We start from the raw sequence: 72,089 nt of genomic DNA on the forward strand, positions 1-72,089 counted from the left end.
GCCCCACGAGATGCATCCTCCTCCCCTAAGTAATCATCCCCATCATCATCCTCCTCCTCCTCTTCTTCCTCCACCTCGTCCAGGAGAGGTCCCTGAGCAGACAATGGCTGAATGTCATCAAGGATTCCCTCCTCCTCTTCCTCCTCATCAACATTGGCTGCAGACGCCTGCTCCTTAAGGTGCGTCAAAGTTTGCATGAGCAGACGCATAAGTGGGATGCTCATGCTTAGGATGGCGTCGTCTGCGCTTACCAGCTGTGTGCATTCCTCAAAACACTGAAGGACTTTACAAAGGTCTTTCAGCTTCGACCACTGCACACCTGTCAACTCCATGTCTGCTCTCAAAGTGCCTGGCCGTGTATCCTCCCACAAATGCATTATGGCCTGCCTCTGCTCGCACAGCCGCTCCACCATGTGCAGGGTGGAGTTCCACCTTGTTGCAATGTCGATAATGAGGCGGTGGTTGGGAATGTGGAGCAATCGCTGCAGCTTCTGCATACGAACGGAGTGTACAGGCGACCGGCGGATGTGCGCGCGCAGTCTTCGCACCTTCTGGAGCAGGGCTGTTAACTCCGGATAATTTTTGAGGAAGCACTGCACCACCAGGTTCAAGGTGTGATCCAAGCAAGGTATGTGGCTGAGTTTTGAAAGGGCTATGGCTGCCACAAAATTACAGCCGTTATCACTAACTACCTTGCCTGCCTCAAGATGTACACTGCCCAGCTATGACTCAGTTTGTCGCTTCAAGTACTCGGCCAGCACCTCGGCGGTGTGTCTGTCGCCCAAACACATCATCTGCAACACAGCCTGCTGACGCTTTCCACTAGCTGCTCGATAGGGGGACACATCGTGTGCAACAGTGGCAGCTGCAGATGGAGTGCTCGTACGACTGCGCTCTGTGGACGAGCTTTCGCTTCTGGAGGAGGAGGAGGAGGGTCGAACGCCTACAGCCAACTGTTTCCTATACCGTGGGCTAGGCAGCACTGTCCCACCACCGCTGTCCCCTGTGGACCCTGCATCCACCACATTAACCCAGTGCGCAGTGATGGACACGTAACGGCCCTGGCCATGCCGACTGGACCATGCATCAGTTGTGAGGTGCACCTTTCCGCTCACTGACTGCTTGAGTGCATGGACAATGCGGTCTTTCACATGATGGTGGAGGGCTGAGATGGCTTTGCGAGAGAAGAAGTGGCGACTGGGTAGGTCATAGCGTGGTACTGCATAGGCCATGAGTTCGCGGAAAGCTGTGCTTTCCACCAACCGAAAGGGCATCATCTCAAACGAGATTAGTTTGGCAATGTGGGCGTTCAAACCCAGTGTACGCGGATGAGAGACTGAGTACTTTCTTGACCTACTCATAGTGTCTGGGAGGGTGAGCTGGACTTGAGAGCTGCATATGGTGGAAGTAGCGGTGGACAGGGCGGACTGAGAGAGGGTTGATGATGGTGATGGAGTTGGTGTTCTTTCTGATGGCCTAGAATCAGTCTTTCATTGATATAACAGTGGGATTCCCTGACTGCTGTGGTCTTGCAACGACACCTCAACATTTGCTGCTGTGCTAACCGGTGGGCTTACAGTGGGGGAAACAATTTAGCGTTGCTGACTACCTTCTTTGTGATCAGTTGCACATGTGGTACTTGAGGTTTGGTGTTGTGTCCACGCTTGCAAGTGCATGCTGGTTAAATGTCTAAGCATGCAACTGGTATTCAAATTTTTCAGACTTTTCCCTCGGCTAAAGGTCTTTGCGCACTTCTTACAGATAACATTGGCCTGATCATGAGGATTTTGGTCAAAAAAGTGCCACACTGCACTCTTCCTACTTTGGCAGACATTTTGCGGCCTAGCACGCTGTGATCTTTTGACCCTCTGGACAAGCTGTCCAGCAACTCTTTTGATGTTTGGAACCTGTCTTTGGAGTGCTCCGGGCCTGCCAGATAACAGCTGTTGTGATGTCGATGTCTGCTGTGGATGCTCCTCATCTGAGCTATTGGAAGCAGCACCCTCTTCCCCCAATGGATGCCAATCTGGGTCAACAACTGGGTCATCCATCACCTCCTCTTCTATGTCATGTGCACCTTCCTCTGTGTCACCGTGTATGGTGGTATAGTGTGCGGGAAGGGGCACCTGAGTCTCATCAGGGTCAGAATCTGGCTCTGTACACTGCGAGGACAATGTAGTGCTCTGAGTGAATGTACCAGCAGAATCATCCATCAGTGGCTGTGCATCAGTGCACTCCATGTCAGATTCATCTTGGCCTGGGTAATTCACCATTTCACTTGATAATCCAGGCATGGTATGTGAAAACAGCTCCATGGAGTAATCAGTAGTATGGCCTGCGTCATCCTTCAATATTAGTTGGGGTGAAGGACACAAGGAAAGGTGTGGTTCATGAACATGAGCCTCCAATGACGACTCAGTGCTTTTACTTTTTACAACTGAAGAAGAGGAGGCGATAGAGCTGGAGGCTGAGTCAGCAATGTAAGACAAAACTTTTTCCTGATGCTCTGGCTTTAAAAGCGGTTTGCCAACACCTAGAAAACTAAGCGTTCGAGGCCTTATGTAGCCAGACGATGACGCAGGGTCAGCACCTCCTGCATTCGGTCCTATTTTGCTCTTGCCACTACCATCAGATCCACCACCAACACCATCATTACCAGCTGCCAACCCCCGCCCAATTCCACGGCCTCTTCCACCAGCCTTCCTCATTTTTGGTAGAAATGTAGACAAAATCCAACAAACTATATAGTAATTTAAAACAAGGTACAAGGTGTCTATAGGACAGGGGAGATTTTGAATTTCTGCAGACACTTGTGGACACTGGACACTTTTGGATTGTGTGAGGCCCAATGAATATCTGAGCGCTATGTGACAGGCTCGATGGCACAGCTGTGACAAAAGTGACTAGAGGATAAGGGAGATTTTGAATCTCTGCACACACTTTTGGACACTGGATGGACACTTTTGGATTGTGTGAGGCCCACTGATATCTGAGCGCTATGTGACAGGCTCGATGGCACAGCTGTGACCAAAGTGACTAGAGGATAAGGGAGATTTTGAATCTCTGCACACACTTTTGGACACTGGATGGACACTTTTGGATTTTGTGAGGCCCACTGATATCTGAGCGCTATGTGACAGGCTCGATGGCACAGCTGTGACCAAAGTGACTAGAGGATAAGGGAGATTTTGAATCTCTGCACACACTTTTGGCACTGGATGGACACTTTTGGATTGTGTGAGGCCCACTGATATCTGAGCGCTATGTGACAGGCTCGATTGGACAGCTGTGACCAAAGTGACTAGAGGATAAGGAAGATTTTGAATCTCTGCACACACTTGTGGACACTGGACACTTTTGGATTGTGTAAGGCCCAATGAATATCTGAGCGCTATGTGACAGGCTCGATGGCACAGCTGTGACAAAAGTGACTAGAGGATAAGGGAGATTGGATTGCTTTTAAAAAAGCAGTTTGCGGAGCAGTGGGTAAACAGCAATGCAGGAATGTCAGGAAGCCTTAGAAGGCAGCCCAACAACCAACACCACTGATACACCACTATATAGCCTCCCCTTGCACTGCACACACAGTGACTGGTGTGTTGTGCAGGCCAAATCGCTAGCAGCAGAAGCAGTTTTTTTGTCTTCTTCCCTGCCTAACGCTCTCCCTACAGAATCAGCAGCAACCTCTCCCTATACTAAGATCGGCAGAAGTAAGATGGTGGTCGGCGTGCACGCCCTTTTATACCCCCTGTGACGCCCACCAAAGCAAGCCAATCACTTGCATGCCCTTCTGAAAGATGGTGGTGACCCGTGCCTATGTCATCACGTTGCCCACAGTGTCCGTGGATCCTGATTGGCTGAAAAAGAGCGCAAAACAAACTTTTGAAACGCGACTTTGGCGCGTAAGTCGCCGACCTCGTGGCCGACCTCATCCTAGGGTCGAGTTTCGTTTCATGAAACCCGACTTTGCCAAAAGTCGGCGACTTTTGAATTTTTTCGACCCGTTTTGCTCAACTCTAGTAGTAATGGCACCTGTTTGATCTTGGTATCAGTATGAAAGACACCTATCCACAACCTCAAACAGTCACACTCCAAACTCCACTATGGTGAAGACCAAAAAGCTGTCGAAGGGCACCGTAAAAAAATTGTAGCCCTGCACCAGGGTGGGAAGGCTGAATCTGCAATAGGCAAGCAGCTTGGTGTGATGAAATCAACTGTGTGAGCAATAATAAGAAAATGGAAGACATACAAGACCACTGATAATCTCCCTCGATCTGGGGCTCCACTCCAGATCTCATCCCATGGGGTCAAAATGACCAGAAGAACAGTGAGCAAAAATCCCAGAACCACACGGGGGGACCCAGTAACTGACTTGCATAAAGCTGGGACTACCGTAACAAAAGCTACCATCAGTAACACACTGCCCCGCCAGAGACTCAAATCCTGCAGTGCCAGATGTGTCCCCCTTCTTAAGCCAGTACATTTTCAGGCCTGTCTGAAGTTTGCTAGAAAGCATTTGGATTATACAGAAGAGTATTGGGAGAATGGCAAATGGTCTGATGAAACCAAAGTAGAACTGTTTGGTAGAAACAAAACTCATCATGTTTGGAGGAAACAGAATGCTGAGTTGCATCCAAAGAACACCATACCTACTGTGAATCATGGGGGTGGCAACATAAAGCTTTGGGGCTCTTTCTCTGCAAAGGGACCAGGATGACTGATCCATGTACCTGAAAGAATGAATGGGGCCATGTATCATGAGATTTTGAGTGCAAACCTACTTCCAAGGGCATTAAAGATGAAACATGCATGGGTCTTTCAGCATGATAATGATCCCAAGCATATCACCAAGGCAACAAAGGAGTGGCTTTGTAAGAAGCATATGAAGGTCCTGGAGTGGCCTAGATAGTCTCCAGATCTCAACCACATAGAAAAACTTTGGAGGGATTTGAAAGTCTGTGTTGACCAGTGACAGGCCCAAAATATCACTACTCTAGAGGAAATCTGCATGGAGGAATGGACCACCATACCACCAACAGTGTGTGCCAAACTTGTGAAGACTTACAGAAAATGTTTGACCTCTGTCATTTCCAACAAACGATATATAACAAAAAATTGAGATGAACTTTTGTTAATGACCAAATACTTATTTTCCACCATAATTTGAAAAATAAATCTTGCCAAATCAGACAAGTTGATTTTCTGGATTTGTTTTCTCATTTTGACTCTCATAGTTGTCATCTACCTATGATGTCAATTACAAGCCTCTCTCATCTATTTAAGTGAGAGAACTTGCACAATTGGTGGCTGACTAAATACTTTTTTCTCCACTGTATATTAGGTAAATAATTCAACCTTATTCAGAAAAATCTGTTTTAAAAGCAAATAAAAATGGGGAAAGTAGGTACAGAACAACATTTTAGGCTACGTTACTACCTTTTCTCAAGAAAGTTAATTTCTATAGAGATATGACTATTACAATGCCCTTAGTCTAAAAAGGCAGTATATATTCACAAATACCAGAATGCCCATAGGCTAAAAAGACAGCATAAATAGCACATAATAAATAAAACAATCCTTCAAAATCATATTACATCTCCACTAGTAATACTTAGCCCATATGTAGTGTAGCGTAGCGCCTACTGAGTGGTTTGGGGGACACTCGCTTGGCAGCGGATTAACCTAGTCAGGCACAGGTTTTTCACACAAAACAGTCCATACTGTTTATATAAGCATCATAAACCGTGCCATAAGCCAGGTTGCACATCACTGGCTTACACATAATCCATTACTTTATCATATAAGCTTTACCAAGCATTCACTAGTCACGCCTGACATTCTCCAGTCACCAGGTGACTGCACAGTTCAATAACTGCCCTTTGCCAGCGCACACAGTTCTTTCCCCATGCCCAGGGTTACCTCTCAGGAGCTCCTGCTCCACAGGCTGACTCCTTGTCAGTCCAAGGTCCTCAACAGGATGGCGTTTTTTCTCAGTGTGGGGCCATCCCCAGGCTCTGCGCACACATGTGAACTGTCCGGGTGCTATTCAGGACATTCATCCAAGACCCAGGCCACCAGGTCCACGTTCTCACCACGTGCTCCAGGAATTCGATCCTACTCCCAAGGATCTTCCAACACAGACCTTCCAGGACCTTGCACCCTGAACCATTCAGGTACAACCACTATGACCATGTGACCAGACCTCAGTCACATTGTATGGTTGTAACCACCCCCATGGATGGGCGTTGCATGTGAGGTTAGTCAATTCCCACCCAGCTCTTTGACTAACCCTATAAGTCCCCTTATAAGTAATACACAACAAATACTTGTGGAACTATAAGTACCAGCATAACTTATATCATTTTGGGCTTACAGCGCAGAGAAGCTCTGCGACACATACAGGGCATTTACAATAATGCCAGTCCCTAATTCGCCATCATAACTATACCTCCAAGTGCATCCTGAAGCGCATACACAGTGCCCCCTAGCTGTAACAGAGGTTACTGTATCACAGTAGTCTAATGCACAAGAGTCTATAGCAAGCCAGAGCTAGCAAATTTAATTCATATCAGGCGTATATCTCAAAAAAGCATTTATTTAATCTGGCCACATACCTAGAGTGCTAAGGTGCTTGTGCAAAAGTAAGGTGCATAGTGCAAATATAAGGAGTGAAAGACAATGGGCAAAGTATGGAGATAAATACAGTTTAATGGGTGGGAAAAGGTGAAGTCATAACCTGTAGGTGTACTCTGTATATCTATAGAAATTAACTTTCTTGAGAATAGATTATAAATAGAGATGAGCGACTTTGCCTTTTTTATGGTTGAGTCGGGTTTCATGAAACCCGATTTTCTCAAAAGTCGGGTCGAACGAAATCGGCCGACTATAGGCAAAAGTCGGAGGCCGACTGAAACACGAAACCCAATGCAAGTCAATGGGGAAGGAAAGTTGGCAGGGAGTGGAGGACAGTAAACACACCTACAGTACCAATTTCAATGCCAAAAACATCAATTCTTATTACTGAAGCTTGTCAACCTTAATTTACTTCATAATAATAGATGCGCATTGAAAACTGGGGGTTATTTGGCTAAAATTGTGGGGGGGTAGGGCTGGCTCCAGGTTTTCGCGTGCCCTGGGCCAAAGAGTGTCAGTGCGCCCCTTTAACACATACCACAACTCATGATGCTCCGATACGGCACAGGAATATAGGTATAGTACAATGACAAATATGTCACTGCTTACATGACATGACTGATCTATTTTAAATTGTACAATAGCTCATAAAAAGGACAGTATATTACTCCATACAGTATTATGGCCACCACATTGTGCGCCATACAGAATAATGAACCCCATATATTTCTCCATACAGAATAATTGGCCACATATAATGTTCCATACAGTATATGATGAGCTCCACACAATGCTACAGTATATGAGGGTCCCCATGGGCAATGCTCCAGTGTGTTATGGGCCCAAATAATGCTGTACATATAATGGGCTCCATTTCTAATGCTCCAGTGTATAATGGGCCCCATAAATGCTGCTCCAGTGTCTGATGTCCCCAATCTGGAATGCTCCAGTACTGTATATGATGGGCCTAATGGATGATGCTCCAGTATCTTATGGGCCCTAAAAATGCTCCATATATAATGGGCCTCATTTCTAATGCTCCTGTGTATTTCTGTTTTCTGGCTCCACTTCATCTCCTCTTCCTCTCGCTGTTGGGGTACCTCAGGGCTCAGTCCTTGGCCCCCTTCTCTTCTCTCTCTACATGGCCCCAATTGGACAGACCATCAGCAGATTTGGCTTTCAGTACCATCTTTATGCTGATGACACACAACTGTACACATCATCCCCTGACCTTACCTCCGCTGTACTACAGAACGCCACTGACTGTCTGTCTGCAGTCTCCAACATCATGTCTGCTCTCTATCTGAAACTCAACCTCTCCAAAACTGAACTTCTTCTGCTCCCACCATCTACCAACCTCCCTAAATCTGACATTTCCCTCTCTGTGGGTGGCACCATAATAACACCCCGACAGCAGGCGCGCTGTCTGGGTGTTATGTTTGACTCCGATCTCTCCTTCACCTCCCATATACAATCTCTTGCCCGCTCGTGCCGCTTACACCTAAAGAACATCTCTAGAATCCGCCCTTTTCTCACCATGGAAACAACAAAAACTCTCACTGTCGCCCTGATCCACTCCCGCCTGGACTACTGTAATGCTCTATTAATTGGCCTCCCTCTCACTCGACTCTCCCCTCTCCAGTCTATCCTTAATGCAGCAGCCAGGGTTGTCCATCTGGCTAATCATTACACAGACGCGTCCGCTCTTCGCCAGTCGTTACACTGGCTGCCAATTCATTACAGGGTACAATTCAAAGTACTTGTTCTCACCCACAAAGCTCTCCACAGTGCGGCACCCCTTTACATCTCCTCCCTCATTTCTGTCTATCGGCCTAACCGACCGCTGCGCTCTGCAAATGACTTTCGACTAACCTCTGCCCTAATCCGTACCTCCCACTCCCGACTCCAAGACTTCTCCCGTGCTGCGCCAATTCTCTGGAATGCTCTACCCCAAGATATTAGGACCATCCACAATTTGCATAGTTTTAGGCGCTCGCTCAAAACACATTTGTTCAGAGCGGCCTATCACATTCAGTAATCAAAGTCATGTTATGTTTGTGTGTGTGTAGCCCATTCACTATCTCCATCTAACCCCCACCCCCTGAAGATGACTGGACCATCATTGTAAATACATCATTGTAAATACAAACCTGTGCTTTGTATCTCCCCCACCTCATTGTAGATTGTAAGCTCCCTCGAGCAGGGTCATCGTATTTCGCTTTAATTATTGTATTGTTAACGTTGTTACTTATGACTGTTGTGTTTGAAACTGTTCAACTGTAAAGCACTGCGGAATATGTTGGCGCTATATAAATAAAGATTATTATTATTATTATTATTATAAAGGGCCCCATAAATGATGCTCCAGTGTCTGATATCCCCCATTTGGAATGCTCCAGAATATGATGGGTCTCATGGATGATGCTCCAGTGTCTTATGGGCCCTAATAATGCTCCATATATAATGGGCCCCATTTCTAATGCTCCAGTGTATCATGTGCCCCATAGATGCTGCTTCAGTGTCTGATCTGCCCCATTTGGAATTCTCCAGTATATGATGGGCCTCATGGATGATGCTCCAGTGTCTTATGGGCCCTAATAATGCTCCATATATAATGGGCCCCATTTCTAATGCTCCAATGTATCATGTGCCCCATAGATGCTGCTCCAGTGTCTGATCTGCCCCATTTAGAATGCACCATTATATGATGGGCCTCATGGATGATGCTCCAGTGTCAGATATTCCCCATTTTGAATGCTCCAGTATATGATGGGCTCCATTTTTAATTAACCCAGGCATGGTATGTGAAAAGAGCTCCATGGAGTAATCTGAAGTGTGTGCTGCCACATCCTTCACTTTTGGTGTGGGTGAAGGACACAAGGAAAGTGGTTGCTCCTGACCAGAAGCCTGCAGTTACGACTCATTGCTTGCATTTTTTTAAACTTCAGAAGAGGAGGCGATAGAGCTGGAGGCTGTTTCAGCAATGTAAGCCAAAAACAGTTCCTGATGCTCTGGCTTTAAAAGCAGTCTACCTACTCCCAGAAAACTGAGCCTTACAGGGCTTCCAGAGCTGCACCATGACGCAGGCTCAACACCTCCTGCCTTAGCTGCTATTGTGTTTTTGGCACTACCAGCAGATGCACCACCACCACCATCAGTACCAGGTGGCCCCCCACGCCCACGTCCACATGCTCTTCCACCATACTTCCTCATGTTTTAGAAAATTGACCCAAAATACCAGCATATATACGGTAATGTATCAGAAGCGTACAGCTCTATACAGTCTAGGGATAACAGTAATTCTCCATATATATTTTATGAGTCATACACAGACGCTCACAGGCTCAGTATGGATTGCCCAATAAAATAAAAAGGTGAAAAAGGGTACAGTATCACCAGATACAAGGTATATATAGTATAGTGTAAACATTCTGAATCTCCGTATACATTTCAGGAGGCAGACACAAACGCTCTCAGACCCAGTATGGATTACACAAGAATCTGAAAAGCTGTAAATGGGTAATGTAACACAAGCGTACAGCTGTATACAGTGTTGGCCAAATTTGAAATCTCGGTATATATTTCCGGAGTCACCCTTAGACGCTCACTCAGTCTGGGTTTGATCATAATAAAAAATGTTGTAAAAAAGGTACTGGATAATAAGATAGCAAGTACATATATTATAGGGTACAATTGAAATCTCTGTATACATAGTTCCGCAGTCAGTCTCAGATGCTTACTCAGTATGGATTTGACCGTAATACTGAATGTCAAACAAAGGTACTGTATAACAAGATACAAGCTGTATCGAGTATAGGGTAAAAATTGGTATCTCCGATTCACCGAATATATAGAAGGCGTAAACCACACACGCTCACTCACTATGGATGATACCGTAATTCAAAATTTTGAACAAAGTTACTGTATCAGCACATACCAGGTGTATCCAGTCTAGGGGTAATTGTAAATTTCCGTCTATACTTCCCGAGTCAGACACAGACACTCACAGGCTCAGTATGCATTACACAAGAATTTAACAAGTAGAAAAAAGGAAAGGTAGTCGAAGCGTACAACAGTATACAGTGTTGTGGTACTTTTAAATCTTTGTATATATTTCAATCTCAGTAAGCCAGTCCAGACTCTCTGCTCCTGGAAACTACATGGATACAAGTACAGACGGAAAGTTGAGTGTTAGCAGAAATTTGGGAATTACTCATCGCGGGAAAACCTCCCGGTAGATGTTGCAGAGGCGATGCAGACCCTCAATTACTATACCTGTGGAGACAATGAAAATGGTTCTTTGTGAAGAAAGGATTGCTTTATCGCAGTAGCGTGGATCACATCATCATTACTCGTCTCCATCAAATTGTGATCACAGGGAGAGATGTAGACATGGTCCTCACTGCCTATCATCATGTGTCTGGTCATTTTGGAGTGCAAAAGACAGAAGTCACAGACCATAGGCGATTCTATTGGATTGGTATGAGAGGAGACATTGAAAAATGGTGGCAGGAATGTCACATGTCTGTGACTATCACAACTGTGAAAGGTGATCATAAAGCACCACTGCATCCGCTTGTAAGTTGACGTCCATTACAAATGGTAGCCATTGATCATCTGAAGGTAGAGGCCAGCAGGACAAGGCATAGCTACATCTTAACCATCATCGATCAAAACACCAAATTTCTAGTGGCCGTCCCTGTGAAGGATTTAACTGCCCAGACTATACAGCGGTGGAGCAGGGAGAAGTAAGTATTGCATCTTGCAAGTGATGTGGCAATGACCAAGTGGGGGGGCGTGGTCGATGGTACTGGCACAGGGCCCCTCATAGTACGCTGGTGTGTCTGACGGCGAGTGGGCCCCCCACCTTCAGAGACACTGTATTGTATTATGAGGGGCCCTGTGCCAGTGCCATCAGCCATCTGTGGGCCCATCACCTGTTCAGAGCAATGGCACTTGCCCGGGTGCGCCAGGTGTTGACCCCAGCCATTGGGGGGGTGGACAGCCCACTTAGGGAGGTTTAAAAAATGGCATATGTTGATGTGTTGGCTGGATATTCAGCTGCTGCAAACGGCAGAATTGGGCAAGTCGGAGGAAGAAGAGGACAAAAGCGAGGCAGTTTTCTGGCAACCTATGTGTCATCAGGGGAAGGTGGGACAAAATCCTTTGAAACCCATGCATGGTTCATTTTAATGAAGGTTAGATCATCAACATTTTGGGTAGACAGATGGATCCTTTTTTCTGTCAGGATTGATCCAGCAGCACTGAAGACTCTTTCAGATAACACACTAGCAGCAGGGCAAGCTAGCTCCTGTAAGGCATATTGAGCCAATTCAGGCCAGGCGTCCAGTTTAGACCCCCAATAGCCAAAGGGGAATGACCTGCGAAGGAGAACATCGATATCGGAGGAGAAGTAGTTTGTAACCATAGTTGACAACTGCTGTCTCTGGTCACTTTTAATCGATGCAGTATTAACAGTCGTGTGAGCGGTACTTGAGAAATCATTCCACAACATGGTCATTAAACCCCTGTCTTCAACGTCACTTCAGCTGTGTCCACCATGAACACCTCTTCCATTGTGCCCACTATGGCTCGTGAGTAGAGTTGAGCGATACCGTCCGATACTTCAAAGTATTGTATCGGATGGTATCGGCCGATCTTTAAAAAAAGTATCGGTATCGCCGATTCCGATACCGGAAGTCCCATTCAAGTCTATGGGACTTCCGGTATCGGAATAAGAAAAACCCTTTCCTGCCCTTGTACAGCCTCTCTGGGGTCTGTACGGGCCTTTCGGGGGGCTGTGCCGGCCTGCCAGGGGGTCTGTGCAGGCTCCGGTGGTCTGTGCCGGCCTGCCGGTGGTCTGTGCTGGCTCCGGGGGGCTGTGCAGGCATCGTCCGATGGGACTACAAGTCCCATCGGGCGATGCCTGCTACCATGACAGTGATTGACACATTAGCCAATGATGGGACAGTAGTAGTCCCATCATCCGGCTAATGTGTTAAATGTAAAAAAAAAAAAAAAAAAAAAAAAAAATTACATGCTACATACATACAACATGCATACTACATACATGCTACATTCATACTACATAAATACTACATGCAACATACATACTACATATATACTACATGCATGCTACATACATACTGCATGCTACATACATACCACATATATACTACATACATACTACATGCATGCTACATACATACTACATGCTACATACTACATATATACTACATGCATGCTACATACATACTACATGCTACATACTACATATATACTACATGCATGCTACATACATACTACATGCTACATACATACTACATATATACTACATGCATGCTACATACATACTACATGCTACATACATACTACATATATACTACATACATACTACATACATACTACATGCATGCTACATGCATGCTACATACATACCACATACATAACACATATATACTACATGCATGCTACATACATACTACATGCTACATACATACCATATACATACTACATGCATGCTACATACATACTACATGCATGCTACATACATACTACATGCTACATACATACTACATATATACTACATGCATGCTACATACATACTACATGCTACATACATACTACATATATACTACATGCATGCTACATACTACATGCTACATACATACTACATATATACTACATGCATGCTACATACATACATGCATGCTACATACATACTACATGCTACATACATACTACATATATACTACATGCATGCTACATACTACATGCTACATACATACTACATATATACTACATGCATGCTACATACATACTACATGCATGCTACATACATACTACATGCTACATACATACCACATACATACTACATACACTCACTGGCCACTTTATTAGGTACACCTGTCCAACTGTGTGTTAAGACTTAATTTCTAATCAGCCAATCACATGGCGGCAACTCAGTGCATTTAGGCATATAGACATGGTCAAGACAATCTCCTGCAGTTCAAACCGAGCATCAGTATGGGGAAGAAAGGTGATTTGAGTGCCTTTGAACGTGGCATGATTGTTGGTGCCAGAAGGGCTGGTCTGAGTATTTCAGAAACTGCTGATCTACTGGGATTTTCACGCACAACCATCTCTAGGGTTTACAGAGAATGGTCCGAAAAAGAAAAAAAATCCAGTGAGCGGCAGTTCTGTGGCCGGAAATGCCTTGTTGATGCCAGAGGTCAGAGGAGAATGGGCATACTGGTTCGAGCTGATAGAAAGGCAACAGTGACTCAAATTGCCACCCGTTACAACCAAGGTAGGCAGAAGAGCATCTCTGAACGCACAGTGCGTCGAACTTTGAGGCAGATGGGCTACAGCAGCAGAAGACCACACTGGGTACCACTCCTCTCAGCTAAGAACAGGCATCTGATGGCTACTTTCAGCAGGATAATGCGCCATGTCATAAAGCTCGAATCATCTCAGATTGGTTTCTTGAACATGACAATGAGTTCACTGTACTCAAATGGCCTCCTCAGTCACCAGATCTCAATCCAATAGAGCATCTTTGGGATGTGGTGGAACGGGAGATTCGCATCAGGGATGTGCAGCCGACAAATCTGCGCCAACTGTGTGATGCCATCATGTCAATATGGTCCAAAATCTCTGAGGAATGCTTCCAGCACCTTGTTGAATCTCTGCCACGAAGAATTGAGGCAGTTCTGAAGGCAAAAGGGGGTCCAACCCGTTACTAGCATGGTGTACCTAATAAAGTGGCCAGTGAGTGTATATACTACATGCATGCTACATACATACTGCATGCTACATGCATGCTACATACATACTACATACATACTACATGCTACATACATACCACATATATACTACATACATACAATACATTCATACAATACATACATAGACATACAGTACATATAACATAGAGTAACATACTTACCAATACTTGTCACATTGTTCCCCGAAGCCATTGTCTTTTCCGGAATAAATATTAACATAACAAACCACAAAAATACTCACCCACGATCCGAAGCAGTCCACGAGTGTGTCCCACGACGATCTTGGGTAGAGAACTGCAGCATCAGCTGTTGCTGCCGTTCTCTACGGGCTGCAGGAATCCAATGACGGAAGGTAGGTATCCTTCCGCACTGTATTCCTCCGCCACTTAAAAAAAAAAAGTCCCTAGTCTCACTTTATGCCATTGCTGTGTGGGAATTTCCCACGCAGCAATGGCATAAAGTGAGACTAGGGACTTTTTTTTTTTTAAGTGGCGGAGGAATACAGTGCGGAAGGATACCTACCTTCCGTCATTGGATTCCTGCAGCCCGTAGAGAACGGCAGCATCATCTGATGCTGCCGTTCTCTACCCAAGATCGTCGTGGGACACACTCGTGGACTGCTTCGGATCGTGGGTGAGTATTTTTGTGGTTTGTTATGTTAATATTTATTCCGGAAAAGACAATGGCTTCGGGGAACAATGTGACAAGTATTGGTAAGTATGTTACTCTATGTTATATGTACTGTATGTCTATGTATGTATTGTATGAATGTATTGTATGTATGTAGTATATATGTGGTATGTATGTAGTATGTATGTAGCATGTAGTATGTATGTAGTATGTATGTAGCATGCATGTAGCATGTAGTATGTATGTAGCATGCATGTAGTATATATGTAGTATGTATGTAGCATGCATGTAGTATATATGTAGTATGTATGTAGCATGTATGTAGTATGTATGTAGCATGTAGTATGTATGTAGCATGCATGTAGTATATATGTAGTATGTATGTAGCATGTAGTATGTATGTAGTATGTATGTGGCATGCATGTAGTATGTATGTAGCATGCATGTAGTATGTATGTAGTATGTATGTAGTATGTAGCATGTATGTAGTATGTATGTGGTATGTATGTAGCATGTAGTATGTATGTAGCATGCATGTAGTATATATGTAGTATGTATGTAGTATGTATGTAGTATGTATGTGGTATGTATGTAGCATGTAGTATGTATGTAGCATGCATGTAGCATGCATGTAGTATGTATGTAGCATGCATGTAGTATGTATGTAGTATGTATGTAGTATGTATGTAGCATGTAGCATGTATGTAGTATGTATGTAGTATATATGTAGTATGTATGTAGTATATATGTAGTATGTATGTAGCATGTAGTATGTATGTAGCATGCATGTAGTATGTATGTAGTATGTATGTAGCATGTAGTATGTATGTAGTATGTATGTAGTATGCATGTAGCATGCATGTAGTATGTATGTAGCATGTATGTAGTATGTATGTAGTATATATGTAGTATGTATGTAGCATGTAGTATGTATGTAGCATGCATGTAGTATGTATGTTTTTTTTTTTTTTTTTTTTTAACATTTAACACATTAGCCGGATGATGGGACTACTACTGTCCCATCATTGGCTAATGTGTCAATCACTGTCATGGTAGCAGGCATCGCCCGATGGGACTTGTAGTCCCATCGGACGATGCTTGCACAGACCCCCGGACATCAGCACAGCCCCCCGGCAGGCCGGTACAGACCCCCACAGGGTGCACAGACCACCGGCAGGCCGGCACAGCCCCCCAGCAGGCCGGTACAGACCCCCACAGGGTGCACAGACCACCGGCAGGCCGGCACAGCCCCCCGGCAGGCCGGTACAGACCCCCACAGGGTGCACAGACCACCGGCAGGCTGGCACAGCCCCCCGGCAGGCCGGTACAGACCCCGGGCAGTCCACACAGCCCCCCGGCAGGCCGGCACAGCCCCCCGGCAGGCCGGCAGAGACCCCCGGAAGGCCCGAAATGACGGCGCATCATGATGCGCACACACCGCGCATCATGATGACGTCAGTCTGTCAATCAACTTTGAACTTCCGATTCCGATGCCGAATTCCGATATTGAAAAAATATCGGAAGTCGGTATCGGAATTCCGATACAGCAAGTATCGGCCGATACCCGATACTTGCGGTATCGGAATGCTCAACACTACTCGTGAGAGAACTTGTGCTGTGTGCTAGGAAAGCCACAAACAAATGGTTTACCAGAGTTGCTTATTTGTTAGTCAATGTGCATTCCTCAAAACACTGAAGGACTTTACAGAGGTCTTTCAGCTTTGACCATTGCACACCCGACAATTCCATGTCTTCCCTCAAACTGCCTGCAAGTGTATCCTCCCACAAATGCATTACAGCCTGTCTCTGTTCGCACAGCCTCTCAACCATGTGCAGGGTGGAGTTCCACCTTGTTGCAACGTCTATGATTAGGCGGTGCTTGGGGAGACGGAGCAATCGCTGCAGCTTCTGCATATGAGTGGAGTGGACGTTTGAGCAACAGAGGTGCGAGCACAGTCTTCGCACCTTATGGAGCAGGGATGTTAACTCCGTATAATTATTAAGGAGGCACTGCACCACCAGGTTCAAAGTGTGAACCAGGCAAGGTATGTGTGTGAGTTTTGTATGGGCTATGGCTGGCACAAAATTACGGCCGTTATCACTGACTACCTTGCCTGCCTCAAGATGTAGACTGCCCAGCCATGACTCAGTTTGCCGCTGCAAGTAGTCGGCCAGTACCTCCACGGTGTGTCTGTTGTCGCCCAAAGACATCATCTTTAACACAGCCTGCTGACGCTTACCACTAGCTGTTCGATAGTGGGACACCACGTGTGCAACACTGACAGCTGCGGATGGAGTGCTCGTGCGACTGCGCTCTGTGGATGAGCTTTTGCTGATAGAGGAGGATCCAAAGCCTACAGCCAACTGTTTCCTATACCGTGGGCTAGGCAGCACTGTTCCACCGCCGTTGTACCCAGTGGAGCATGCATCCACCACATTAACCCAGTGCACAGTGATGGACACGTAACAGCCCTGGCCATGCCTACTGGTCCATGCATCTGTTGTGAGGTGCACCTTTCCACTTACTGACTGTTTTAGGTCATGGACAGTGCGGTCTTTCACATGCCGGTGGAGGGCAGGGATGTCTTTTCGAGAAAAGAAATGCTGACTGGGTAGGTTATAGCGTGGGACAGCGTAGGCCATGAGGTTGCAGAAAGCTTCGCTTTCAACCAAACGATAGGGCATCATCTCTTATGAGATTAGTTTGGCAATGTAGGCATTCAAATAAAGTGTACGCTGATGAGAGAATGAGTACTCTCTTGTCCTACTCAGAGTGTCTGGTAGGGTGAGCTTGACTGGAGAGCTTCATATGGGGAAGTAGCGGTGGACCAGATGGCGTGAGAGGGGGTTGGGGATGGTATTGGTGGTGATGGCCTATATTCAGTGTTGTGTTGCAAATCCATTGTGATTCCCTGAGTGCTTTGGCTTTGCGACTACACCTCCACATTTAGTGCTGGTGGTGTGCTTAATGGTGGCAGTGATCTTACAGTGGGGGAAGCGATGGAGCGTTGCTGGCTACCTTTAGTCAGAGCAGGTGCACATGTGCTACCTGAGGTTTTGCAGTCCGTCCACGCTTGCAAGTGCATGTTGATTAAATGTCTAAGCATGCAACTGGTATTCAAATTTCTGAGTTGTTTACGTCGGCTAAAGGTCCTTCCTTACAGGTAACCTTTGCCTCATCAGTAGGATTTTGGACAAAGAAGTGCCACACTGCACTATTCCTACTCTGGTATACATTTCCTCGCCTTGCACGCTGTGCTAAGTTGACCATCTGGCCAAGCTGTCCTGCAACTTTTTTAGTTTTTGTTCCACGTTTTTGGACAGCTACAGGCCTGGCAGATAACCGCTGCTGCGATGTCAATGCCTGCAGCGGATCCTTCTCCTTATCTGAACCCTCCTCCCCCAATGGATGCCAATCCGGGTCAAGAACTGGGTCATCCATCACCTCCTCTTCAAAGTCATCTGCACCTTCCTCTTTATCTTCCTCTGTGTCACCGTGTAAGGTGGTATAGTATGCGGGAAGGGGCACCTGAGTTTCATCAGGGTCAGATTCTGGCTCAATAGACTGCGAGGGCAATGAAGTGCTCTGGGTCAATGTACCAGCAGAATCATCTAGCAGTGGCTGTGCATCAGTGCACTCCATGTCAGATTCATCTTGGACTGGGGAATTCTGGATTTGACTGGATAACCCAGGCATGGTATGTGAAAAGAGCTCCATAGAGTAATCTGAAGTGTGGGCTGCCGCATCCTTAACTTTTGGTGGGGGTGAAGGACACAAGGAAAGGTGTTTTTCCTGACCAGAACCCTGCACTCCGTGCTTGCAGGTTTCGAACGTTCAGAAGAGGAGGCAACAGAGCTGGTGGCTGTTTCTGCAATATACGCCAAAACCTGTTCCTGATGCTCCAGCTTTAAAAGCGGTTTTCCTACTCCAAGAAAAGGCAACCTTACAGGCCTTCTCGGGCCAGATGATGATGCAGGCTCAACACCTCCTGCCTTAGATGCTATTGTGCTTTTGCCAGAACCAGCCGATGCACCACCACCATCAGTACCAGCTGTGCCCCCTTGCCCACATCCGCGGCTTCTTCCACCATACTTCCTCATGTTTGGGAAAATGTACCAAGAATACCAGCAGAGAGATGGTACTGTATGAGGAGCGTCCAGCTGTTTAACCCCTTTGTGACATACGACGTACTATCCCGTCCACGGTACCCGGGCCCGTATGACCGTGGACGGGATAGTACGTCTATCGCGATCAGCGGCGCCCACGTGGTGAGCGCCGCTGATCGCGGCCGGGTGTCAGCTGATTATCACAGCTGACACCCGGCACTATGTGTCAGGGGCGGTCACGGACCGCCCCCGACACGTTAACCCCTTGCACACCGCGATCAAACATGATCGCGGTGTACCGGGAGTTAAAGGGAAGCATCGGCAGGGAGGGGGCTCCCTCCGTGCTTCCCTGAGCCCCCCACGGCAGCGCAATGTGCAGCGCTGCTGCGGGGGGCTCCTATCCTCCAGGCCCCCGAATCCAAGATGGCGACGGGGGCCTTCGGGGACCTGAGGAAGCTGGCTTCCTCAGTGCCTGCAAAGCGCAGGCAAGAGGAAGTCTGCTTCTGTCAGCGATCTGTCACAGGACAGTGATGTCCCACCTGGGACTATGTAATAAAGTAAAAAAAAAATTAAAAAAAAATGTAAAAATAAATTTTAAAAAATCGCCAAATAAATTAGTAAAAAAAAAAAAAAAAATATTCCCCAATAAATTCATTTTTTGAAAATAATAAAAAAAAAAACAATAAAAGTAAACATATTAGGTATCGCCGCGTCCGTAATGACCCGCCCTATAAAACTGTCCAATTAGTTAACCCTTTTAGTGAACCCCTTAAAAAATAAAAATAAAAAACGAAGCAAAAAATAATGATTTATTATCATACCGCCAAACAAAAAGTGTAATATCGCGCGATCAAAAAGACGCATATAAATATCCATGGTACCGCTGAAAACGTCATCTTGTCCAGCAAAAAAAGAGCTGCCACACAGCATCATCAGCGAAAAAATAAAAAAGTTATAGCTCACAGAATAAAGCGATGCAAAAATAATTATTTTTTATATAAAATAGTTTTCATTGCATAAAACCGACAAAAACATAAAAAAACGACCTAAATGAGGTATCGCTGTAACCGTACTGACCCGAAGAATAAAACCGCTTTATCAATTTTACCGCACGCGGAACGGTGTAAACGCACCCCCCCAAAAGAAATTCATGAAACGCTGGTTTTTGTTCATTCTGCGTCCCAAAAATAGGAATAAAAAGCGATCAAAAAATGTCACGTGCCCGAAAATGATACCAATAAAAACGTCAACTCGTCCCGCAAAAAATAAGACCTCACATGACTCAGTGGGTCAAAATATGGAAAAATTATAGCTCTCAAAATGTGGTGATGCAAAAACTATTTTACAATAAAAAGCGTCTTTTAGCGTGCGACAGCTGCCAAACATAAAAACCGCCATAAATAGTAAATCAAACCCCCCGTTATCACCTCCTTAGTTAGGGAAAAATAATAAAACTAAAAAAAAAAGTATCTATCTCCATTTTCCCGTTAGGGTAAGGCTGTGTGCACACGCTGCGGATTAGGTGCGGATTAGGTGCGGATTCATCCGCGCGGATTTTGTAAAATCCGCAGGTGAAACCGCAGGTCAAAAGACCTGCGGTTTTACCTGCAGATTGCTCTGCGGTTTTGTCCTGCGGTTTTTCATCTCCTCATTAGAGGAAATGGCAAACCGCAGGAGAATCCGCAGAAAGAATTGACATGTCAATTCTTTCTGCGGATTGAAAACCGCAGATAATCCGCGCGGAAAATTCCGCACCGTCTGCACTGCGGTTTTTGATTCCCATAGGGAATCATGGTACTGGGGTCCGCAGCAGCCAAAACCGCTGCGGAACTGCAGCAAAATCCGCAGCGTGTGCACACAGCCTTAGGGTTAGGGCTAGATTTAGGGCTAGGGTTAGGGCTAGGGTTAGGGCTAGGGTTAGGGTTAGGGTTAGGGTTAGGGCTAGGGCTAGGGTTAGGGCTAGGGTTAGGGCTCAGATTAGGGTTAGGGGTGTGTTGGGGTTAGGGTTGGAGTTATAATTGGGGGTTTCCACTGTTTGGGCACATCAGGGGCTCTCCAAATGCAACATGGCGTCTGATCTCAATTCCAGCCAATTCTGAGTTGAAAAAGTCAAATGGTGCTCCTTCCCTTCCAAGCTCTGCCATGCGCCCAAACAGTGTTTTACCCCCACAAGTAGGGTATCAGCCTACTCAGGACAAATTGCAAAACAATTTTTGGGGTCCAATTTCTCCTGTTACCCTTAGGAAAATAAAAAATTGGGGGCAAAAATATCATGTTTGTGGAAAAAAATGATTTTTTTATTTTCACGTCCGAGTGTTATAAACTTCTGTGAAGCACTTGGGGGTTCAAAGTGCTCACCACACATCTAGATAAGTTCCGTGGGGGGTCTAGTGTCCAAAATGGGGTCACTTGTTGGGAGTTTCAATAGTTTAGGTACATCAGGGGCTCTCCAAACGCACATGACACCCGCAGACCATTCCATCAAAGTCTGCATTCCAAAACGTCACTGCTTCCCTTCCGAGCCCCGACGTGTGTCCATACAGTAGTTTTCTCCCACATATGGGGTGTCAGCGTACTCAGGCCAAATTGGACAACAACTTTTGGGGTCCAATTTCTCCTGTTACCCTTGGGAAAATGAAAAAATTGGGGACTAATTGATCATGTTTCTGGAAAAAATACCATTTTTTTATTTTCATGCCCTGGCATTATAAACTTCTGTGAAGCCCTTGGGGGTTCAAAGTGCTCACCTCACATCTAGATAAGTTCCTTAGTGGGTCTAGTTTTCAAAATGGGGTCATTTGTGGGGGGTTTCCACTGTTTAGGTACATTAGGGGCTCTCCAAAGGCAACATGACACTCGCAGATCATTCCATCAAAGTCTGCATACCAAAACGTCACTACTTCCCTTCCGAACCCCGACGTGTGCCCATACAGTAGTTTTCACCCACATATGGGGAATCAGCATACTCAGGACAAATTGGACAACAACTTTTGGGGTCCAATTTCTCCTGGTACCCTTGGGAAAATAAAAAAATGGTGACTAAAATATCATGTTTGTGGAAAAAATACAAATTTTTTATTTTCACGCCCGGGCGTTATAAACTTCTGTGAAGCACTGGGGGGTTCAAATTGCTCACCACACATCTAGATAAGTTCCTTGGGGGGTCTAGTTTACAAAATGGTGTCATTTGTGGGGGGTTTCCACTGTTTAGGTACATTAGGGGCTCTCAAAAGGCAACATGACACCGGCAGACCATTCCATCAAAGTCTGCATTCCAAAACGTCATTACTTCCCTTCCGAGCTCCGACGTGTGCCCATACAGTAGTTTTCTCCCACATATGGGGTATCAGCATACTCAGGACAAATTGGACAACAACTTTTGGGGTCCAATTTCTCCTGGTACCCTTTGGAAAATAAAAAAATGGTGACTAAAAGATCATGTTTGTGGAAAAAATACGAATTATTTATTTTCACGCCCGGGCATTATAAACTTCTGTGAAGCACTGGGGGGGTCAAAGTGCTCACCACACATCTAGATAAGTTCCCTAGGGGGTCTAGTTTCCAAAATGGTGTCATTTGTGGGGGGGTTTCCACTGTTTTGGTACATCAGGAGTTTTCCAAACGCGACATGGTGTCCGATCTCAATTCCAGCCAAAAACGTCAAATGGCGCTGCTTCCCTTCCGAGCTCTGCCATGCGCCCAAATAGTGGTTTACCCCCACATGTTGGGTATCAGCGTACTCAGAACAAATTGCACAATAACTTTTATGGTCCTGTTACCCTTGGAAAAATAAGAATTGAGGGTGAAAAGATCATTTTTGTGGAAAAAATATGATTTTTTAATTGTATGGCTTTATGTTATAAACTTCTGTGAAGCCCATGGGGGTTCAAAGTTCTCACCACACATCTAGATAAGTTCCTTAGGGGGTCTAGTTTCCAATATGGTGTCATTTGTGGGGGGTTTCCACTGTTTTGGTACATCAGGAGTTTTCCAAACGCGACATGGTGTCCGATCTCAATTCCAGCCAAAAACGTCAAATGGCATTGCTTCCCTTCCGAGCTCTGCCATGCGCCCAAATAGTGGTTTACCCCCACATGTGGGGTATCAGCGTACTCAGGACAAATTGCACAATAACTTTTAGGGTCCTGTTACCCTTGGGAAAATAAAAATTGGGGTGAAAAGATCATTTTTGTGGAAAAAATATGATTTTTTAATTGTACCGCTGTACGTTATAAACTTCTGTAAAGCCCTTGTGGGTTCAAAGTTCTCACCACATATCTAGATAAGTTCCTTGGGGGGGTCTAGTTTCCAAAATGGGGTCACTTGTAGGGGGTTTCCACTGTTTAGGTACATCAGGGACTCTCCAAACGTGACATGGCGTCCGATCTGAATTCCAGCCAATTTTGCATTGAAAAGTCAAACGGCGCTCCTTCCATTCTGAGCTCTGCCATGCGCCGAAACAGTCGTTCCCCCCCACAAATCAGGTATCAGCGTACTCAGGACAAATTGCACAATAACTTTTGCAGTCCAATTTCTCCTGTTACCCTTGGTAAAATAAAAAAAATTGAACCTGAAGTATTTTTTTTGTGAAAAAAAGTTAGATGTTCATTTCTTTTTAAATATTCAAAAAAATTCCTGTGACGCACCTAATGGGTTAATAAACTTCTTGAATGTGGTTTTGAGCACCTTAAGGGGTTCAGTTTTTAGAATGGTGTCACTTTTGGGTATTTTCTATCATATAGACCCCTCAAAGTGGCTTCAAATGTGATGTGGTCCTAAAAATAAAATGGTGTTGTAAAAATGAGAAATCGCTGGTCAACTTTTAACCCTTATAACTTCCTAACAAAAAAAAATTTTGGTTGCAAAATTGTGCTGATGTAAAGTAAACATGTGGGAAATGTTACTTATCAAGTTTTTTGTGTGCCGTATCTCTGTGATTTAAGGGCATAAAAATTCAAAGTTGGAAAATTGCGAAATTTTCAAAATTTTTGCCAAATTTCAAATTTTTTCACAAATAAACGCAAGTTATTTGAATGAAATTTTACCACTAACATGAAGTACAATATGTCACGAGAAAGCAATGTCAGAATCACTGGGATCAATGGAAGTGTTCCAGAGTTATGACCTCATAAAGGTACAGTGGTCAGAATTGTAAAAATTGGCCCGGTCATGAACGTGCAAACCACCCTTGGGGGTGAAGGGGTTAAGGTATATTAAAAAAATTAAATCAAAGCATATATTTTGTTAGTCACAGACGCTCTCACAGTATGTATTGGACCGTAATCCAACAAGCAGATATATGAAACTGTATCAGAAGTGTACAGCTGTATACGTTTTTTGTGTAACTAACAATCTCCGTATAAGTATTTACGGAGGGTCACACACACGCTGACTCTGTATAGATGTGACAGTAATGCGAACAGCAGATATACAATACTGTTTGAGAATCGGACAGCTCTATATGTTGTGTGTATGGAAAATTGTCAATCTCCGTCTATTTGTATAGGGACTGACACACTGTCTCTGTCTAGTTTTGACCATTATCAAACAGCAGATATACGAAACTGTTTGAAAAGCGTCCAGCACTCTAAGGTGTAGGTCTGAAAAAATTGAAAAACTCCTCTGCTTTTTTTCCAGAGTCACACACAGATAGCTTCTATTTGTCCGTTATATAAGGCGGTACACGGTAGTGTGTGAAGGGCGTACACCGCTATACGGTGTCTGTATGGAAAATTGTCAACCTCCCTCTATTTGTATACGGACTGACACACGCTTTCTCTGCCTAGTTTTGACCATTATCAAACAGCAGATATACAAAACTGTTTGAAAAGTGGACAGCACTCTAAGGTGTAGGTCTGGAAAAATGGAAAAACTCGTCGGCTTTTTTTTTCCAGAGTCACACACAGATAGCTTCTATATGTCCGTGATACAAGGCGGTACATGGTAGTGCATGAGGATCGTACACCGCTATACTGTGTCTGTATGGAAAATTGTCATTCTCTGTCTATTTGTATATGGACTGACACATGTTTTCTCTGTCTAGTTTTGACCGCTATCAAACAGCAGATATATGAAACTATTTGAAAAGCGGACAGCACTCTAAGGTGTTGGTCTGGAAAAATGGAAAAACTCCTCGGCTTTTTTTTCCGGGTCACACACAGATAGCTTCTATATGTCCGTGATACAAGGCGGTACACGGTAGTGTGTGAGGAGCGTACATCTCTATACGGAGTTTATATGGAAAATTGTCAATCTCCGTCTATTTGTATACGGACTGACACATGCTTTCTCTGTCTAGTTTTGACCGTGATCAAACAGCAAATATACGAAACTGTTTGAAAAGCGGACAGCACTCTAAGGTGTAGGTCTGGAAAAACTCCTCGGCTTTTTTTTCCAGAGTCGCACACAGATAGCTTCTTTTTGTCCGTGATACAAGGCGGTACACAGTAGTGTGTGAGGAGCGTACACCGCTATGCGGTGTCTGTATGGAAAATTGTCAATCTCCGTCTATTTGTATATGGACTGACACACGCTTTCTCTGTCTAGTTTTGACCGTTCTCAAACAGCAGATATACGAAACTGTTTGAAAAACGGACAACTCTCTAAGATTTAGGTCTGGAAAAATGGAAAAACTCTTTGGCTTGTTCTTGCAGAGTCACACCCAGACAGCTTCTATTTGTCCGTGATACCAGCCGGTACACGGTAGTGTGTGAGGAGCATACACCGCTATACGGTGTGTGAAAAAATGAACGCTCAGTAATTCACCAGGACAAAATAATAAAAGTTGGAGTGCTTTCAAAAAAGCAGTTTGAACAGCAGTGTGCATGCAGCAATGCAGCTAGCAGGTAGCCTTAAAAGGCTGCCTAATCACCACCAGCGCTGCTGCACACAACAAAAATCCTCCCCTTTCTCTGCACACTAACTGTACAGTGAAAGGCGCTATCCGCAGAAGCAGTTTTTTTTTCTTTTTCCCTGGCTAACGCTCTCCCTGTTCAGAATCAGCAGCAGCACCTCTCCCTATTCTAAGATCGGCAGAAGTAAGATGGTGGTCACAGCCTTTTATACCCATTGTGACGCCACACAAAGCCAGCCAATCACTTCAATGCCCTTCTGTAAGATGGTGGTGGCCGCTGCCCATGTCATCGCGTTGGACACAGTGTGCATCCTCCATCATTGGCTGAGAAAAGGCGCTGGAAGCATTATGGGAAACGCGACTTTGGTGCTCTGATCGGCGACCTCATGGCCGACCTCACACTATGGTCGGGTTTCAATCGGCGAAACCTGACTTTAGCTAAAGTCAGCTATTTTTGAATTTGACCAATCCGTTTCGCTCAACTCTAATAATGTCCAATTACACTGTATGCAGAATTATTAGGCAGTTTGTAATTTTTATTATATTGTTTTATATTTGTTTATTGGGGACTATTAGTGTGCAGAATTATTATGCAACTAAATGAAAACTTAGAATTTTCCAATCTCAATTGTTTATTTTCATCTGTTAAAGTGAGACTAATAATAAAATAAGAAAAAGTGTACAAAAACATATTTAAAAAATAGACCAAACTAGTTTTTTTTGTTCGCGTCAGTTAAGTCTCTTTTTCAGCCCATTTTGCCTGTGGAAAAAGTTGCCTAATAATTCTGCGCATCTCGATAAATGTTGGTGATATTTTTAGGCCTTATTTTCCCTCATTAGCCACATACACATCACCTGATCTGCTTCAAACCAATTAGCATTTCAGTTTATACAGCTTGGAGTTGCAAAATCTTCATTAAAAAATGATGATATTGTCAAATTACTCACTTGCCAAATTCAGCACACAGTGTAATGCACTGTATTAATAGAAATAAAACACTGTATTTACACTACATTTCTACAGCAGAACCATACAATGGCATGTAAGAATTAGCCACATGAAGTGATTCATTTGGCACTTTTTGTTATTTATAGAACTAATTTCCAAAGCTTCATGGCAATATGAATGTTTATTGACAATTTCCTCTTAAAATTTTCTGACTCACAGAAGAGTTTACAAATCCCTTCAGTGCTCACCATCTGTTCCATATTGTTTACATAAACTGGTTATTTCATGTACATCTGTACCTCTTTGTTTTTTGAAAGCCCGGAGTGCTTCTTCCTCGATGCATCCCTAATATAGCCTAGTCAGGATACATATGTTTAGATATCCTGTAAAAACACTACCCTGTTATTTCTTTTCTTTTGTTTAGGCAACATTTAAGTATCTTAAGGCTTACTGCTATATTCCATTGAATTCCCAATCTAGGAGAACAAATATGAGCTGTCAGAAGAACGTTCATGAAAAACTTTGTGCAATGAGGAATGCCATGTATTTTAAAAAAACACAATGTATTGCAGGGTCAGGAAAAATCCTTCAGTTATAGATAGTATAGACCTAAGAGCAAAATTGCCCAACCTGTAATTGTAAACCACTGACCACTGTAACCATGTGTGGTTTTCTGTTCCTTAAGGTTCCTATGTCCCCCAATAAATTGTATTTATTTTGGTGTAATAAAAACATACTGTAAGGTTGTAAGAGGTTGGAAAATGATTATTCTGCTCCCCCTCTTACAAGACAGACTAGCATTCATGTATGACTTTTCAGCTTCCACACGTAGACTAATGTTCACTGCATTTGATTGTTTTAATTGTCTGTCCAACTTAATCTGTGTATTCTGTGTTTTTGTGCTGATGACTGATGAGTCATGCTGACACTGTGGTAGCCCAATCATCCATAAATTTAGCTGTTAACTAAGTGAAACTGGTAGGGACAGAGATTATTTAAACCCTGTGCTGTTCCGTTCGGCCGGTTTCAAGGGCATGTAAGTTATGCTCTGTAATTTCTTTGACTTGTATTTTTCATGTTGTGGATGTTCTTACATTCTGCTCTGCTGCCAGCTACTGGGCTTGTGTGTATGGCAGTCTGCAATTATATTAATTCTTATGGGCATGCCTTCCACTCCTTGTTCAGGGGTCACTAGTGATGGGCAGTCCAGCTCTTTCTGGTGATCTGGCTCTCATGGCTCCGCTCACCAAAAAGAGTCAGCTCTTTTTGGATCCTAAATGTATCCCTATTGCATAGGTGCTCAGGCGTCTGAAACCCCGCCCACCTGCCGCATAAGCACTGCCCACTTTCCAGAAACCAATTAAATTGCTGAGTGGGCTGAGTTTTTTGATCGGGTGGGCGGAGTTACGTCTGCCGAACATCGTGATTTTATGCCCAGTGAGAGCCATTCAGGGATTTTAGTGGCTCTCACCGGGGTGCCGACTCCCATCGTTCACAGCAGGGAACCAACTCTTTGTGTCAGATTGTTCTCGAATGACACATCACTAGGGGGTCACGTCTTCTTCTTCCTCCTGGCAGCCATTTCAGTTTAGATTCACTTGCTGTTGTGAGAGGTCACCCTTGTACCGGGCTCAGTAATGCATCAGTTTTTTGCCCTCTTGCTGCTCACACTTGCAGCCACAATTGGTGCTACATCTTGCTGTACCTTGTTTACACCTGCATTTCTGGAGAAATTACGGTATTACTGAACATTTGCTGTATGTCCAGATTTCCAAATAAACAAGTCTGGATTGCACAATCCCTGGTATGCATCATCTCTCCAGGCACTTAACAGCATTGGTCCTGTCTGCTCTGCACAGCCTTGCCGATGGAGGGATGGCTTTTATGCTATATTTGATCAAATACAGTATTACTAAGAACTCTGAATTACTTAAGTGCACTTTTGCTTTTTATTAATTTAATTACAGCAGTGTTTTTATCATTTTGTGTTTTGTATACTTTATGGCCAATGTGATGCGTTTATATGCTGCATTTATACTAACTCAAACCAAGCTCATTTGTTGTGTTTTTATCTTTGTATTTTTTCATTCTGTGCAAGCTGGGGTGTGGCCTCCCTCTCCTCAGCTGGAAATTGTATTTAACCCCTTAACGACTAAGCCATTTTGTAGGTTAATGACCAGGCCTTAATTTTGAAATCAGACCACTGTCACTTTATGTGCTTATAACTCTGGAACGCTTCAACGGATCCTGCTGATTCTGACATTGTTTTTTTGCAACATATTGTACTTCATGTTAGTGGTAAAATTTCTTCGATATAACTTGCGTTTATTTATGAAAAAAATGGAAATATGGAGAAAATTTTTTAAACTTTGTAATTTTCAAACTTTTAATTTCTATGCCCTTAAATCAGAGAGATATGTCACAAAAAATAGTTAATAAATAATGTCGGAGCTGTTTTTGTTCTGACCAATGTCAGGTCAGCCAGATCACCAGTGAGGCCGAATTAGGAGTTTTACACCCTTAATTTACAAGCGCTTGGAGACAAAAGAGACTGCACATGGGCCATGGGCAAATCACTTTATCTGACGTAATGAAACACAAGGCAATCTTTTATACCATTTACAACAATATGTAACTCTATGGAGCTCATGTGGCCCCCACCATCACTTCAGGGTCATAGCTTGTTTATAATGTACCCAGAACACATTGTGGCTGACTATTGAGAACATATATTATAAGAAGCGTATTTCCCTTGAAGAGGAGACAGGCAAAACTGCAGTGTCATAAGAATAAATGAAAGCCAAAAGGCAAATGAAGAATTTAAAGGCAGTTAGGCATTTAAAGACAAAACATTAACCCTATATCAATTTCCCCTTTTGCAAATGGTATAACCTTTGCCCCAGGGTCAGCTGATGTCCACAAAGGAGCTTCTGTCTCATGGGTCTAGTACCCATAAGGGGGCTTCCTACCTGCTTCGCCCATCCACCATCAGTTTGGACACTCACTTTCCCCATCAGCAATGGCTATCTGGGGTCTATGATACACTACAGAAGGTTCAGCCTTAGATTCTTTTTTCATGCATACATTATTCAGTAGCTTAAGTAATACTTATATTAGCGCTTTTATGGCTTAATAAAACAATAAGCAAAACAACAAAATTTGCATAAAAGTCTGTACAATGCCAAAAATCCATCCTGCTATGCCATTAAACCAATTTGTTGGATTTAAAAAAAAAGAATGTGTTACCTCACCAGTAGAGATGAGCGACACACCTATAGTGCCCATTTTAATGGCAAAAACATCAATTCTTATTACTTAAGCTTGTCAACCTTAATTTACTTTATAATAATAGTTAGGCATTGAAACCTGGGGGTCATTTGGCTAAAGTTGTGGGGGGGTAGGGCTGGCTCCAGATTTTCATGGGCCTTGGGCCAAAGAGTGTCACTGGGCTCCTTTAACACATGTCACTAGAGTTGAGCGACTTTTGTTTTTTTAGGGTCGAGTTTCGTTTCATGAAACCCGACTTTTCCAAAAGTCGGGTCGAGCATAATCGGCCGACTATAGGGAAAAGTCGGGGTTCCGACTGAAACACAAAACCCAATGTAAGTCAATGGGGAATTAAAGTCGGCAGTGAGAGGAGGACAGGAAACACACCTACAGTGCCCATTTGAATGCCAAAAGCATCAATTCTTATTACTTAAGCTTGTCAACCTTAATTTACTTCATAATACTAGTTACGCACTGAAAAATGGGGGTTATTTGGCTACAGTTGTGGGGGGGTAGGGCTGGCTCCAGGTTTTCGTGGACCCAGGGCCAAAGAGCGCCCCTTTAACACATACCACAACTCATGATGCTCTGATACGGCAGAGAAATAGCAGTATAGTACAATGAAAAATACTTCACTTCTTACATTTCATGACTGATATCCATTTTAAATTCTCCAATAGCTCCAAAAACGGACAGTATATAACTCCATACAGTATTATGGCCAGCGCTTAGTGCGCTATACAGAGTAATGAGGCCCATATATTTCTCCATATGGAATCATTGATCCCATATAATGTTTCAAACCGTATATGATGAGCTCCACATAATGCTATAGTATATGTTGGTCCCAATGGATGAAGCTCCACTGTCTTATGGGCCCAAATAATGCTCCATATATAATGGGCCCCATTTCTACTGCTCTAGTGTATAATGGGCCCTGTAAATGCTGCTCCAGTGTCTGATGTCCACCTTTGGAATGCTCCAGTGTATGGTGGGCCCCATATATCATTCACCAGAGTATAGTGCTCCCCAAAAATTGCTGTCCCAACATTGAAAACAATTACATAAGTCTCCTTGCTAGGGAATCCCAGCACTACTCTGAACTCCTTGTCGTCCCCATCTTCCATCTCACTGCACTTGGCAGAGACACTTTTGCGTACTATGCGGTGCCCTGTGCCAGTGCCATCGCCCATGAGTATGCCCCCCCCACCTGCTCAAGGAACCTGCACTTTCATCTGCACCTTCCTCTTTGTCACCGTGTAAGGTGGTATAGTATGTGGGAAGGGGAACCTGAGTTTCCTCTGGGTCAGATTCTGGCAGTGTAGAGTGCGAGGGGAATGTAGTGGTCTGGGTCAATGTACCAGCAGCATCATTCAGCAGTGGCTGGGCCTCAGTGCACTTGTGGCGTCCCCAAGAGTATGGTCGCCACTGTGGCATTACCTTCCTCCTAGGGAGTGTGTTGTCAAGCTTGGGAGCAACGAAGGATCTCTCTAGCAGTGAAACCAACGCACAACACATTTCCCACTCCAGGCTAGCATGGAGACCTCTGAACCTGACTGCTGAGGAGCTGCTCTCTGTGGTCGGGAGGAGGTAAGTTAGGGCACTCTGTGCAGGGAAGGGGAAATGTGTGGACGTGAGAAGGGGAGCTGGAGGATGAGCAGAGTTAAGGCTCACTCCTAGCTGGAGCGCATGGTCCCGATTCCGGTCTCCGAGTTTGTAGGGACACGGACGTTCCTGCAGCAGAAACCGGGGGAAGTAGCAGCTATAAATGCTCAGGACCCATGGAGGATCTGCATGCAGTGTCGGCCTAGCATCTATGTTGCCGAACACCACAGGTGGCATCAAACTATCTATATAAACTCTTTACCATTATACCACGCCATTTACATGGGCGCCCAGGGCCACCGTCCGGGTCACCGCTGCTGTGACACATCCCACTGACACCGGCCCGGTACCGAGTACCGCACAGCCCTGGGAGGGCGACCCATATGCCGACTGCTGATCGGGCGGCGTTATTCCCACGAAACTCCAAACAGCATCCATGAAGGCAAAGTTTTTGGTTTCCGGGCGCAGTATGATTGCAAAGCTGAACCTTAAAGGAATGTCCAAAAGGGCACCAACAGGAGTGGAGCCTGTGTCTTAATTGGACTCCACCCGGGAAACCACAACCATGCCACCTAAAGAAAAGATGCACACTTTGAAAGCTGTGTCGATTCTGTGTGTGGTGTGGTATGTGTGTTTGTAGTTGTGCTAGCGATTTCTCAGCTTTATTCCGTTAACAACCGAGACTCTGGCATGCCCCCGCAGTACACATCAAGCTTACTAGAGGGATAAGCGAGGCTCTGGCACGTGAGATCGAGCAATAACAGGTCTAGCATTCCCGTACATGTCCAGGGCTGCATGCACGCTACACTGAAAGGACCAGCTTTTGTCGCTTACAGGTGCAGATAACCTGCTGAACTCCGTTAGTGATGGGGATCTGGGATTCAGATTATTCCCCGCAAACGAACGATGATTTCCCAGTAAGTTCAGGTCAACCGCAATTCCGGAGTTAGGCCTAACCGTCATTCCTGAAAAAATTACGTGTCCAAACCACAGGTGCTGTAGCTTGCTTAACAGCTCAGCAGCCATTCTCAGGCCCAGTATGGATTCAACAACATTGTAGAAAGTTGATAAAGGGTACAGTTTCACCGGATAACACGTACAGTGGGGCAAAAAAGTATTTAGTCAGTCAGCAATAGTGCAAGTTCCACCACTTAAAAAGATGAGAGGCGTCTGTAATTTACATCATAGGTAGACCTTAACTATGGGAGACAAACTGAGAATAAAAAATCCAGAAAATCACATTGTCTGTTTTTTTTTCATTTTATTTGCATATTATGGTGGAAAATAAGTATTTGGTCAGAAACAAAATTTCATCTCAATACTTTGTGATATATCCTTTGTTGGCAATGACAGAGGTCAAACGTTTTCTGTAAGTCTTCACAAGGTTGCCACACACTGTTGTTGGTATGTTGGCCCATTCCTCCATGCAGATCTCCTCTAGAGCAGTTATGTTTTTGGCTTTTCGCTTGGCAACATGGACTTTCAACTCCCTCCAATGGTTTTCTATAGGGTTGAGATCTGGAGACTGGCTAGGCCACTCCAGGACCTTGAAATGCTTCTTACGAAGCCACTCCTTCGTTGCCCTGGCGGTGTGCTTTGGATCATTGTCATGTTGAAAGACCCAGCCACGTTTCATCATCAATGCCCTTGCTGATGGAAGGAGGTTTGCACTCAAGATCTCACGATACATGGCCCCATTCATTCTTTCATGTACCCGGATCAGTCGTCCTGGCCCCTTTGCAGAGAAACAGCCCCAAAGCATGATGTTTCCACCACCATGCTTTACAGTAGGTATGGTGTTTGATGGATGCAACTCAGTATTCTTTTTCCTCCAAACACGACAAGTTGTGTTTCTACCAAACAGTTCCAGTTTGGTTTCATCAGACCATAGGACATTCTCCCAAAACTCCTCTGGATCATCCAAATGCTCTCTAGCAAACTTCAGACGGGCCCGGACATGTACAGGCTTAAGCAGTGGGACACGTCTGGCACTGCAGGATCTGAGTCCATGGTGGCGTAGTGTGTTACTTATGGTAGGCCTTGTTACATTGGTCCCAGCTCTCTGCAGTTCATTCACTAGGTCCCCCCGCGTGGTTCTGGGATTTTTGCTCACCGTTCTTGTTATCATTCTGACCCCACGGGGTGGGATTTTGCGTGGAGCACCAGATCGAGGGAGATTATCAGTGGTCTTGTATGTCTTCCATTTTCTAATTATTGCTCCCACAGTTGATTTCTTCACTCCAAGCTGGTTGGCTATTGCAGATTCAGTCTTCCCAGCCTGGTGCAGGGCTACAATTTTGTTTCTGGTGTCCTTTGACAGCTCTTTGGTCTTCACCATAGTGGAGTTTGGAGTCAGACTGTTTGAGGGTGTGCACAGGTGTCTTTTTATACTGATAACAAGTTTAAACAGGTGCCATTACTACAGGTAATGAGTGGAGGAAAGAGGAGACTCTTAAAGAAGAAGTTACAGGTCTGTGAGAGCCAGAAATCTTGATTGCTTGTTTCTGACCAAATACTTATTTTCCACCATAATATGCAAATAAAATGAAAAAAAAACAGACAATGTGATTTTCTGGATTTTTTTTTCTCAGTTTGTCTCCCATAGTTGAGGTCTACCTATGATGTAAATTACAGACGCCTCTCATCTTTTTAAGTGGTGGAACTTGCACTATTGCTGACTGACTAAATACTTTTTTGCCCCACTGTATATATGTAGCCTAGTTTACACATTAAAAATATATGTCTATAGATCAGGAGGCAGACTCAGATGTTCTCAGGCCCAGTATGGATTTGACCAGATTGTACAAAGTTGAGAAAGGTACTTTGTCACTGGATAGCAGGTATATATAGCATAGTTTAAACATGTAAAATCTACGTGTTCTCAGTATGGATTACACAGCAATCTAAAAAGTGGAAAAAAGGAAATGCATTTGAGGCATACACAACTATATACTTTTGGTGTTATTTTTAAATCTTCATATATATTTCTGTCTCAGTAATATAGTCCAGCCTCTCCGAATTGGAAATGAGATGCATACAATTACTGACATAAAGGCTAGTGATTGCAGAATTCTAGGAATTACTATTCACGGGAAAAACTTCCGTCACAATTCTCATAGGCGATGCTGACCCTCAATTAATTTGTGTGTTGAGACAGTGAAAACATTTTTTTGTGAATAAAGTCTTGCTGTATCGCACTTCCGTTGATTCCATCACTGTTACTCATATCAATCCAATTTTTATCACAGGGAGCGAAGTAAACATGGTGCTCACTGGCTATCATGATCTGTCATGTAACTTGGGAATGCAAAAGACAGAAGCCACTGGCCGTAGGTGATTCTATTTGATTGGCATGAGAGGGCACATTTTAAAATGTGCGCCGGAATGTCACACATTTGTGAGTAGGAAAATTGTGAAAGCTGATGATAAACCACCACTGCATGTCAGTGTTAGTCGACGTCCATAAGAAATGGAAGCCAATGATCATCTGGAGCTAGAGCCCAGCCAGCAGGACAGGGCATAGCTACATCTTAACCATCATCTTTCATTTCAATCAATTTGTAGTGGCACTCCCAGTGAAGGATTTGACAGCCCAGACTACACAGCGGAGGAGCAGGGAGAGGTAAACATTGCAAATGCTGGGGCCCTGCTCAAGCTAGGGGGGCACACTCGTGGGCATCAGTACTGGCACTGGGCCCCTCATAGTACGGCAGTGTGTCTGATGGCGGGTGTGCACCACCACCATCAGAGACACTTGATTGCACTATGAGGGACCCTGTGCCAGTGCCCGCGCCCAAGAGTTGGCCTACCCACCTGTCCAGGGCAACGGCACTCGCATGGTTTCGTGCGCTAGGTGGTGACCCCGGCCATGGGGGGGGCAGCCCAGTTAGGGCGGTTTACAAAGTGACATATGTTGATGTGGGACATTCAGCTGCTGCAAAAGGCTAAATAGGTCAAGTTCGCGGAATAGGAGGAGGACCAAAGCAAGCCATTTTTCTGGCAACCTATGTGTCATCAAGGGAAGGTGGGACAAAATCCTTGGAAACGCATGCATGGTTCATTTTAATGAAGGTTAGATCATCCACATTTTGGGTTGACAGACGGGTCCTTTTTTCTGTCAGGATTGATCCAGCTGCACTGAAGACTCTTTCCGATAGCACACTTGCAGCTGGGCAAGCGAGCTCCTGTAAGGCATATTGTGCCAATTCAGGCCAGGTGTCCGGTTTAGCGGCCCAATAGTCAAAGTGGAATGACCTGTGCGGAAGAACATCGATATGGGACGAGCAGTAGTTTGTAACCATAGTTGAAAACTGCTCTCTCCTGTAACTTTCCATCGATGCAGTATTACCAGTTGTGTGAGCGGTACTGGAAAAATCAGTCCACGACATTGTCATGAAACCCCTGTCTCCAACGCCACTTCTGCTGTGTGCACCATGAACACCTCTGCCAAGCTGCCCCTACGGCCCGTACGGCTCGAGTGAGAACCATCACCGCTGCTGTGTGCTGGGAATGCAACCGGTTTACCAGAGTTGCTTGTTTATTAGCCAATATTAGGTCAAGGTTCTCGTGTGGCATTATGTTTTGTAATTTGCCTTTATAGCATGGATCCAGGATGCTGGCCAACCAGTAGTCGTCATCGTTCATCATTTTGGCAATGCGGGGGTCCCTTTTTAGGATCTGCAAGGCATAATCTGACATGTGGGCCAATGTTCCCGGTGTCAATGATGCACTGCGAGTGCTGGTTGGAGGAGCACTTTCTGGCAAATCCACATCCCTCCAGTCACGCACAAACCCTGTACCAGACCTTGCCACACCAACATTTTCACTTGTCCCACGAGAATCATCCCCATCATCATCCTCCTCCTCTTCTTCCTCCACCTCGTCCAGGAGAGGTCCCTGAGCAGACAATGGCTGAATGTCTTCAAGGATTCCCTCCTCCTCTTCTTACTCGTCAACATTGACTGCAGACGCCTGCTCCTTAAGTTGCGTCAAAGTTTGCATGAGCAGACGCATAAGTGGGATGCTCATGCTTAGGATGGCGTCGTTTGCGCTTACCAGCCGTGTGCATTCCGCAAAACACTGAAGGACTTTACAGAGGTCTTTCAGCTTCGACCACTGCACACCTGTCAACTCCATGTCTGCTCTCAAAGTGCCTGGCCGTGTATCCTCCCACAAATGCATTATGGCCTGCCTCTGTTCGCACAGCCGCTCAACCATGTGCAGGGTGGAGATCCACCTTGTTGCAATGTCGATAATGAGGCGGTGGTTGGGAAGGTGGAGCAATCGCTGCAGCTTCTGCATACGAATGGAGTGTACAGGCGACCGGCGGATGTGCGCGCACAGTCTTCGCACCTTCTGGAGCAGGGCTGTTAACTCCGGATAATTGTTGAGGAAGCACTGCACCACCAGGTTCAAGGTGTGAGCCAAGCAAGGTATGTGGCTGAGTTTTGAAAGGGCTATGGCTGCCACAAAATTACAGCCGTTATCACTAACTACCTTGCCTGCCTCAAGATGTATACTGCCCAGCCATGACTCAGTTTGTCGCTGAAAGTACTCGGCCAGCACCTCTGTGGTGTGTCTGTCGCCCAAACACATCATCTGCAACACAGCCTGCTGACGCTTTCCACTAGCTGCTCGATAGGGGGACACCTCGTGTGCAACAGTGGCAGCTGCAGATGGAGTGCTCATACGACTGCGCTCTGTGGACGAGCTTTCGCTTCTGGAGGAGGAGGAGGGTCGAACTCCTACAGCCAACTGTTTCCTATACCGTGGGCTAGGCAGCACTGTCCCACCACCAATGTCCCCTGTGGACCCTGCTTCCACCACATTAACCCAGTGCGAAGTGATGGACACGTAACGGCCCTGGCCATGCCGACTGGACCATGCATCTGTTGTGAGGTGCACCTTTCCACTCACTGACTGCTTGAGTGCATGGACAATGCGGTCTTTCACATGATGGTGGAGGGCTGGGATGGCTTTGCGAGAGAAGAAGTGGCGACTGGGTAGGTCATAGCGTGGTACTGCATAGGCTTTCGCTTCCACCAACCGATAGGGCATCATCTCTAACGAGATTAGTTTGGCAATGTGGGCGTTCAAACCCAGTGTACGCGGATGAGAGACTGAGTACTTTCTTGACCTACTCATAGTCTCTGGGAGGGTGAGCTGGACTTGAGAGCTGCATATGGTGGAACAAGCGGTGGACAGGGTGGACTGAGAGAGGGTTGATGATGGTGATGGAGTTGGTGTTCTTTCTGATGGCCTAGATTCAGTCTTTCATTGATATAACAGTGGGATTCCCTGACTGCTTTGGCCTTGCAACGACACCTCAACATTTGCTGCTGTGCTAACCGGTGGGCTTACAGTGGGGGAAACAATTTAGCGTTGCTGACTACCTTCTTTGTGATCAGTTGCACATGTGGTACTTGAGGTTTGGTGTTGTGTCCACGCTTGCAAGTGCATGCTGGTTAAATGTCTAAGCATGCAACTGGTATTCAAATTTTTCAGACTTTTCCCTCGGCTAAAGGTCTTTGTGCACTTCTTACAGATAACCTTGGCCTGATCATGAGGATTTTGTTCAGAAAAGTGCCACACTGCACTCTTCCTACTTTGGAAGACATTTTGCGGCCTAGCACGCTGTGCTATTTTGACCGTCTGGACAAGCTGTCCAGCAACTCTTTTGATTTTTGGAACCTGTCTTTGGAGTGCTCCGGACCTGCCAGATAACAGCTGTTGCGATGTCGATGTCTGCTGTGGATGCTCCTCCTCCTCATCTGAGCTATTGGAAGCAGCACCATCTTCCCCCAATGGATGCCAATCTGGGTCAACAACTGGGTCATCCATCACCTCCTCTTCAATGTCATGTGCACCTTCCTCTGTGTCACCGTGTATGGTGGTATAGTATGCGGGAAGGGGCACCTGAGTCTCATCAGGGTCAGAATCTGGCTCATTACACTGCAAGGACAATGTAGTGCTCTGACTGAATGTACCAGCAGAATCATCTATCAGTGGCTGTGCATCAGTGCACTCCATGTGAGATTCATCTTGGCCTGGGTAATTCACCATTTCACTTGATAACCCAGGCATGGTATGTGAAAACAGCTCCATGGTGTAATCAGTTGTATGGCCTGCATCATCCTTCAATCTTGGTTGGGGTGAAGGACACAAGGAAAGGTGTGGTTCATGAACATGAGCCTCCAATGATGACTCAGTGCTTTTATTTTTTACAACTTCAGAAGAGGAGGCGATAGAGCTGGAGGATGAGTCAGCAATGTAAGCCAAAACTTTTTCCTGAAGCTCTGGCTTTAAAAGCGGTTTGCCAACTCCTAGAAAACTAAGCCTTCGAGGCCTTGTGGAGCCAGACGATGACGCAGGCTCAACACCTCGTGCATTCAGTCCTATTTTGCTTTTGCCACTACCATCATATCCACCACCAACACCATCATTACCAGCTGGCAACCCCCGCCCAATTCCACGGCCTCTTCCACCAGCCTTCCTCATCTTTGGTAAAAATGTACACAAAATCCCACAAACTATATAGTAATGTAAAACAAGGTACAAGGTGTATATAGGACAGGGGAGATGTAGAATTTCTGAACACACTTGTGGACACTGTTGGATTGTGTGAGGCCCAGTGAATATCACACCGCTATGTCACAGGCTCAATGTCGCAGGTGTGAAAAATGTCACTATAGGACAGGGCAGATGTAGAATTTCTGAACACACTTGTGGACACTGTTGGATTGTGTGAGGCCCAGTGAATATCACACCGCTATGTCACAGGCTCAATGTCACAGGTGTGAAAAATGTCACTATAGGACAGGGCATATGTAGAATTTCTGAACACACTTGTGGACACTGTTGGATTGTGTGAGGCCCAGTGAATATCACACCGCTATGTCACAGGCTCAATGTCGCAGGTGTGAAAAATGTCACTATAGGACAGGGCAGATGTAGAATTTCTGAACATACTTGTGGACACTGTTGGATTGTGTGAGGCCCAGTGAATATCACACCGCTATGTCACAGGCTCAATGTCGCAGGTGTGAAAAATGTCACTATAGGACAGGGGAGATGTAGAATTTCTGAACACACTTGTGGACACTGTTGGATTGTGTGAGGCCCAGTGAATATCACACCGCTATGTCACAGGCAGAAATTGGCTAGTGTATGACAAACTACAAGGTGTATATAGAACTGGGCAGAATAGGAATCTCCCTTGAGTGTAGGTCTGTAAGAACGGAACATGTCCTCGACTTATTCTTACAGAGTCACACACAGCTAGCTTCACTGTGGCCGTGATAACAGCCGTTACACGGTACTGAGAGAGGAGCGTGCACGTACCCTGCTGTTCGGTGTCCGTAAAATTGTCAAGCTCCGTGTTTTTTAAGTATACGGACTGACACACGCTGTCTCTCTATAGTTTTGAATGTGATCAAACAGCAAATCTACTTAACTGTTTGAAAAACAGACAAAACTAGAAGGTGGAGGTCTGTAAGAACGGAACATGTCCTCGACTTATTCTTACAGAGTCACACACAGATAGCTTCACTGTGGCCGTGATAACAGCCGTTACACGGTACTGTGTGAGGAGCGTACACCGCTGTATGGTGTGAACAAATGCACACTCAGTACTTCACCAGGACAAAAAAAAAAAATTTGGATTGCTTTTAAAAAAGCAGTTTGCAGAGCAGTGGGAAAACAGCAATGCAGCTATCAGGAAGCCTTATAAGGCAGCCTAACAACCAACACAGCTGATCCTGCAAAATATAGCCTCCACTTGCACTGGAGAGTAACTGGTGTGTACAGGCAAAATCGCTAGCAGCAGAAGCAGTTTTTGGTGTCTTCTTCCCTGCCTAACGCTCTCCCTACAGAATCAGCAGCAGCTCTCCCTATTCTGAGATCAGCATGAGTAACATGGCGGTCGGCGTGCACACCCTTTTATACCCCCTGTGACGCCCCCCCAAAGCAAGCCAATCACTTGCATGCCCTTCTCAAAGATGGTGGTGACCCCTGCCTATGTCATCACGTTGCCCACAGTGTCCTTGGATCCTGATTGGCTGAAAAAGGGCAGAAAACAAACTTTTGAAACGCGACTTTGGCGCTAAAGTCGCCGAGCTCGTGGCCGACCTCACTCTAGGGTCGGGTTTCGTTTCATGAAACCCGACTTTACCAAAAGTCGGCGACTTTTGAAATTTTTCGACCCGTTTCGCTCAACTCTACATGACACAATTCATGATCCTCTGATACGGCAGAAAAATAGCGGTATAGTACAATGAAAAATACTTCACTTCTTACATCACATGACTGATATCCATTTTAAATTCTCCAATAGCTCCAAAAATGGACAGTATATTACTCCATACAGTATTATGTCCACCGCATAGTGCGCCATACAGAGTAATGAGGCCCATATATTTCTCCATACAGAATCATTGGTCCCATATAATGTTTGAAACAGTATATGATGAGCTCCACATAATGCTACAGTATATGTTGGTCCCCATGGATGAAGCTCCACTGTGTTATGGGCCCAAATAATGCTCCATATATAATGGGCCCCATTTCTAATTCTCCAGTGTATAATGGGCCCTGTAAATGCTGCTCCAGTGTCTGATGTCCACCTTTGGAATGCTCCAGTGTATTGTGGGCCCCATATATCATTCTCCAGAGTATAGTGCTCCCCAAAAATTGCTGTCCCAACATTGAAAACAATTTAATAAGTCTCCTCAAATAAGTCTCCTCGCTAGGGAATCCGTGTACTAGTCTGGGCGTACAGACGTGATGTCATTGCGATCTCTGACCAGAATGTCACTGTCAGGAAACACGGAAGATGTCACGGCGGTGGAGCAGGGAGAGGTAAGTATTTCAACTTTGCAAGTGCTGTGATCCTGAGCAAGCAGGGGGGCCCACTCGATGGCGACGGCACTGGCACAGGGCCCCTCATAGTACGGCAATGTGTCTAACGGCGGGTGGGCCCCCACCGGCAGAGACACTTTTGCGTACTATGAGGGGCCCTGTGCCAGTGCCGTCGCCAATGAGTATGCCCCCCCACCTGCTCAAGGAACCTGCACTTTCATATGCACCTTCCTCTTTGTCACCGTGTAAGGTGTTATAGTATGCGGGAAGGGGAACCTGGGTTTGATCAGGGTCAGATTCTGGCTCAGTACACTGCGAGGACAATGTAGTGCTCTGAGTGAAAGTACCAGCTGAAAAATCTATCAGTGGCTGTGCATCAGTGCACTCCATGTCAGATTCATCTTGAACTGGGGAATTTATGATTTGTCTTGATAACCCAGGCATGGTATGTGAAAAGAGCTCCATGTTGTAATCTGTAGTGTGGCCTGCCGCATCCTTCACTTTTGGTAGGGGTGAAAGACACAATGAAAGGTGTTGTTCCTGACCAGAAGCCTGCACTTACGACTCAGTGCTTTTATTTTTTTAAACTTCAGAAGAGGAGGCAATAGAGCTGGAGGCTGTGTCAGCAATGTAAGCCAAAACTTGTTCCTGAAGCTCCGGCTTCAAAAGCGGTTTACCTACTCCCAGAAAAAGGAGCCTTCGAGGCCTTGTGGAGCTAGACGATGACACAGGCTCAACACCTCCTGCCTTAGGTGCTATTGTGCTTTTGCCACTACCAGCAGATGCACCACCACCATCAATACCAACTGGCAACCCCCGCCCACATTCACGGCCTCCTCCACCATACTTCCTCATTTTTGGGAAAATGTACCCAAAATACCACCAGCTATATGGTACTGTAAAACAAGGTACAAGGTGTATATAGTATTGGGGTGAATTTGAGTCTCCCTAGAGATTTTAGGAGGCTGAACAATTATCTCAGGCCCACTATAGATTACAATTTAATTTAACGGGCAGAAATTGGCTGGTGTATGACAAAGTACAAGGTGTATATAGTATTGGGGAGAATTGGAAGCTCCCTAGAGATTTTAGGAGGCTGAACTATTATCTCAGGCCCACTATAGATTACACCTCAATTTAACAGGCTGAAATTGGCTGGTGTATGAAAAAGTACAAGGTGTATATAGTATTGTGGAGAATTTGAATCTCCCTAGAGATTTTAGGAGGCTGAACTATTATTTCAGGCCCATTATAGATTACACCTCAATTTAACAGGCTGAAATTGGCTGGTGTATGACAAAGTACAAGGTGTATATAGTATTGGGGAGAATTTGAATCTCCCTAGAGATTTAGGAGGCTGACAATGATGCTCTCAGTCCAAGTATGGCAGCAGGCAGCCTAATAAGCAGAACTGCTGCACACAAAAGTGTGGAAAAATGAACGCTTGGTAACTGTGCAGAAAAGAGGAAGAAAAGTATTTTTGCTTTTAAAAAAGCAGTTTGCACAGCAGTGTGCAAACAGCAATGGAGCTATCAGGGAGCCTTATAAGGCAGCCTAATAACCAGCAGAGCTGATGCACAAAAATATAGCCTCCCCTGTCACTGCACACAACCTGTTGTGTTGTACAGTGAAAATCGCTACCAGCAGAAGCAGTTTTTTTGCTCTTCTTCCCTGCCTAACGCTCTCCCTACAGTATCAGCAGCAGCTCTCCCTAGGCTAAGATCGGCAGAAGTAATATGGCGGTCGGCGTGCTCGCCCTTTTATAGCCCCTGTGATGCCACACAAAGCAAGCCAATCACTTGCATGCCCTTCTCAAAGATGGTGGTGACCGCTGCCCATGTCGTCGCGTTGCCCACAGTGTGCGTCCTCCATCAATGGCTGAAAAAGGGCGCTGGAAGCATAATTTGAAACGCGACTTTGGCGCTCTGGTCGCCGACCTCATGGCCAACCTCACGCTATGGTCGAGTTTCGTTTCATGAAACCCAACTTTAGCGAAAGTCAGCGACTTATGAATTTGACCGACCTGTTTCGCTCAACTCTACTCAACAGGAGTCTCTGTTTGCACTGTGTTGTTTTAACCATTGGTCTCTAAGTTCACCTATTTTGTCTATACTGGCCCTGATCTGGAGATTTCCAGCAGGGTCGATATAATTATAACAGTTGGGACTAATTATTTGACACATTCCTCCTTGACATTTGTACCTTAGGCCGCGTTATATTAAACTGAAACCAGGGATTAGCGGCCCATCCGATTATAGCCAATGAGGCAGACATATCACGGGCCACATCTTTTCCCCAAAACCTATATTGAGTCCAAGTCTCATTGTGTATGCAGTGTGGGGTTAATACCTCCCATGGCTCCAGAGGTAAAGCTAAGGATGGCATAGTCCTTGCAGATACTGGGCTGTGTGTACAGATCCAACAGTCTTTCGGTTTCTGTCTTTCCATGTCCTTTATGAGAAGAGCATGATGCCGAATAAGTTTGTTGTCCCAGTCAGCATTTAAGAGTTTATCTTGTGTCTCTGTAGAGTGCAGTAACCCTGCCACTGCCAGCAAGGTGATTAGGAGAACAGTCATTCTGCTGTTGAAAGGACCATCTTGCAGTGACTGGCGTGGATCCAGGTGGGCTTTCCCTCAAGTTTTACTGAGGTGGATGTGGTCAGCTGGATTTGGAAGGGGCCGTCAAATCATGGGTCCATGCTCCTTCTCATGTGTCTGCGTATAACCACCCAATCACATGGATTCAGCTGATGCACATATGCACTTTCATTAGGATCTGGAATGGATGAGAACACATGTTTATGCACCACATTAAGTCTTTTCTGCAAGGCCTGGACATAGGCTGTTCTAGAACAGTGTTGCATTTGTAGCACCTGTGGGAAGTCCAACCAGTCTTTGGTGCACTACCTAACAGGACTTCAAATAGAAACTCAGGCTTGTCTCTTTTTGGAGTGTGTCTGACTGAAAAGAGTTCAAGAGACAAGCACTCTACCCAGCTCTTTCCTGTGTCTGCCATGGCCTTTTGAATTTTCAGTTTAAGTGTCCCATTTAGTCTTTCCACTTTCCCACTACCTTGTGGTCTATATGATGTATGAAATGCTTGCTGTACACCCAGGGCCTGCATGACTTCCCTCATTATTTCTCCCATGAATTGTGTACCCCTATCGGTTTCTACGGTTTCTGGGACAACATAACTGCAGATTAGTTGTTTCATCAGTTTGTCTGCAGTAGTTTTAGCATTTGCACTTTTTACCGATTAGGCTTCCAGCCAACCAGAGAAGAGATCTACACATACTAGGATATTTGCATACACACCTACCTTGGTAGCTGTATGTAGTCAATCTGCAGTCTCTGAAACGGGTAGAGAGGCCTAGGTGTCGCTTTCTTAGGTACTTTTACTGATTTACCTGGGTTGTGCTGTGCACAGATGAGGCATGATTGTACGAGTTTCGCGGCTGCGTAACTGAAACCAGGAGCGATCCAGAAGGCATCTACCATGGCACACATGTGACTTTTTGAGGCGTGAGTGGGGCCATGTGTTGCTTGCACCATGAATGGGAACAGGGACTTCGGTAGGCACAATTTATCCTTATTCTCCCTTACTCCATTTGAGTTCAGCTCAGCTCCCAGTCTCCCCCGGTGTACCTTCTCTGTTTGGGCAGCCTTTTACTGGAGGGATTTCAGTGTGGCTGGAATATGCTGACTCCCCGCCACCGTCCACTGCTCCCTAGGCCAACTTGCTGCTACTTTAGCAGCCTCGTCCGCCCTTCTGTTGCCTTCTACCTCCACGGAGTCACCTTTTGTGTGTGCTTTTACTTTGACAATGCCAACCTGGACTGGTAACATCAATGCCTCCATCAATTGTTTCACCAGCTCTGCATTCTTAATGGGCTTACCAGCTGATTAGCGACTTTACCTGCAGCGGCTCTACACACCTCAGTGAGTGCCTTCAACTCTGCCTCCTGTGCCGACATGTGAGGAGGGAGTGGTTCAGCTCGGATTACCTCATGCGAGGATACTACTGCATATCCAGTGTAGAATCGTCCATCCTGGTGGTATCTGGAGCCATCTACCAAAAAGAAAACTCAAAATCTGCATTAGGAACAGGTTTTTCATGAACGTGTGCTAAATCCACTGTCTCCTGACTCATCAGTTCTATGCAGTCATGTTCATGCGTCATGTCAAAGTATTCTTCCTCACTTGCTAATACGGTCACCAATTCCCCCTTTTCTGAATCCACAGGCAGGAGGGTGGCTGGATTCAGAACATTATACCTTTTGAGGGTGACATACTCAGGAATTAGTAGAGCATATTCAAGTCGGAGCTGTTTGGCCATAGGCAGATGTTTTGGGTTGAACTTGTACGAGTATGGAATGGATGTCATGTGGGGAATAAATTGTCAAAGGAAACGTCAGTGTGATCTCACATGCCTTTCCTAGTAGTAGTGCAGCTGCTCCTACCACACGGACACACGTAGGTGACCCTCTGATCACTGGGTCTAATTGTGCTGAGTAGTAAGCTATTGGTCTCTGTTTCCCTCCATGCTGTTGTGTCAGTACTGCGGTAGCATGTCCTCCCTGCTCTGTGCAAAACAAGAAAAATGGCTGGTCATAGTTTGGCATGCCTAAGGCCAGGGCTGACACAATGAGCAGTTTGAGGGAGTGGAAGGAATCAATTGCTTCTTGAGTGAGATCATAGGGATCTGATGACAAGCAGTCATAAAGTGGTTGCATCATTTGTGAAGCAGACCTTGTCCAAGGCCTGCAGTAGGTCACCAAGCCTAGGAAAGTGTGTAGATGCTGTTGTGACCTGGGTAGAGGGAGATTTTGAATTGCCTGTTTCCTGTCTTCAGTCAGGTGTCTCGTCCCTTCGGCAATACAATGTCCCAAAAATGTCACCTTTTGTTTGTAATACTGTAATTTGTCACGTGAGACCTTGCAACCCTTTTCTGCTAAAAAACATAGCATAGCAAGAAACCTGTAGCTTCCCTGCAGAAGAGCAAGAGGTCATCCACGTACTGTAATAGTATAACCTGCGGATGAGGTGATTGCCACTACTCAAGGATCCCTGCCATCGCTGCTGAATAGATGGCAGGGGATTTCTTTCCCCCTTGTGAGAGGACTGTCCAACAATATTGTTTACCTTTATGAGTAAAGGAAAAAGATACTGTCAGCCAGGGTGCAGGGGTACAGAGAAAAATGTACCCGCTAAATCAATGACTGAGAAACATTTTGACATTGCTGGGATCTGTGACAGTATTGTGTGTGGGTTAGGGACAATTGAGGTCACACTTTCTGTAACATCATTAATAGCCCTTAAGTCATCAACCATTCAATAAGTGTCAGGGGAACCCTTCGGTCTTTTTTTCTTAAAGGGATACAAAGGGGTGTTGCAGGGGGAATATCTTTGCACCAGAACCCCTCCCTTATCATACTCTTTAATATCCCTGCTCAGGGCCATTGATTTGGCTAGGCTCAAGGGGTATTTCATTAAACAAGGAGGAGTGGTTCCTCTTTTTTTTTTTTCAATTTAATCATGACAGTAAATTCATAGGGGTATTGTCACTAACAATAAGTTTTGCAAGGACCACAATTCCAGCACCTCACTGTTTCTATGTCCCTAGGTCCCTTGCTATGTCTCCACTGTTTTCGTTGTGCTCCAGCATACATGACAGGTTGTCTTATTGTCCTTGTTTGCTCAACTACTTTAGCTACCTTAAGGAGGTCTTTCGGATCTACATATCTCCATTCAGGTCTGGCTGTCTGTACTGCCTCTCGTAAGTCTTTGTTCATACCGTCAATGAATGCATTCACCAGTATTCTAAGGCTGGAGTCACACATAGCGACTCACCAGTGATCCTGGCAACGATATCAATGTGTCAGGATCGCTTGTGAATCGCTATGTGATCGCTGGTGAGCTGTCAAACAGACAGCTTCACCAGCGATCAGCACAGCGACGCCCAGCGTCGCTGTGCACGTTAGTAACCAGCGCTTTGATGCAGGAAGCTAGTAACTAACGTACACATCGAGTATCCAAGGGACGTGCATCCCTAGATACCCGATGTGTACGTTAGTTACCAGCTCCCTGCATCAGCGCGCTGGTAACTAACGTACACAACGGGTATCTAAGGGACGCACGTCCCTTGGATACCCGATGTGTACATTAGTTACCAGCAGATCGCTGGTCTCCCGCCTGTCACACGCAGCGATGCGTGGTGGCCAGCGGGAAACCAGCGACCAAAAAAAGTCCTGGCCTTTTTCCTGCAGCAATCAGCGATACCGGCAGGGGGGCCGGTCACTGATCGCTGTCACACACAGCGATCTCGCTGGTGAGATCGCTGTTGTGTCACAAAAATTGTGACTCAGCAACGATCTTGCTAGCGAGATCGCTGCTATGTGTGACGGGGCCTTAACATCATGTGGGTTTATGCAAATGTACCCTATGTCTTCCCATTTCAGCTGTAACTGTCCAAAGTACATCTCTACACTCTCCTTTTTGCTGTGTCACGTTAGTAAGGAGTACAGACTGCTCTGTTCCACTGTAGCCCACTATTTTAGTGACTCACAGTACGTCTCCCCAGACCGTGCAGATTTATCATCCATGCCCCAAGCCTGATTCTTTGCCACATCTGTGTGTGTCTTAATTATTTGTCCTAGTGCATCACCTGCCTTTAAACTCACCAACCTCTCTAGGTCTGCCCAGGTACACCTATATGTTTCCTGTATTTCCTTTATGTGTCTGTAAAATGGGAATGGTTGGCTTTCAGGGTCAGGCAGCTGCTTCAGCAAAGCTAGCTGGTCAGAGGGGCTCCAGGGATAATACACCTGCATCTTTCTTATTCTAATCGCCCTTCTAGGTCCTGATGTGGTTGGTCGTCTGATGTCTACTGTCAGCTTACTCCTCAAAGGTCAATGTCCCCACTACCCACTAACCACACTATTATGTCAGCTTCTTATGTCACTACATATGATCTTGTCTGGACAGGATTTAGCGCAACTCACTTAGGTCAGTAGCACAGGTCACACAAGTAGCTATTCAGTCTGGGTTTGTCTGAGTCTGACCACAGTGTTTACAAGTCCATCTGTTTTGTCTTGGTCTCTGGTTAAACTTTGTCAATCAAAACATTCATAATACACCTTCCATACTGCTGCACATTCTCAAACATCATTTATTCACTTGCTATTTTCTTCCCTTGTCTGTGCCTTTTTGTACATCCAAACATTCACACTCTGGCATTTTTACCTTTTTCAATATTGGTCCCACTTGTTTTACTGCTTCCTTTCTTCTCCATCTTCTACAATTTGCATAGCTGTCTTGGATCCCATTGGGGGCATCGACTGTACACAGAAAAAGTTGCCCATGGCTTTAACCTTTTCTCCCGACAGCTCATCATTCTTCTGAAATGCCCCTCTGTGTGCCTGGACCTTTGTCTTACAGGCCACACATAGCAAGTCAGAGAAAGCCTGCCAAGGTGTAGCGGGAAGGCTCCTTGCCTCTCACCTGGTAAACCTACAGGATGTAACGAGAAGGCTCTCTGCCTCTCACCCATTAGATCAGCTGGCTAGATAGGAATAGGCCTTTTTCCTTCCAGCCCAGCTCCATGGAGCGTGGAAAGGCTGCTTCAACTTTGACAGCTCACCTCTGTTCTGAAATGCCCTTCTGTGTGCCTGGACCTTTGTCTTACAGGCCACAAATAGCAAGTCAGAGTGAGCCTGCCAAGGTGTATCCAGAAGGCTCCTTGCCCTCGCCTCTCACCCACAGCAAAAAAACCCGCTGACTAAAGTAAGAAGGCCCAGGTGTGATAGGCCTCTAACCTACTTTATCAGCCATACAGTCGGCTACCTCCTTTGTTGATCCACAATTTGCTATAAATCAATCACACAACTAGAAGCAGGTTCAAACACATTAATGACCAAACAATCCCTTTCAATTTCCTTCTAAATTAGGCACCATATTTTACTTTCAACTTCCAACTTCAACTTACAAAATTTCATTCCACTTCAATTAAGTACTGTTGCTTTAAAATGCACAAATCTCCTAGCGAGTATTTACGCCAAGGACAGAAACACAGAGAATCTTGAGCGCAGCTCCGTGAATCCTCCCATTAGACACTCAGCGGAGAGAACAATGGAGAGAGAGGAGAACCGTGCAGCCCTTTCATTCCCCCCCATCAGAATTTTAGAAATGTAGCATCCTTCACACAGTAACAGAAGGCAGTAGTTTTTTTTAGACTTAATCAAAATCAATGTCTGCAAAACTCTCAAAATCACGGGATTTCACTAAAAGAGCAGGTAACTGTACAATGTGAGTAACCGAGCCTTGCCCTTTTCTGGCCAAATGCATCCAGGAACCTTTACCATGTAATGCCACATATAACACGAGCTATATCATTACTCAATTCATTCAGTCTCAGATGTAGATTTGAAGTATCTATATCGCATCTGTCCAGGATCTCCCACAAGAACTAGAAAGATAACAATCTATTGACACAAAATGTTGTGTGATGATGATTCATTCATAAGTGCTCATTCAGGGATTTTTTTTCCTTCACTTTTCAGTGGTCATTTGATTTTACAAAGAGAAGATAACAAAAATCCCTTATACTCAATTACTCATCTCTTATCTCATTCAGATGTTCTCATAAACATACATACAAGGATTCACACAGCCTGCCTATTTTGCACTTTGGAATTAATACCTTATGAAACTACAGCAGTGTCCACTGACACTCTGAGAACACTAAAGCCAACTTCTTAAACAACAAGAACATCAAAAACCAAAACAACCAAAAACCACAGCCCTCTCTGGCCCAGACATCACCTCTCTGCTCTCCAGAATCCTAAAGTGTCTATCAGCCATATCCTCCTTCTCCTCTCGCTTCCTCAAACTCAATGTGGACAAATCTGAACTGATCATCTTTCCCCCATCTCACAGATCTTCCTTACCCGACCTTTCTATAACAATTGACAACCGCACGCTTTTCCCCATACCAGACGTCCGCTGCCTCGGAGTAACCCTTGACTCTGCCCTGGCCTTCAAACCGCACATCCAAGCTCTCTCCACCTCCTGTCGCCTCCAGCTCAAAAATATTTCCAGAATCCGGCCCTTCCTCAACCCTCAATCTACTAAAATGCTTGTGCATGCCCTCATCATCTCCCGCCTCGACTATTGCAACATCCTTTTCTGTGGCCTCCCTGCTAACACCCTTGCACCTCTCCAGTCCATCCTCAACTCTGCCGCTCGACTAATTCATCTCTCTCCTCGCTACTCCTCCGCTTCTCCCCTCTGCAAATCTCTTCACTGGCTCCCACTTCCTCAGCGTATACAGTTCAAATTACTAATACTTTCCCATAAGGGATGGGGGCATTGCTCTAGATCACTGCGTTGAGAAACATGTGATGGTGTCTCCGCAGTGTTGGATGTTGATCTCCATGAGGTCACTCATCCTTATGTTCATAGCCTTTCATTAGGCATTGCTCCTACTAGCCAGTTTCCTACTCCACACTGATGAGGGGCAATACCCCGAAACAGCTGTCTGTGGATGGATACCATGTTTTGGCATAGGTGGTTTCCTTCATTGGAGACTGCCCTTCCCGTGGTTGTTCCTTCCCGGGGAAAGACCTGGCTAGTCATTGCTTGCGTTGAGAAACATGTGATGGTGTCTCCGCGGCTGTTGATTTACATGCTTTTGCATATTTCCCATAAGGGATGGGGGCATTGCTCTAGATCACTGCGTTGAGAAACATGTGATGGTGTCTCCGCAGTGTTGGATGTTGATCTCCATGAGGTCACTCATCCTTATGTTCATAGCCTTTCACTAGGCATTGCTCCTACTAGCCAGTTTCCTACTCCACACTGATGAGGGGCAATACCCCGAAACAGCTGTCTGTGGATGGATACCATGTTTTGGCATAGGTGGTTTCCTTCATTGGAGACTGCCCTTCCCGTGGTTGTTCCATCGCGGGGAAAGACCTGGCTAGTCATTGCTTGCGTTGAGAAACATGTGATGGTGTCTCCGCGGCTGTTGATTTACATGCTTTTGCATATTTCCCATAAGGGATGGGGGCATTGCTCTAGATCACTGCGTTGAGAAACATGTGATGGTGTCTCCGCAGTGTTGGATGTTGATCTCCATGAGGTCACTCATCCTTATGTTCATAGCCTTTCACTAGGCATTGCTCCTACTAGCCAGTTTCCTACTCCACACTGATGAGGGGCAATACCCCGAAACAGCTGTCTGTGGATGGATACCATGTTTTGGCATAGGTGGTTTCCTTCATTGGAGACTGCCCTTCCCGTGGTTGTTCCTTCCCGGGGAAAGACCTGGCTAGTCATTGCTTGCGTTGAGAAACATGTGATGGTGTCTCCGCGGCTGTTGATTTACATGCTTTTGCATATTTCCCATAAGGGATGGGGGCATTGCTCTAGATCACTGCGTTGAGAAACATGTGATGGTGTCTCCGCAGTGTTGGATGTTGATCTCCATAAGGTCACTCATCCTTATGTTCATAGCCTTTCACTAGGCATTGCTCCTACTAGCCAGTTTCCTACTCCACACTGATGAGGGGCAATACCCCGAAACAGCTGTCTGTGGATGGATACCATGTTTTGGCATAGGTGGTTTCCTTCATTGGAGACTGCCCTTCCCGTGGTTGTTCCTTCCCGGGGAAAGACCTGGCTAGTCATTGCTTGCGTTGAGAAACATGTGATGGTGTCTCCGCGGCTGTTGATTTACATGCTTTTGCATATTTCCCATAAGGGATGGGGGCATTGCTCTAGATCACTGCGTTGAGAAACATGTGATGGTGTCTCCGCAGTGTTGGATGTTGATCTCCATGAGGTCACTCATCCTTATGTTCATAGCCTTTCACTAGGCATTGCTCCTACTAGCCAGTTTCCTACTCCACACTGATGAGGGGCAATACCCCGAAACAGCTGTCTGTGGATGGATACCATGTTTTGGCATAGGTGGTTTCCTTCATTGGAGACTGCCCTTCCCGTGGTTGTTCCTTCCCGGGGAAAGACCTGGCTAGTCATTGCTTGCGTTGAGAAACATGTGATGGTGTCTCCGCGGCTGTTGATTTACATGCTTTTGCATATTTCCCATAAGGGATGGGGGCATTGCTCTAGATCACTGCGTTGAGAAACATGTGATGGTGTCTCCGCAGTGTTGGATGTTGATCTCCATGAGGTCACTCATCCTTATGTTCATAGCCTTTCACTAGGCATTGCTCCTACTAGCCAGTTTCCTACTCCACACTGATGAGGGGCAATACCCCGAAACAGCTGTCTGTGGATGGATACCATGTTTTGGCATAGGTGGTTTCCTTCATTGGAGACTGCCCTTCCCGTGGTTGTTCCATCGCGGGGAAAGACCTGGCTAGTCATTGCTTGCGTTGAGAAACATGTGATGGTGTCTCCGCGGCTGTTGATTTACATGCTTTTGCATATTTCCCATAAGGGATGGGGGCATTGCTCTAGATCACTGCGTTGAGAAACATGTGATGGTGTCTCCGCAGTGTTGGATGTTGATCTCCATGAGGTCACTCATCCTTATGTTCATAGCCTTTCACTAGGCATTGCTCCTACTAGCCAGTTTCCTACTCCACACTGATGAGGGGCAATACCCCGAAACAGCTGTCTGTGGATGGATACCATGTTTTGGCATAGGTGGTTTCCTTCATTGGAGACTGCCCTTCCCGTGGTTGTTCCTTCCCGGGGAAAGACCTGGCTAGTCATTGCTTGCGTTGAGAAACATGTGATGGTGTCTCCGCGGCTGTTGATTTACATGCTTTTGCATATTTCCCATAAGGGATGGGGGCATTGCTCTAGATCACTGCGTTGAGAAACATGTGATGGTGTCTCCGCAGTGTTGGATGTTGATCTCCATAAGGTCACTCATCCTTATGTTCATAGCCTTTCACTAGGCATTGCTCCTACTAGCCAGTTTCCTACTCCACACTGATGAGGGGCAATACCCCGAAACAGCTGTCTGTGGATGGATACCATGTTTTGGCATAGGTGGTTTCCTTCATTGGAGACTGCCCTTCCCGTGGTTGTTCCTTCCCGGGGAAAGACCTGGCTAGTCATTGCTTGCGTTGAGAAACATGTGATGGTGTCTCCGCGGCTGTTGATTTACATGCTTTTGCATATTTCCCATAAGGGATGGGGGCATTGCTCTAGATCACTGCGTTGAGAAACATGTGATGGTGTCTCCGCAGTGTTGGATGTTGATCTCCATGAGGTCACTCATCCTTATGTTCAAATTACTAATACTGACCTACAAGGCCATCTACAACCTGCCTCCTCCATACATCTCTGAACTAATCTCCCGATACCTTCCCTCACGTAATCTCCGGTCCTCCCAAAACCTCATTCTCTCCTCCACACTTATTCGCTCCTCACCCAACCGCCTCCAAGACTTCTCCCGAATAGCCCCATCCTATGGAATTCCCTGCCCCAACACGTCCGGCAATCAACCACACTCGGATCCTTCAGACGGAACCTGAAAACCCATCTCTTCAGGAAAGCCTACAGCCTGCAATGATCCCTGCTGCCTCCTCACCACTACTGAAGCTACCGCCTCACCATCACTGGAGCTGCTGCAACCCCCCAACCTACTGTCTCCTTCCCCACCATCCTGTAGCATGTAAGCCCGAAAGGGCAGGGTCCTCTCTCCCCTCTAAATCAGTCTGTGATTGTTAGTTTGTTTACTGTAAGTGATATCTGTAATTTCTCATGTACAGCACCATGGAACCAATGGTGCTTTATAAATAAATAATAATAATAATATACAAAATACAGCCTCATATAGTTTACTGCCAATCCAAAATCAATGCTGAACGGAGTCTATCCCAGGCTCTGTGCTACACAGTACACCAGTACACAACCAGTTAGTATATTAGTATATTGTCAGAACAGATTGACAGATAATACAGGTGACAATTATTATCTTATTACTCTATTATTCAACTCTCATGCGGACATACTCACTGCTCACTAGTGATGTGGGTTCTTTTGAACCGTGTTGTACAGCCTTACCCAGAGATATGTAGAGATCCTTAGAGAGATTGCAAAATGCAAAATCAATGTAAGAATAAAATCTCCTCACCTGTTGCAGCTGGATTTTGCATGTTTCAACCTCCCAGGAAGCTCCCACATACAGATTCCGAATAGGCTGGTTTCCACGGTCCCTGTTCGGGCGCCAAACTGTCTTAACTAGAGTTGAGCGAAACGGGTAGAAAAATTTCAAAAGTCGCCGACTTTTGGCAAAGTCGGGTTTCATGAAATGAAACCCGAACCCTAGGATGAGGTCGGCCACGAGGTCGGCGACTTACGCGCCAAAGTCGCGTTTCAAAAGTTTGTTTTGCGCTCTTTTTCAGCCAATCAGGATCCACGGACACTGTGGGCAACGTGATGACATAGGCAGGGGTCACCACCATCTTTCAGAAGGGCATGCAAGTGATTGGCTTGCTTTGGTGGGCGGCACAGGGGTTATAAAAGGGCGTGCACGCTGACCGCCATCTTACTTCTGCCGATCTTAGCATAGGGAGAGGTTGCTGATTCTGTAGGGAGAGCGTTAGGCAGGGAAGAAAAAAAAAAAACTGCTTCTGCTGCTAGCGATTTTGCCTGTACAACACACCAGTCACTGTGTGTGCAGTGCAAGGGGAGGCTATATTGTGGTGGATCAGCGGTGTTGGTTGTTAGGCTGCCTTCTAAGGCTTCCTGACAGCTGCATTGCTGTTTACCCACTGCTCTGCAAACTGCTTTTTTAAAAGCAATCCCAATTTTTTTTTTGTCCTGCTGAGGTACTGAGCGTGCATTTTTTCACACCATACAGCGGTGTACGCTCCTCACACAATACCGTGTAACGGCTGTTATCACAGCCACAGTGAAGCTATCTGTGTGTCACTGTGGAAGGATAAGTGGAGGACTTGTTCCGTTCTTACAGACCTACACTCTAGGGAGATTCCTATTCTGCCTAATTCTACATACACCTTGTAGTTTGTGATACACTAGCCAATTTCTGCCTGTGACATAGCGCTCTGATATTCAGTGGGCCTCACACAATCCAAAAGTGTCCAGTGTCCACTAGTGTGTGCAGAAATTCAAAATCTCCCTTATCCTGTAGTCACTTTTTTCACACCTGTGCCATCGAGCCTGTGACATAGCGCTCTGATATTCAGTGGGCCTCACACAATCCAAAAGTGTCCAGTGTCCACTAGTGTGTGCAGAAATTCAAAATCTCCCTTATCCTGTAGTCACTTTTTTCACACCTGTGCCACTGAGCCTGTGACATAGCGCTCTGATATTCAGTGGGCCTCACACAATCCAAAAGTGTCCAGTGTCCACTAGTGTGTGCAGAAATTCAAAATCTCTGTGATCCTGTAGTCACTTTTTTCACACCTGTGCCATCGAGCCTGTGACATAGCGCTCTGATATTCAGTGGGCCTCACACAATCCAAAAGTGTCCAGTGTCCACTAGTGTGTGCAGAAATTCAAAATCTCTGTGATCCTGTAGTCACTTTTTTCACACCTGTGCCATCGAGCCTGTGACATAGCGCTCTGATATTCAGTGGGCCTCACACAATTCAGAAGTGTCCAGTGTCCACTAGTGTGTGCAGAAATTCAAAATCTCCCTTATCCTGTAGTCACTTTTTTCACATCTGTGCCATCGAGCCTGTGACATAGCGCTCTGATATTCAGTGGGCCTCACACAATCCAAAAGTGTCCAGTGTCCACTAGTGTGTGCAGAAATTCAAAATCTCCCTTATCCTCTAGTGACATTTTTCACACCTGCGACATCGAGCCAGTGACATAGCGCTGTGATATTCAGTGGGCCTCACACAATCCAAAAGTGTCCAGTGTCCACTAGTGTGTGCAGAAATTCAAAATCTCTGTGATCCTGTAGTCACTTTTTTCACACCTGTGCCATCGAGCCTGTGACATAGCGCTCTGATATTCATTGGGCCTCACACAATCCAAAAGTGTCCAGTGTCCACTAGTGTGTGCAGAAATTCAAAATCTCTGTGATCCTGTAGTCACTTTTTTCACACCTGTGCCATCGAGCCTGTGACATAGCGCTCTGATATTCAGTGGGCCTCACACAATCCAAAAGTGTCCAGTGTCCACTAGTGTGTGCAGAAATTCAAAATCTCCCTTATCCTGTAGTCACTTTTTTCACATCTGTGCCATCGAGCTTGTGACATAGCGCTCTGATATTCAGTGGGCCTCACACAATCCAAAAGTGTCCAGTGTCCACTAGTGTGTGCAGAAATTCAAAATCTCCCTTATCCTCTAGTGACATTTTTCACACCTGCGACATCGAGCCAGTGACATAGCGCTGTGATATTCAGTGGGCCTCGCACAATCCAAAAGTGTCCAGTGTCCACAAGTGTCTGCAGAAATTCAAAATCTCCCCTGTCCTATAGACACCTTGTACCTTGTTTTACATTACTATATAGTTTGTTGGATTTTGTCTACATTTCTACCAAAAATGAGGAAGGCTGGTGGAAGAGGCCGTGGAATTGGGCGGGGGTTGGCAGCTGGTAATGATGGTGTTGGTGGTGGATCTGATAGTAGTGGCAAAAGCAAAATAGGACCGAATGCAGGAGGTGTTGAGCCTGCATCATCGTCTGGCTCCACAAGGCCTCGAAGGCTTAGTTTTCTAGGAGTTGGCAAACCGCTTTTAAAGCCAGAGCTTCAGGAAAAAGTTTTGTCTTACATTGCTGACTCAGCCTCCAGCTCTATCGCCTCCTCTTCTGAAGTTGTAAAAAATAAAAGCACTGAGTCGTCATTGGAGGCTCATGTTCATGAACCACACCTTTCCTTGTGTCCTTCACCCCAACCAAGATTGAAGGATGACGCAGGCCATACTACTGATTACTCCATGGAGCTGTTTTCACATACCATGCTTGGATTATCAAGTGAAATGGTGAATTACCCAGGCCAAGATGAATCTGACATGGAGTGCACTGATGCACAGCCGCTGATAGATGATTCTGCTGGTACATTCACTCAGAGCACTACATTGTCCTCGCAGTGTACAGAACCAGATTCTGACCCTGATGAGACTCAGGTGCCCCTTCCCGCACACTATACCACCATACACGGTGACACAGAGGAAGGTGCACATGAAATTGAAGAGGAGGTGATGGATGACCCAGTTGTTGACCCAGATTGGCATCCATTGGGGGAAGAGGGTGCTGCTTCCAATAGCTCAGATGAGGAGGAGCATCCACAGCAGACATCGACATGGCAACAGCTGTTATCTGGCAGGCCCGGAGCACTCCAAAGACAGGTTCCAAAAATCAAAAGAGTTGCTGGACAGCTTGTCCAGAGGGTCAAAAGATCACAGCGTGCTAGGCCGCAAAATGTCTGCCAAAGTAGGAAGAGTGCAGTGTGGCACTTTTTTGAACAAAATCCTCATGATCAGGCCAAGGTTATCTGTAAGAAGTGCGCAAAGACCTTTAGCCGAGGGAAAAATCTGAAAAATTTGAATATCAGTTGCATGCTTAGACATTTAACCACCATGCACTTGCAAGCGTGGACACAACACCAAACCTCAAGTGCCACATGTGCAACTGATCACAAAGAAGGTAGTCAACAACGCTACATTGTTTCCCCCACTGTAAGCCCACCGGTTAGCACAGCAGCAAATGTTGAGGTGTCGTTGCAAGGCCACAGCAGTCAGGGAATCCCACTGTTATATCAACGAAATACTGAATCTAGGCCATCAGAAAGAACACCAACTCCATCACCATCATCAACCCTCTCTCAGTCCGCCCTGTCCACCGCTACTTCCACCATATGCAGCTCTCAAGTCCAGCTCATCCTCCCAGACACTATGAGTAGGTCAAGAAAGTACTCAGTCTCTCATCCGCGTACACTGGGTTTGAACGCCCACATTGCCAAACTAATCTCGTTTGAGATGATGCCCTATCGGTTGGTGGAAGGCGCAGCTTTCCGCAAACTCATGGCCTATGCAGTACCACGCTATGACCTACCCAGTCGCCACTTCTTCTCTCGCAAAGCCATCCCTGCCCTCCACCATCATGTAAAAGACCGCATTGTCCATGCACTCAAGCAGTCAGTGAGTGGAAAGGTGCACCTCACAACTGATGCATGGTCCAGTCGGCATGGCCAGGGCCGTTACGTGTCCATCACTGCGCACTGGGTTAATGTGGTGGATGCAGGGTCCACAGGGGACAGCGGTGGTGGGACAGTGCTGCCTAGCCCACGGTATAGGAAACAGTTGGCTGTATGTGTTCGACCCTCCTCCTCCTCCAGAAGCGAAAGCTCGTCCACAGAGCACAGTCGTACGAGCACTCCATCTGCAGCTGCCACTGTTGCACACGAGGTGTCCCCCTATCGAGCAGCTAGTGGAAAGCGTCAGCAGGCTGTGTTGCAGATGATGTGTTTGGGCGACAGACACACCGCCGAGGTGCTGGCCGAGTACTTGAAGCGACAAACTGAGTCATGGCTGGGCAGTGTACATCTTGAGGCAGGCAAGGTAGTTAGTGATAACGGCTGTAATATTGTGGCAGCCATAGCCCTTTCAAAACTCAGCCACATACCTTGCTTGGCTCACACCTTGAACCTGGTGGTGCAGTGCTTCCTCAAAAATTATCCGGAGTTAACAGCCCAGCTCCAGAAGGTGCGAAGACTGTGCGCGCACATCCGCCAGTCGCCTGTACACTCCGTTCGTATGCAGAAGCTGCAGCGATTGCTCCACCTTCCCAACCACCGCCTCATTATCGACATTGCAACAAGGTGGAACTCCACCCTGCACATGGTGGAGCGGCTGTGCGAGCAGAGGCAGGCCATAATGCATTTGTGGGAGGATACACGGCCAGGCACTTTGAGAGCAGACATGGAGTTGACAGGTGTGCAGTGGTCGAAGCTGAAAGACCTTTGTAAAGTCCTTCAGTGTTTTGAGGAATGCACATGGCTGGTAAGTGCAGACGACGCCATCCTAAGCATGAGCATCCCACTTATGCGTCTGCTCATGCAAACTTTGACGCACCTTAAGGAGCAGGTGTCTGCAGCCAATGTTGATGAGGAGGAAGAGGAGGAGGGAATCCTTGATGACATTCAGCCATTGTCTGCTCAGGGACCTCTCCTGGACGAGGTGGAGGGAGAAGAGGAGGAGGAGGATGATGATGGGGATGATTACTTAGGGGAGGAGGATGCATCTCGTGGGGCAAGTGAAAATGTTGGCGTGGCAAGGTCTGGTACTGGGTTTGTGCGTGACTGGAGGGATGTGGATTTGCCAGAAAGTGCTCCTCCACCCAGCACTCGCAGTGCATCATTGACACCGGGAACATTGGCCCACATGTCAGATTATGCCTTGCAGATCCTAAAAAGGGACCCCCGCATTGCCAAAATGATGAATGATGACGACTACTGGTTGGCCAGCATCCTGGATCCACGCTATAAAGGCAAATTACAAAACATCATGCCACAGGAGAACCTTGACCTAATATTGGCTAATAAACAAGCAACTCTGGTAAATCGGATGCTTGAGGCATTCCCAGCACACAGCAGCGGTGATGGTTCTCACACGAGCCGTACGGGACAGGGGCAGCTTGGCAGAGGTGTTCATGGTGCACATAGCAGAAGTGGCGTTGGAGACAGGGGTTTCATGACAATGTTGTGGACTGATTTTTCAAGTACCGCTCACACAACTGGTAATACTGCATCGATGGAAAGTGACAGGAGACAGCAGTTGTCAACTATGGTTACAAACTACTTTTCCTCCCATATCGATGTTCTCCCACACAGGTCATTCCCCTTTGACTATTGGGCCGCTAAACTGTACACCTGGCCTGAATTGGCACAATATGCCTTACAGGAGCTCGCTTGCCCAGCTGCAAGTGTGCTATCGGAAAGAGTCTTCAGTGCTGCTGGATCAATCCTGACAGAAAAAAGGACCCATCTGTCAACCCAAAATGTGGATGATCTAACCTTCATTAAAATGAACCATGCATGGGTTTCCAAGGATTTTGTCCCACCTTCCCCTGATGACACATAGGGTGACAGAAAAATGGCTTGCTTTGGTCCACCTCTTCCTGGGACTTGACCTTTTTCGCCTTTTGCATCAGCTGAATGTCCAACATCAACATATGCCACTTTCTAAAACTCCCTAACTGTGCTGCCTCCCCCCCATGGCCGGGGTCACCACCTAGCGCACGACACCGTGCGAGTGCCGTTGCCCTGGACAGGTGGGTAGGCCGACTCTTGGGCGCGGGCACTCGCACAGGGTCCCTCATAGTGCAATCAAGTGTCTCTGACGGTGGTGGTGCACACCCGCCGTCAGACACACCGCCGTACTATGAGGGGCCCAATGCCAGTACCGACGCCCACGAGTGGGCCCCCCTTGCTTGGGCAGGGCCCCAGCAATTGCAATCTTTACCTCTCCCTGCTCCTCCGCTGTGTAGTCTGGGCCGTCAAATCCATACTGTGCCTGACACCGTCTGAGCCTGCCTCCTGATGTATAGACATATATTTTGAATGTGTACGCTATCCATACATGTTATCCTGGGATACGGTACCCTTTCTCACCTTTGTGCAATCACGTGCAATCCATACTGGGCCTAACACCGTCTGAGCCTGCCTCCTGATGTATAGACATATATTTTGAATGTGTACGCTATCCATACATGTTATCCGGGGATACGGTACCCTTTCTCACCTTTGTGCAATCACGTGTAATCCATACTGGGTGTGAGAACGGCTGGCGAGCTGTTAAGCAAGCTACAGCACCTGTGGTTTGCACACTTAAGTTTTTCATTTTTTCAGGAATGACGGTTAGGCCTAATTCCAGAACTGCGGTTGACCTGCACTTTCTGGGAAATCATCGTTCGCGGGTAATAATTGTAATCAGTGATCCCCATCACTAACGTTGTTCAGCGGGTTATCTGCACCTGTAAGCGACAAACGCTGGCCTTTTCAGTGTAGCGCACATGCAGCCACGGACATGTAAGGGCATGACACACCAGTTATTGGCCAATCTCATGTGCCAGAGCCTCACGTGTCCCTCTAGTAAGCCGGACTCGGACCGCGGGGCATGACGGAGTCTCGTTCGTTAACGGAATTAAGCTTGCAATGTGTGCATCTGTTCTGTAGCTGGCATGGTTGAGGTTTCCCAGGTGGAGTCGAATTTAACTGTAGGCTCCACTCCTGGTGGTGCCCTTCTGGACATTCCTTTAAGGTTCAGCTTTGCAACCATACTGCCCACGTAAAACAAACACTTTGCCTTCATGAACGCTGTTTGGAGGGTCATGACTCGTGGGAATAATGCCACCCAATCAGTTAACCTGCTAGAGAGATCCTTCGTTGCTCCCAAGCATGACATCACACTCCCTAGGAGGAAGGTAATGCCACTGTGGCGACCGTACTCCTGGGGGCGACACAAGTGCACTGATGCCCAGCCACTGCTCGATGAATCTGCTGGTACATTGACCCAGACCACTACATTCCCCTCGCACGCTACACGGCCTGAATCTGACCCTGATGAAACTCAGGTTACCCTTCCCATATACAGTTCCATCTTACACGGTGACAAAGAGGAAGCTGCAGATGAAAGTGCAGGTTCGGCCCACCCGCCATCAGACACACCACCGTACTATCAGGGGCCCTGTGCCAGTGCCGTCGCCAACGAGTGGGCCCCCCCTGCTTGCTCAGGATCACAGCACTTGCAAGGTTGAAATACTGTGCAGTGAGATGGAAGATGGGGACGACGAGGAGTCCAGACTAGTACAGGGATTCCCTAGCGAGGAGACTTATTTGATTGTTTCCAATGTTGGGACAGCAATTTTTGGGGAGCACTATACTCTGGAGAATGATAGATGGGGCCCACCATACACTGGAACATTCCAAAGGTGGACATCAGACACTGGAGCAGCATTTACAGGGCCCATTATACACTAGAGCATTAGAAATGGGGCCCATTATGTTTGGAGCATTATTTGGGCCCATAAGACAGTGGAGCTTCATCCATGGGGACCAACATATACTGTAGCATTATGTGGAGCTCATCATATACTGTTTCAAACATTATATGGGACCAATGATTCTGTATGGAGAAATAGATGGGCCTCGTCATGAGATGTAAAAAGTGAAGTATTTTTCATTGTACTATACCGCTAATTCTCTGCCGTATCGGAGCATGATGAGTTGTGGTATGTGTTAAAGGGGCGCTCTTTCGCCCAGGGCACATGAAAACCTGGAGCCAGCCCTACCCCACCACAACTTTAGCCAAATAACCCCCATTTTTCAGTGCGTAACTTGTATTATGAAGTTAATTAAGGTTGACAAGCTTAAGTAAGAAGAATTGATGCTTTTGGCATTCAAATGAGCACTGTAGGTGTGTTTCCTGTCCTCCTCTCACTGCCGACTTTTATTCCCCATTGACTTACATTGGGTTTCGTGTTTCGGGATGACCCCGACTTTTCCCTATAATCGGCCGATCTTGCTCTACCCGACTTTTGGAAAAGTCGGGTTTCACGAAACGAAACTCGACCCTAAAAAAACAAAAGTCGCTCAACTCTAGTCGTAACTGTTTTCGTTCTGACCAATGTCAGGTCTGCCAGATCACCAGTGAGGCTGAATTAGGAGTTTTACGCCCTTAATTTACAAGCGCTTGGAGACAAAAGAGACTGCTCACGGACCGTGGGCAAATCACTTTATCTAATGTAATGAAACACAAGGCAATCTTATATGCCATTTGGAACAATATGTAACCCTATGGAGCTCATGTGGCCCCCACTATCACTTCAGGGTCATAAGAATAAATGAAAGGCAAAAGGCAAATGAAGAATTTAAAGGCAGTTAGGCATTTAAAGGCAAATCATTAACCCTTCTATATCAATAACATTTCCCACATGTCTACTTTACATCAGCAAAATTTTGGAACCAAAATTGTTTTTTGTAGGAAGTTATAAGGGTTAAAAGTTGACCAGCGATTTCTCATTTTTACAACAAAATGTACAAAACCATTTTTTTTAAGGACCACCTCACATTTTAAGTTACTTTGTGGGGTCAATATTACAGAAAATATCCAAAAAGTGACACCATTCTAAAAACTGCACCCCTCAAGGTGTTCAAAACCACATTCAAAAAGTGTATTAACCCTTTAGGTACTTCACAAGAATTGAAGCAATATGGAAGGAAAAAAATTAACATTTAACTTTTTTCCCCAAAATTTTTCTTTTGACACAATTTTTTTAATTTTGTCAAGGGTTTCAGGAGAAAATGAATCACAATATTTGTTTTGCAATCTCTCCTGAGTACACCGATACCCCATGTATGGAGGAAGACCAATCTTTAGGTGCACGGCAGTGGTCAGAAGGGAAGGAGCATCATTTGAAATTTTAAATGTCAAATTGGCTGGAATCGAGAGCGGACCCCATGTCGCGTTTGGAGAGGCCCTGATGCACCTAAACAGAGGAAACCCCCTATAAGTGACCCCATTTTGGAAACTAGACCCCCTAAGGAACTTATCTAAATGTGTGGTGAGCACTTTGAACCCTCAAGGGCTTCACAGAAGTTTATAACATAGAGCCGTAAAATTAAAAAATCATATTTTTTCCACAAAAATGATCTTTTCATCCCCAATTTTTATTTTCCCAAGGGTAAAAGGACCTCAAAAGTTGTTGTGCAATTTGTCCTGAGTACGCAGATACCCCATATGTGGGGGTAAACCACTGTGTGGATGCATGGCAGACCTCAGAAGGGAAGGAGCGCCATTTTGGAATGCAGACTTGGAATGGTCTGCGGGCGTCATGTTGCGTTTGCAGAGCCCCTGATGTGCCTAAACAGTGGATACCCCCCACAAGTGACCCCATTTTGGAAACTAGACCCCCCAAGGAGCTTATCAAGATGTGTGATGAGCACTTTAAACCCCCAAGTGCTTCACAGAAGTTTATAAAGTAAAGCCATGAAAATAAAAAAATCATATTTTTTCCACAAAAACGATCTTTTTGCCCCCAAATTTTTATTTTCACAAGGGTAACCGAAGAAATTAGACCCCAATAGTTGTGCAATTTGTCCTGAGTACGCTGATACCTCATATGTGGGAGGAACCACTGTGATCGCCTTTCTGTGATCCTAGGGAGGCAGAATGCAAATCCACAAAAGGTGAAGAATTGGTTTTATTTTTTACGCCAGTCCTCATACGGTATTAGTGATATGGCGACTTTACTCCTTGGGTAGGTACGATTACAGCGATACCAGATTTATATCCTTTTTTCGTGCTTAGCTTCTGTCACACACTAAAAGACCCTTTTTCTTGGAAGAATTTTTTGTAAGAAATGTTTGCATTGTCGTATTTTGAGAGCTATCATTTTTCCGTATTCTGGCCGACAGAGTCATGTCCAAGCTTGTTTTTTGCGGGACGAGCTGACATTTTTATTGGTACCATTATCGTGCACATAACGTTTTTTGATCGCTTTCTATTCCGATTTTTGTGGAGGCAGAATAAACAAAAACTAAAATATTCAGGAAGTGTTTTTTTTTCCTCCGTTCCGCATGTGGTAAAATTAACAAACTGAGCAGATTCTAACAGTACCTCCCCTTTAACGAGGATCCCCCGGATCCTCTAGGCCGAGCCTTATTTGTAAATCTCCTGTGAAATGCCTTAATTAATCTTGAGGCTGAGATGTCCACAGCTTTCACCCAGGAATTGTCCTCGGGACAGAAACCATTCCAGGACACGAGATACTGTAAGCCTCCTCTGTGCCACCTGGAATCAAGAATGCGTGAAATCTCAAACTCACAGTCCTCATCAATTGGAGGAGCAGATGGCATAGCCACCTTGTCAGGCATGTCATCTTTCTTCAGCAAAGATACATGAAAAACTGAATTAATTTTCCAGGACGAAGGAATGTCCCATCTGACCGCTGCCGAGTTGACAATCTGAACCACTTTGAAGGGTCCAACAAACTTAGGCCCCAATTTTTGGAAGGGATTTTTAAATGCAGATTCTTAGAGGACAACGAAACCATATCCCCAACAAACCTCACTTCCCTTCTTTTCTTGTCAAAATATTTCTTAGACCTCCTATTCGCCTGAATCAGATTATGGCGTACACTGGTCCAAACCCTTTCTAAATTTCCAGAAAAACTCTTCTCCTCAGGCACCGCTGCCCCAATCCTAGAAAAGGACCGAAAGATGGATGCCTCCCAGTACAACAGAAAAAAGAACACCCAGCCGAAGAAGAGGTATGATTATTGAGAGCAAACTCAGCTAATGGTAGATATTCCGACCACATCTCCTGATTGTCTGCTACAAAACATCTCAAAAACTGTCAACGTCCTGGTTCTTCCTCTTGGTCTGTCCATTGGACTCCGGATGATAACCTGACGAAAATGGCAAATGAACCTTAAGTCTGTCACAAAAGGCACTCCAAAATCGAGCAAAAAACTGTGGTCCCCTATCGGAGACACCATGGAGTCTGACAATCTCTTTCACGAATGCCCTAGCAAGTGTCTTGTATTGTGAGGAAAGAGGGAGACACAAGCGCAAAATAGGGTCTTATTCCACAAATAGAGTAAGCGGTTTGACAAAAAACTGCTCACCTGGTAGTAGGTATTCAAAGCATGTATAAATAAGGGCTGCTGCAGATCCACAAGTCGGTCACCGACTATCTGAAACAGAGCTCTGCAAAGGAATACGTGGATTTCGTCCGCGCTGCCCAAATGATGAAATTCCAGAGGTTAATAAAGTTTGACAGTGGTTTATTCTACGCGTTTCAAGGTTTTTTGCAACCTCTTCTTCAGGAAATACCACCAAAGCGTGTAGAATAAACCACTGTCAAACTTTATTAACCTCTGGAATTTCATCATTTGGGCAGTGCGGACGAAATCCACGTATTCCTTTGCAGAGCTCTGGCAGGTGTCTTAGCACAGGGTAATTTATTGAACGGGACCAGATGACACATCTTACTAAACCGGTCTACCACAACCCAGATGACAGAAAAACCCTCAGAGACCAGCAGGTCGGTGATAAAATCCATTGCAAGGGATAGGGAACTAGGAACTAGGAACCACTAATGGGCACAGCAACCCTGCCGCTGGAGAATGAGAAGCTTTAGACCTAGCGCACACGGTACACTGACGCACCCACTTGACGATTTCTCTTAGCCACCCCAGCCACCAGAAATTCTGACCGATTGACTTTCTCATTTCGGCAATCCCTGGATGACCCGCCATACAAGACTCATGACATTCCGTAAACAAAGCTCTCTTCAGGGCTTTAGGCACAAATAATTTACCATACAGAGTGTTGGTTGGTGCTGCATCCTGGGCTTTAAGAATGCTATTTTCCAACTCAGAACCTAAAGCTGCTAACACCACCCTTTTCTGCAGAATAGATTCCTCCTTTTCAGTATTAACCGCTGGGGAGAAACTTCGAGACAAAGCATCAGCTTTAACATTCTTTGTCCCAGGGATATATGTCACAGAAAAATGGAACAATGCCCACCTGGCTTGAAGAGCATTCAAACATTTGGCAGCATCCAGATAGATCAAATTCTTGTGATCAGTAAAGACTAGTGTTGAGCGATACCTTCCGATATCGGGAAATATCGGATCGGACCAATACCCAAAAAGTATCGGATATCGCCGATTCCGATACCGGAAACCAATGCAAGTCAATGGGACAGAAATATCGGAATTAAAATAAACCCTTTCTTTCCTTGTAGGTTAATTCTACATGAAGGAAAACAACTAAGAATAATGTAGAATGTATTGGGGGAGGTGGAGGAGACATTAAAGGCATAGAGGTTTAGCCCAATCAAATGGAATAGCAGGAATTAATTTTTTTTTTAAGACATTCGGAGTTACAAAGATATTGACTATGTTAAAGGGGTTGTGTAGCAATAGAGGGAGACATTCAGAAAAGGCACATGTTGGCAGAGTGTTGGAACGGAGTGCTTCATCTAGCTTGGAGGTTGACTGAGCCCCTGACCCGGAGAACACGGCACAGATACGGGCACCTGTATGCACAACAGACAGTGAGTAAAGCTTTGGAACTACATGCCCTGGTGTCCTCCAGTTATACCTGCGCCAACACACTCAGCACTGCTACATCTCTGTGCCTGGCACTGCACCATCTACGTCTCTTCACTACCTCTCCATCTACACTGCCCTGGGACTACAGTCCTACCTGTGGAGGGCCACAACATCATTGCTGCACAACACCATCTGTCCCAGAGGATCTGTCTGCAGCGTCGGCTTAACATCTTCATTGCCGAACACCACAGGTGGCGTCACGAATCATTCACTCATAAACTTTAATCATCATCCACACATTCAACATTTCCCTTTTACAATGGACGCTCAGGGCCACGGACCAGGTCACAGCTACTGTGACATCTCCCATTGAAACCAACGGGCCCGGTACCGAGTACCCCACCAGCCCTGACGGGCGATCCAACTTGGTGGAAATACATAACAGAACAGGTTGTCTGGTCTTTTCACATTATCTCAGTGCATATCTAGGCTGCAGAATGCTGACAATAAGTAATTTACCTTCTGTGGCTAGTCTGCACGGTTTCCAAGATATCATTTCTTGCTTCTAAGATAAACGTCCGGGGGGGGGGTGTTCTGGCATTGAAATGAGAACTTGTCGTTTCCTCCTCCCTCACTAGTTTCACTTTCCATAGATCACTGTTCAGCGTGTGTCTGGGGGAGGAGCAGCTGGGTGGTCTGCCCGCAGCCAATCACAGCCATGCCATTAGTTAACATGCCTACATGCATAACAGGATGTGTCCACACTTCGTAGGATTCCTCATTGGCTGAATCAAATCAAACTGGCTTATAGCATTATGGGAACTTCCGATTCCGGTATTCGATATGAAATCAGTATCGGAATTCCGATACTGCGAATATCGGCCGATACCCGATATTTGCAGTATCGGAATGCTCAACACTAGTAAAGACTTGTATATGATGTCTAGCGCCCTCCAAAAAATGTCACCAATGCTCAAACGCAAGCTTAATAGCCAGCAGTTCTCGGTTCCCAACATTGTAGTTGAGCTCCGCCTCTGAAAATATCTTAGAGAAGAACGCACAGGGATGAACCCCATCCTCTCCCTCCTGTGACAGAACAATTGGCACCCTTCTTAGTCAGATCAATCAGTTTAGCAATAACAGAAAAATTCTTTATGAATTTTCTGTAATAATTAGCAAACCCCAAGAATCTCTGGATTTCCTTCAAGCATTCAGGTCTTGGCCACTCCAATACCGCCTGAACCTTCACCGAGTCCATCTCAAACCCATCACTGGAAACAATGTACCCCAAAAAGTTAATTTTCTGTACAGCAAACTTGCATTTCTCCAGTTTAGCAAAGGGTGAGTTTTCTCTCAGAATCTGCAGAACCTTATGGACTCTCTGCCAATGCAACTCCAAATAAACGATAACATTCCTACCAATTAACGGTCTCAGAATGTCGTTGATGAAATTTTGAAAGAATGCAGGAGCATTTGTAGGGCCAAAAGACATTACCAGACATTCAAAATGACCTTCTGGTGTATTTAAGGCTGCTTTCCATTCATCGCCTTCCTTAATTCATAGCAAATTATATGCCCCACGGAGATCAATCTTAGAGAATCACTTGGCTCCAACCAATTGGTTAAACAAATCCGGAATCAGCAGCAAGGGGTAAGGATTGCATACAGTGATCTTGTTAATCTCCCTGAAATCCAGACACGGCCTAAGACCCCCATCTTTCTTTTTGATAAAAAAGAATCCCACAGCCACAGGGGACTTGGAGGGTCTAATATGACCTGCAGCAAGACTAGTCTGCAGGTATTCTTTTATGGCCTCCCTCTTGGGGATCATCAGATTAAATAAACGACCCTTAGGGAGAGTGGCACCTGGGATGAGCTCAATAGCGCAATCGTAATCTCTTTGCAGTTGTAGAGCCTGTGACTCAAATTCATAAAATACTTTCCAGAATTCCTGAATGGGTTCAGGTAGCTCATTTTTCACCACTGCAGCGATGTGCACATCACAACATTTCCCATAAAACACCTGACCCCAGGATCTTATAGTATTTGATGACCAGTCCAGTACAGGATTGTGCACTTTTAACCAGGGTAACCCCAGTATGACTGGAAAGGCAATTTATCAAGTATAAACAAATCTAAAGATTCCTGGTGCTCCATATTCACAGTGAGTGGAAACCCGGTGACCTTTTGAGAAAAGCACCCATGCTCTAGCGGAGTGTTATCAATCGCCACTACAAGAAAAGGGGATGACAAAGGTACAGACTCAATCTTATACTTGTCAAGAAATTGTTGATCGATCAAATTCAGTGCATACCCACAGTCCACCATCACTTGAAAATCCATAGAATGACCATGACAGATAGAACTACCGGAAAAAGAAACTCCTGTGGATCGTAAAAATGCAATATGAGCGGAAGGGTTACTCTGAGCCCTTTTTTTTCTTTTCCTGATTTATGCAACCTTCACATTGCTTGATAAAATGGCCAGTCTTACCACAATAAAGGTATAGCCCCTCAGAGAACCTGTGAACGAGAGGACATCGCACCAAGTTGCATTGGTTCCCCGTAGTCCATGGGGGTCTCTTGAGAGACAGGACCCCGCAGAATTGAATCCTCATTCTGCCTTTCTATCAATCTTCTATCCACCCTCATAGCTAACTGCATTGCAGCCTCAAGTGTATCAGGTGCAGGGTATGCAATGAGTAAGTCTTTAACCCTGTCATTCAGACCTGCCAAAAACTGACTCCTGAGTGCAGAGGCATTCCAGATGATTCCTGCAGACCATTGTCTGACCTGGGCGCAATATCCCTAAGCGTCACTAGAACCCTGTTTCAGCCGTCTGAGTTTTGCCTCAGCTGTAGTGACCCGATCCGGATCGTCATAAATTAACCGCATAGCATTAAAAAACGCTTCTACTGACATCAAACAAGGGTCATCTGGATGCAATGAAAATGCCCAAACTTGGGGCTCCCCTCACAATAAGGACACAATAATCCCTACACGCTGTAATTCAGCTCCTGAAGACCTGGGTCTAAGCCGAAAATAGTAAACATGCATTTTTGAACTAAAAAAATTCCAGCCGTTTACCAAAAAAACATTCAGGCAAGTTCACCTTAGGTTCTTCTTGGCGTACCCCTGGGCAGTTACTCACGTGCTGTTGTAAGCCAGAAACGTTCAACGTTAACTGTTGCAAGCATTGAACGAGATCTTGAGCGCTGTTCATATTGCAGAAATCCAGGAGGGCTTTTTTTATACACTTTCTTGGGCTGGACAAACTGTTCTGGTTCTGCAGCACAGGACTAGGGTAGGAGGGGGAAAACTGATCCTGCACTGCGACTAAGCTGATGCCCTATGATGGAGTGGGCGACCCATTCCTTATAAATAGACCCACCGACGATCCTAGGCTAATCTCAAGGCGAAAACCTATAGATAGGGGGAAAGGGGTCCCTGAAAGATATAACGACTGGGTACAAAAGCAGGTCACCTCCTAACAGATAACACAAAGAAGGCTGCAGAAACAAACTGAAAGCAAAAACTTAGACTAGCAGAACCGAGGTTCCCAGAACTGCACTAGTTAAACACACAGAAAGCAAAGCAAGGCTCCAAGCCAGACTTCAAGCAGATTAACACTGTTGTCCAGCAAGCGATGGCAGACAGGTGCAAGCTAATAAAGGGTGATACAATCACCTGACCAAAGGCAAAACTCAGCACCAGCGGGAAAAAGACCAGCAGCCAGAACACTACAAGAAAATGGCGGATAGTGACAAACTGAGCAGATTCTAACAGTAACCCCCCACACCCCCCCGAACAGCCCGATGAGCACCGCAGTCCCCCGCACACACACATAACCTGCACACACATACATGCCCAGTCACCGCCCACACTCCACACACATTCATCATCCACACTCCGCCCCCACTTTTCCCCCCTCCTGATCTGCAGCGTTTTCATCCGCATCAAAACCGCAGATCTTTTTGAGACCTGCGGTTTTGCTGCAGATCAATGCAAGTCAATGGGTGCAGAAACGCTGCAGATCCATCCAAAGAATTGACATGCTGTGGAAATGAATCCACAGCTAATCCGCATGGATTTATCCGCAGCATGTGCACAGCATTTTTCAAATTCCATTGACTTTAGTGTTACTGTACAATGCAGCAGAACCTGTTGCAGACCCGCAGGGCTAAATACTCTGCGGATCCATGGTAGAATCTGCAATGTGTGCACATAGCTTTAGTGTTCAATAAAAGTTTATTGATTAAAAAAAAATCATGTTCTTAATCTATGCCGGTCCCGTGTCATCTGAATAGAAAGACTGATTGTTCATTATTTGCGTATTTAGTCAACCTGCATAGTTTGTCATCCACTGTTTTGCAGGTCAACAAGCTACATAGA

The sequence above is a fragment of the Dendrobates tinctorius genome, unplaced genomic scaffold (assembly GCF_039654945.1).
Source record: "Dendrobates tinctorius isolate UK_male_01 unplaced genomic scaffold, ASM3965494v1 ptg000035l, whole genome shotgun sequence".
NCBI classification, from domain to species: Eukaryota; Metazoa; Chordata; class Amphibia; order Anura; family Dendrobatidae; genus Dendrobates; species Dendrobates tinctorius.